The 59472-nt window shown below is 48.9% G+C and overlaps 4 protein-coding genes and 6 non-coding genes across 10 annotated transcripts in view; all 10 read right to left on the bottom strand.

The window, feature by feature from the left end:
- The window catches only part of LOC120848223 (techylectin-5A), a 20036-nt gene extending 14616 nt beyond the window's left edge, over nt 1–5420 (bottom strand). Inside the window, exon 1 of the mRNA XM_040220197.3 lies at nt 5330–5420. Within this exon, the coding sequence (XP_040076131.1) occupies nt 5330–5341 (12 nt within the window). The 5' untranslated portion in view covers nt 5342–5420. The remainder of the gene's footprint in view (nt 1–5329) is intronic.
- A 26301-nt stretch (nt 5421–31721) lies between these two features.
- Trnae-uuc lies at nt 31722–31793 on the bottom strand. Its single transcript has one exon. It is a non-coding gene; the product is annotated as a tRNA-Glu (tRNA).
- An 803-nt stretch (nt 31794–32596) lies between these two features.
- Trnae-uuc lies at nt 32597–32668 on the bottom strand. Its single transcript has one exon. It is a non-coding gene; the product is annotated as a tRNA-Glu (tRNA).
- A 69-nt stretch (nt 32669–32737) lies between these two features.
- On the bottom strand, nt 32738–36258 carry LOC120848218. Its single transcript, XM_042290303.1, has 2 exons — nt 36158–36258; nt 32738–34049 (listed from the first exon to the last, which is right to left on the bottom strand). Exons 1-2 carry the CDS (start codon nt 36256–36258, stop codon nt 32756–32758), a joined length of 1395 nt encoding a protein of 464 aa, XP_042146237.1. The 3' UTR covers nt 32738–32755.
- Nucleotides 36255–37361, bottom strand: LOC120848217 (the record flags this gene model as incomplete). The annotated part of the gene is made up of 1 exon (XM_040220190.1): nt 36255–37361. A coding segment is annotated over one exon (1107 nt), but the record flags the coding sequence as incomplete, so codon positions are not given.
- Nucleotides 37362–37900: 539 nt separating this feature from the next.
- Nucleotides 37901–38440, bottom strand: LOC120848216. Its single transcript, XM_040220189.1, has one exon. It carries the CDS (start codon nt 38438–38440, stop codon nt 37901–37903), a length of 540 nt encoding a protein of 179 aa, XP_040076123.1.
- A 3810-nt stretch (nt 38441–42250) lies between these two features.
- Nucleotides 42251–42322, bottom strand: Trnae-uuc. The gene has a single exon. It is a non-coding gene; the product is annotated as a tRNA-Glu (tRNA).
- Nucleotides 42323–42473: 151 nt separating this feature from the next.
- Nucleotides 42474–42545, bottom strand: Trnae-uuc. Its single transcript has one exon. It is a non-coding gene; the product is annotated as a tRNA-Glu (tRNA).
- Nucleotides 42546–45269: 2724 nt separating this feature from the next.
- On the bottom strand, nt 45270–45341 carry Trnaq-cug. Its single transcript has one exon. It is a non-coding gene; the product is annotated as a tRNA-Gln (tRNA).
- A 6-nt stretch (nt 45342–45347) lies between these two features.
- Trnae-uuc lies at nt 45348–45420 on the bottom strand. The gene has a single exon. It is a non-coding gene; the product is annotated as a tRNA-Glu (tRNA).
- Between the last annotated feature and the right edge of the window lie 14052 nt (nt 45421–59472).

Below are 59472 nucleotides of genomic sequence, written 5' to 3'. Positions count from 1 at the left end.
TTTTTTTTGGAATGCATGAAGTTGGAAGCGATTCTTGATGTGACTGGCGGCACCGTCACTTACATAAGTCAAATGAGAGTACACAGCAAGGTTGTCATCGACCCACTCTCTCACTTTTTGTACAGCCAGACAGGCATGAGCGGAGTCATGATGCAAGTCGTCACTGATGACGGCAAAAGTGTATGTCGACTTTCTAGTCGTCACCACACACGTGAATATTGAGACCTGTTTTGTTGTTTTTTCAGTGGTACGCTTGAATCTCGTCAAGAAGGAAAACAGTCCAGTTTTCAGCAAAGTCGAAGTGGAAGACAATGCTACCACGCTGCGCGCACTGCTTTTCTTCATAGATGACTTTGCCTTGCGTCTGTCTGATATGGTTGTGAATGATCCACCTTGAGACCGACACACGAAGCTCTTCCAGAAAAGTGACCGGATCTAAAGTCTTTTTCACGAGCTCGCCTGACTCCAATGCTGCCAAAACTATCTCTTCATCCTCGGAAATGTTGAGTTTTTCGAGTGTAAAAGACTGGCCTTTGGGACAATGGTCACATTCGCTTAAAAGGCACTGGCGCGATGGCGGGTTGCAAATGAATGCCGAGTTCAATTCCGCTGCGTCAAGTTGTGAGCCAGCAGCGTTTTGTAGAGAGGCGACACAGAGGTTATAGTTTGCGCAGTACACACAAACGCACGCTTCTTGCTGGGGACTGCATTTAACCCATCGGGGTCGCAGAGAGTAAAACTTCGTCAATCCGATGCCGGAGTCGGGCTGGTCACTTTTATGCTCACGAAACGCTTCTCTGATTGACCGTGTCATAAGACGTTTCGGCCTGAGCGTTTTCTGGCCATCGAGCACAACGGAAATGACGTCCTTCTGATTGGGACTCTGCCTACAACACTAACTCGTCTTTCATGTAGTACTCAACCGCTGCAGATATGTTTTCAGGGCTCACCTTACACCTTGTATAGGGATCGGGCACTTACCACACGCCGTGGTTCTCCCTCAGCTTCCAGAACTTATTAATGATGTAGATCGATGCCTCTGGGATGATCTTCTGGACTTCATTTCTTTCCAAGGTTGATGGCAAGGGGGTCAGCAATTGACAGCGTTCCCGGGGAGAGGCTGTGGTCGCAAAGGCGCGGCGAATGTTGTCCGCCCACTCGGTGCATGTGGAGCACTTTTGCTCCGACGACCCCGATGCTACGTTTTCATATATATATATTTTTTTTTCTCTCTTTTCACAAAATAACAAGTTGCAATCATTGCGTCGCAACACAGGGACACCCCGTGCCGAGCTTCGGATAAGGGGCTCGGTAGAGGAGCTGTATCCATTGCACCGTCAGTATGATGCAACATGTTTTTAATGGATATTAACCGCTAGATTGAGTTGAATGACTGGGTAGAGTTAAAAAAAAATTAAGAACGTTTTTTTTTAAGTCGCACTTAAAATATTTTTATTTTGGTGCTTGTCTCGTGTTTGCTTGCCAAAATCTCCCACACCCACGCGTATACAGATTTGAATTTCAGTTAATTTACTTCCATTTATAAGTAGCGTAAAGTAGCGTATTGAATTAAAATATGACTCTTCTGACTTAAGTATTTTCTAAGATACAGGCCGGCAAAGTTGGGGGAAAACAGTCAAACAGCCGAAATTGATGTTTTTTTATAATTTTTTAAACATAATAAACAATAAGAATATGTCTTTCGTACAGCTAAGTACACTGTGCCTAAAAATTGTGAAACTCAGCTAAGAAGTATAATTTCCGTCATTAATCACCAAATTTTACCCCTCCAGCTACGCAAGCAAATGCGACTTTCCACTTCTACGTAATGTGCGACATTTTGCGTTGGACGATTTTTTTTTCTGGGTGAAAATGATCTTGATTTTTTTTTGTTAGTTCGCACATCGTTAAATAACATATACAATTATGAAGCAATTTAAAAAGGTCGACCAGCCACCTTCTTTTCGATCGTATCTGAAATCCCCCTGTATCTGTTGTGTAATTTATTTTATATAATGCGTAATTTATTATAACGTGCAAAAGATGTGGAAGAACTATTACTTGCTATACTCGAATAACAAAAAAAAATCTTTTCTTTCAAAGTAAGAATTAGCAATAACTGCGTCGCGCCACGGGGGCGCACACCGTGCCGAGCTTCGCAGAAGGGGCTCGGTAGACGTGCTGTATCTATTACACCATCAATATAATGCAAGATGTTTTTAATCTATAGTAACCCCTAAATAGAGTAGAATGACTGGTCAGAGTTTGAAAAAAATCGAGAACGGGATTTTTTTTAAATCGCCCTTAAAATATTCTTATTTTGTTATACATAATTAAACAGCGCACAAAGAGAGGGACAGAAAAGGAAGACAGAACAGGCAAGCGCTGACTCGCAACTGACGATTTCCTATGACAAGGAGAAGGAAGAAAACTACACACATGAACATATATCGGAAAAGAGAAAGATGTGAAAAAGCTAATAAATTAAATAAAATTACACCTAAAATAATTATAGCTGAAAAGGAAAACAAAATAAAATGAAAATCAATCTCTCAAAGTCCTAGGCATGTCCAGTGCCGGCACTCCGAAGCCTTGACCATACACCTATTTGTGCGCAGCTGCCCCCATAAACTCATACTCGCTGTCTTGTAGTGTTAATGATGGCTGGCTCACACATTTGGATTCGAGCTTTCTTATCCAAAAGGCTTCCACTATTTCTCTTGTTGTTTTTTCTTTATGGGAAGCTAGAACAGTTGTTGCACAAAAATCTGGATCACATCCACAGGTTCTGCAGTGGATGGCTAGGTGGCTTCCAGTGGTGGTTTGAAGAGACTGTTTATGTTCCCTCAAGCGGTCGTTGAGGCAACGCCCAGTCTGTCCGACATAGGTTTTCCCGCAGGACAGAGGAAGATGGTAAACCACTTGTAGAATGCAAGACACAAAGTGCACCTTGTGGTTTTTCATGCAGCAAGCCCTGCTGTCATTGTTCTTGTCCACAAGCGTGCAAATTCTACCCAGTTTGTTTGGGGCTGAAAACACCATGGGCACGTTGTATCTATTGGCAACATTTTTTAAGTTGTGCGACGTCTTGTGGATGTATGGTATAACTAGTGGTCGGATATTGGTAAGGTCTTTGCTCTTTTTTCTTTTGGTCGATCCTTTACAGGTTTGTATCAGAGTGCCCGCAACTTCACTTAACATGGCTGATGGAAAGCCGGATCTTGAGAGTTTGTTTACTTGAGTGCTGAAACTCTGTTCGATGGTGTGGTGACAGGATTTTTTCAAAGCTGAATACATGCACGAACTGGCTATACCGCGCCCGGGTTTGCCGCCAAAATCTTCCCAACCCGCGCCTGAATAAATTTGAATTTCAGTGCATTTACTTACATTTATAAGTAGTGTACGTACGTAAAATATGACGTTTCTGACTAAATTATTTCCTAAGATACAGGCCTGCAAAGTTGGGGTAAAAACGGTTAAGGCGCCGAAATTGATGTTTTTTATTTATTTTTTAACACATACTAAAGAATAACAATAGTTTTTTTCGTATTGCTAAGTACATATAGATTGTACTAAAAGATCATTAAACTCACCTAAGAAGTATAATTTTAGTTATTAATCACCAAAGTTGACCCCTCCGGCTATGCAAGCAAATGCGGCATTCCACCTCTACGTGATGTACGATTTTTTGCGTCCGACAATTTTTTTTCTGGGTGAAACTAATTCTGATTTTGTTTATTTTGGACATTGGGAAACAACATATAAAATTATGGAGCAAATTAAAAAGGTCGACCAGCCACCCCCTGTTCGACCTTATCTGAAATCACCCTTTACTGAACTTGACAATGGGGCCCCCCAATCGTGCAAAGGTATCAGCCATCAGGGGGCTTGGTTGTAAATGCACGTGTGAAGATGTGGAGCGATGTCATCCCCTTTCTTTTTTAATTTTCTTTTTTATTTTATTTTTTATTTTTGTAACTTTTTCAGTTGCGCCAGCCCTCTGGGCTATCCCGTCTTTCTTCCTAACGTTGTGATTGCGCTATTCTCTGCCCCCAGCTTCACACATCGTCATCCCACTCGGATGACGCCAACTAAGCCTGTTAAAAAAAAAAAAAAGTGATGGCCTAGTTGTTTGAGTGCATATTCTCAGTGACAAGAGGGTGCTTTTATGCCTCTGAGCGATTGGTCTTTACGAGTCTATCGTGGACAGTGAACACGGAGGTCAATCTGGAAATTTGGCCGAATAAAGTTTACGCTGCACTCTAACGAGCTTGCGGCCGGTTTTGATATATACAATGCAATACAATACAATTTATTTTCTTTTTTTAATACATTTCGTTCTGACTGGGCACATAGAGTTATTATAACGTACGTCATAATAACGCTATGAACGGGCGTCTTACTGAAGTGTTTTTGTGCAATTTGACCAAGGCAGTGTATACTGGCCAAATCACCTCACTCATTACTACCGCTTGATCAGTACCGCGCAATAGACGTTAACTTGTCCCGTGCAGTGGTACTGTAATCGTCCAACATTATGGTGGACGATTGCTTTATGTTAACTTTATGTTACCACCTTGCGAACTTTAATATAAGAAAAGACATCGCCGAACTCAGCCAAACTCTACTGAGTGCGGAGGTCACAATTCTACGTCGTTTAACTTTGTCTTCGTTGCTTTGCAGTTTTGATGCTACTCAGAGAACGTTAATGTTTCGATTGGAGCCGGCCGCAGAGGCAATGGCAGGAGTAGCACCCGGCCTTCGCACAACGCTGACGGGAAACAATTCGCCTGGAAGCTTTCCAGTAAAGAGAAGAAAAAATTGGCAGAAGCTGTTTCCACACGGTCTTCAATTTGTAAGTATATAAACTCAAAAGTTATACCCGTTTTGATTTGCTGAAGTTTTACAGCGATAGGGTTTTTACAGTCACATAAAAAAATCACGCTTCTTTTGTTCTAGTATTGCGTAGCTTAAGTCAAGAATAAAAAGTTCCTAATTAGGCTGTACTTCACGATATAATTAAATTGGCAGTTAATTCACACAGTGATTGAGTGAATTAAAAATCAATCTGCCATATCTAAAAACATTTAGTAAGAAAATATAATATTTTTAGACAGCGTGGTTTAAATCTAATAAATCTGGCTTAGAACAAAATTATTAGATTTATTTTCCTTTTTTTTTTATTAAGTCGTACTTTTTTTCTTTGGGGTTTATGCATTATCCAGAATTAAGTATTCACGCAGGTTTTCTACATAAACATCGCCGAAACTATCTGAGCAACTAGACGTACGCTAGCCGTAGGCGCTCAAACCGAGGTGGTACTACTGACCTGATGCCACATGATGGAGCCACACAAAAGAAAGTCTGCTGTAGCTGTCTCTGGCGTCGTGTGTATGGCTCTCTCGTAGTACGCCTTTTTATATGAACTGACACGATGACGTCACGCCAGACTCAGACGGCCAAAGTTCAGAACGACTGTCGTTGGCGGAGCTCCGTCTTTCCCCCGCCGACTGCAACCGCGAAATGATGGAGTGATCCCGAAGGAAGTGGTAATTGCATATGTCAAAACGAGACTGTTTCCGCCGCCCTTGCTGACTGCTGATACGTACATCTTTCGCGATATGAAACCGCCTTTCCGGGTGTTTCACACAGAGACTCCGACAAATCGTTTGAAGATTTTTCTTTATTTTATTTAGTCAGGGACCCTATTGGGATACCCATATGCAACGAAACGTGCGTTTATTTGACATCTCATTTCCATAACCCGTTCCATACTCAGTGCATGACGCCGTCAATGCTACCTGCGCTACCGCATCGCTTTACCCGGCGTTTCGCTTGCGCGAGAGAGCGTGCAAATTACCCGCAAGGTGAAGCTACCCCTATTGAAAAGGACCATAAGAAATTATAGATAGCCCATCAGGCTGATTGTATGTCGTATTTTGAGACATATGGTTTGGGGGTTTGATATACTGCTTCCCACCCTAAGATGGACTAAAGTCCAAAGGCTGAAGACACAAAACTAGCTTTGGAAAACGTGCCTTCTTAATATAAAGTAGTCTGCCTAAAAAAAAGAAAGGCGTTTACAACTCCCTGTAACGCCGAATTAGAGCACAGCTCTTGAGGAGGAGGAGGGGAGGGTATGCCCCTCCTCCTTATTCGTACCCTCTCCTCCTCCTGTTTTCCTCCCTCTTCATCTCCCCCTCCCTCCCTCTCGTCCCCCTCCTCATCCCTCCTTTTCCCCTCTTTCCTTCTCCACTACTCCCTCCTCTTCCTCCTCAAACTCTAACTCCTCCTCCTTCCTCCTCTTCCCCTCCTCCTCTTCCCCTCCTCCTTCCTCTTCCTACCCTCCTCCGTCCTCCTCCTCCCCGCGCGTTGCATAATGAAACGTTTCCCATAATGCAACACGTGACGTAAAGTCACGTGACGTCATGTGACCCTCGAGAAGTCATATGACCCTCGTGATGCCACTTGACTTTCGTGAGGTCACGTAACCCTCGTGACGCCATTCGTGATGTCACGAGTCTCGCGCGTTGCATTATGGGACATTCCCCATAATGCACCGCGCGGTTACGCCGACGGCGACGGCGACGCCGCTCAAGCCGGAAACGGGCGCCTAAGAGCTGCGCTTTAAAACAAAATATTGTGCAGCCAAAGAATATAAAATTATACCGTAAATCACAAAGGTATTGCCGTTTAATTTTGTTGTTACGCTGCTTTGCATTGCTAAACGAATATTGATTGATTGATTGATTGATTGATTGATTGATTGATTGATTGATTGATTGATTGAACGACTTTAATTGCGCCCAGAAATCAAAGAGGAAGGCCGAGGACCCGCCCTAGGGGATCCCCTCCCAACCCTCCTCAAACGACGGCGAGAATCCCTTGGACTCCGTCGGCGTTTTTGGCCATTCGGACGTCTTCGGTTTGCCCGTGGGGGTCGGTGCTAAGCAGGATAGCTTCCCAAATCTTTAGGTCGGTGATCTGCTCCAGTAATGGTTGCGCTTGTCTGTCGATCTTGTTACACTCCCAAACCATGTGGTGAAGGTTAGTCCATCCACCGCACAGTTTGCGTTCACAAATTGTATCTTTCCGGATACCAGCGGCTCAGTTTGGCTGGGCAAGGGTAGGTGTCCGTTTGGAGTCTTCTCCACGCCCTAGCGTGCTTCCTGTCGAGCGAGAGGTGTGCCGGTGGATAGCGAAGCGGCTCGCTTGCATAGTGATCCAGAATGTCGAGAAAGGTCAACAGCCTGCCTTTTCCCGACCACGATTTGTTGGAGGGTTCCGGCGTTATGCCGGCCCGGCGAGTCAAACCCGTCGTTGCGGGGAAGTGACGAGTTTGCTGGTGTCCAGATGATCTTTACCTTGTGGTGTGTTGCGAGGTCCTCAAGCCAGCGACTCGTTACTGGAAAGATCGTCCCCTTCGCAAAGGTGGGTATCGCCGTCTGCGAGTCGCTAACGACGGTCTTGACTTTCTAGTCCTGATGGCCAAGGCTATCGCCACTTCTTCCCCCAGTTCTCGCTCCGACGTCTTGACGCTGCAGCTTGCGACGATCGTGCCCTGCTAGTCGACCACGGCGGCCGCCATGGCGTCGCGACCCTCGCCGTACCTCGCCGCGTCCACATAGACGACGCCTTCTGCGTTCTTGAGTTGCTTCCGCAGTGCCCTAGTCTTGGCCGCTCTTCGCTCCGCATCATGCTCAGGATGCATGTGCCGCGTTACGAGATGAATGTCTAACGTCTGTCTGACCTTCTTGGGGACATCCGTCTTTTCCCCGCGGTCTACGACTCGTAGCGGAGTCCAAGGCTCTTGAGGCTGTGTCTTCCCGTCGCGCTCTTTGTGAGTCGCTCGAGCTGCGACACCCGTTGTGCTTCAACGACATCTTCGATGGAATTGTGAAGGCCCAGCGCCGCCAATTTTTCGTTGGACGCCGAGTTCAGGATCCCGAGTGCCAGCTTGAAAGCCTTTCTGACGAGACAGTCTAGCTTGTTCTTTTCCGCGACCCCGAGCTTCAGGAAAGGGACGACGTATGCTAGCCGGCCCTTGACGAAAGCACGGACCAGGCGCATGAGATTTGTCTCTTTCATCCCGAAGTTCCTGCCCGAGATGCGTGCAATGAGTCTGGTGATCTGGTACGTGGGCGCCTTCAGCGACGCTATCATTTCGCTGTTGTGGCCGTCCGCCTGCACCCGCAGGCCTAGTACCCTAATGTTCTTTACTGTCGGAATGCGCAGCCCGTGCGAGTGCAGCTCGATGTCAGACGGCAGCTGTCTCGACCAGGCCGGCTTGAGGAGCAGAAGCTCCGAATTCTGCGGGGAGCACGCCAAACCCCGCGGGGGGATATCTTCTTCCACGACGCGGATCGCATCCTGAAACGCTGAAGGTAGCCATCACTGCCGCCGGTCATCCACAGCGTGACGTCGTTGGCGTACTTGCTGTGATGGTGTCCATCGATCTTCGTTATCCCCGCAACGGCCTCGTAGCTGAGGTGACACATCATCTTATTCATAAAGCTATGATAAAACTTGTAGGTTTATGGACTTTAAAGTAAACATTAGACAGAAGTCTGTGTGGCTGGGGAAATGATTATTAAATTATGACGACCAACCAATCTCTAAATCAGGAGCCCAACGTTTCGAAACCGGTTTCGAAACGCTGGGCCCCTGATTTAGGGATTGGTTGGTCGTCATATTTTAATAATAATAAGGCTGTTGGACTACGCGTACGTCCCGTCAGCTTTAGAAAAACAACTTGTTTCTTTGAATCTTGATGAAAAGCAAGCGTATTAAAATTATCATGCTTCATATACAGACTTCCACATCTTTGATTACTAAAATAAAACCCACGTTTCTAAAGTTCCGTCAGTCCTTTAAGAAAAATATAGGCTTTTCTTTCAAGTTATTTTGTTTAGCTTCGGTTTAGCCGGTAGTGCGATTACACACAGCTGACACAGTTACGTTGTTTGTCGTTTCGTACACATCGTCGAAGAATTTGAAATAGCCTACAATTATCGGCGAACTGTGACTGGGACTTTAATGAGCGTTCTTCTCAAGCACGTCAAAGGCAATAACATTGTCGATGAAACCCATTAGAATGCTCGTGTGAGTAAGTATTCATTTTAATCCTCTCGGCACCTATATACACGCCCAAACTCGCGCGTCTCGCTCCAGATCGTGTTAACTTACCATGATAAAGGCTACAAACCGGATTCACCTAACGGTTGCTCTGCTTCCGGTCCGGGTGGGCTGCCTTTATAATATGCTGAGTTACAAACACAAGCGGGAAGATTTGATATGTTACCGCCGCCGCTCGAGTACAGTGCAGCTTAGGCACATATTAGGCGCATATTTCAAAGCAGGAGCTTACGCTGATAGCAATCACTGTTGTGACTCTGTCCATAGCTTCCTCTATCCTCACAAAGCCTGGCAGATCGCCCCGAGGAGCGGCCGCGAAAATGGAAAATGTGTAGCAGCAGACAACGGATGAGAGGAGAGCCATGTGACTCGCCCTGCTGCTGCAGGACACCGAAACGCACCGTCTCGCCGCTGCCGAGATACGCTGCGGCGAGACGCGAAGACCCGAAAGTGTGTTTCGGGTCTTCACCGCTGCAAAATCTCTGCGCTGACGTCCAGGTTCCACGAGAAATGGCTATTTGATGCTCTGTGCTACGAGATCCTCGCGCTCCAAATTTGCAACCGGGCACTCTATGTCTAAGGCCTAGTTCACATGCAGCAGTTTTGGCCCTAGAGCGGCGCGATTTCTGCCGTCGCGGCGCTCTGGCCAGCACCAGCGGTTCAGCGGCACGAGCACCGCGACGGCAGAAATCGCGCCGCTCTAGGGCTAAAATCGCTGCATATGAAACACGCTTCAGTCGTCGAACGGCCAGACTTTGTGAGTATAGAGGAGGATATGCGCTGGCTGCACGTGGACGCTCCATATTCACGCGATGCCTCCCGAAAGCTTCAGAACAGCAGAAAGACGTTCCTTTCGCTCCTGCATTGTTCCTCCAAACTGATTGGTGTCCGAGATGATTTAAAATCCTTGGCAAGCTTAACTAGTGCACATTACTCTTGACTGATTGCTCATTTTGCCTTACGTGCCCTCTAATGTTTGTTAGATTTCGTTCATATTTTTTGTCTAATTTCTACGACTAGCACTTTCGAAGCCCACCTGACTGATCAAACAGTTTTGTTCGGAAGGGCCAAGTGATCATTGTAGCTGCAGTCACTGCAACACCAGCCATGGCTCGAGCAGCCTCAAACACTAGCTGCTATTTCCAGGGACTAATGAACAGAACAATTTTAAACCCCACTTATTTGATCCCTGTTGCAGTTCACTTAACCCGGCATTGTTCAAGACTGGTTTAGCAATAACACTATATGTTCGCATATCGCGTTCTAAAAGGCATTCTAGTGCCTCAGATAACTACAGTTCTTTCTTGGCAGGTTCCCATTAAAAAGCTGCCGAGGCCCAAGCACACATGACATGTCCAGGGCTGCGAGAAGATTGACCCCAAGACCCGATCCATTAGCCTAGCCCACGAGAAGACGCTATTTACAATTTCAGGTGATGAACAAATTAGGCTCGACCGGTGCCTGGGTGATTAGATTGGCTCTTCAAAGAAGTCGAGGAAAGCATGTAGGGTGTTGGGGTTTTTCATCTCGAGGCCTATTGAAGAAACCAGTGTTGCAATCTTTTAAGAATATGGCCAGTGTTTACATTGTATTGATGAGCAGGACTCATTGTTAATAATGCATAATTGTCTCAGGTATGACTTGCTGTGTTTTTTTTGTTATTATGGTGCGTGAATGGCACTCATATGATTAAGTGTGCCCGATGAATTTAAGACGCTTACCGCCGTATTCAGAAACCTCACTCAAACTACACTCAAACTGAAGGGCCCCTCCACTTCCTCGAGGAAGGCGCGAGGGCCGGCGCTGGCCAATCGCGAGGACGGATCCGCCGTCGCGATTGGCCAGCGCCGGCCCTCGCGTCTTTCTCGAGGAAGTGGAGGGGCCCTTCAGTTTGAGTGTAGTTTGAGTGAGGTTTCTGAATTCGGTGGTTAGTTGAAGAACAATATTGCCGCGCGCCAAGTAGGCAGCGCGGCCGTAGCCTAATGGTTATCGCGCTTGCCTCCCACGCAAAGGGCAAGGGTTCGATTCCTGGCCGCGGCTATGCATTTTTGTTAACACTGTAATGTGATGTTCTGGTGAAATTGAGAACCGTCTAGCTGATTCGAGGTCAGAATGTTCTACGCGTCGAACTTTCTACGTCGAATGCTCCAGAAGCCAACGTGTGAACAAAAGCGGCTCCGCGGGCAAGCCGGAGTCAGTCTCGTCCCAGCGTTCGACTCTGCTGTCACGCCGACTTCGACGCCCGCGACGCTCTGTCATTATCTTTTGTACCCTTTTATTTTTTGGCACAAGTTCGCCACATTAAACGTTTATTTCTTCCTGTTTATTTCTTATTCATTGGTCACCACCCGTGACATTTTGGTGGAGGTGCTGGGTACCGCATGCCCGTGTAGAGTTCCCCTCCAAGAGCCCGCAGTGCAAGTCCAGTTCCAAGCCCAGTGAGGAGGCCAGTCCCCGCGGAACCCGAAACTCGGACCAGCCGGCACATCAAGAGAGAGGATCCTGAATACGGTTCGTTACTGGACAAGCCCAAGCCGAAGAAGACGACGATGGCCAACCAGTCGCAGACCCCGGCCACTCCTGCCTTCATCTACGTGCCCGTCGCACCCCGGACTCCGACGCCATTCCACGGGGACGCCCACGAAGACGTCGAGGACTGGCTTCAACAGTACGAGCGGGTGGCTCAGCACAACCGATGGACGGGCGACCAGCGCCTGCTGAACCTTTACTTCGCGCTCGAAGGAACGGTTAGGCACTGGTTCGAGAATCGGGAGACTTCGTTGATCTCATGGACCGCCTGCAAGAATGAGTTGAGACGAACTTTCACTAACCAGTATCGACGGGAGAGGGCCGAGGACCTTCTTCGAATGAGAACCCAGGGCGCAAACGAGACCATCACCAGTTTTGCCGAGGATGTCCTGCGCCTGGTCACCCGCGCCGACCCTCAAGCCACCGACGAAAAGAGGTTGCGGATCCTGATGCAAGGCGTACGAGATGACATCTTCGGAGGCCTCGTCCGCAACCCGCCGACCACCGTCGAAACGTTTGTAACAGAGGCGACCAACATTGAACGGGCCCTGCAAGCACGAGCCGCTCACTTCCATCGAGCTCCTGCCGTCGCTGCACCCACGCCGTCAAGCTGCGCCCTCAGCCCCAATATTCCGGGGATCCGAGAAATAGTCCGGGACATCGTCCGTGAAGAACTGAAAAAGCTGAAACCTGCCGCCGAACGTCCAGCTTCACTCTCGATCGCCGAGATTGTTCGAGAAGAGGTCCAGCAAGCGCTCCAGCCAGACGTTCTCGCCAACGCCGCACCGGAACCACCAGCTGTGACCTATGCCGCCGTTGTTCGTCGTCCGCAGCCTCCTATTGCTCGGCAGTACCCATCTGCACCCCAACGAGAAGTCTCTTCGCCGCAGTACGCGCCGCGCCAAGAGCAGCGTGGACTTCGAAAGACCGACGTGTGGCGCACGGATGACGGACGCCCGGTGTGCTTCCACTGCGGGGAGGCATGACCCCGTTTACCGGAGGTGCCCCTACCGCCAGCTCGGCCTGCGAGGATTCGCTCCAAACGACCGTCGACCTCGTTTTGGAGAACGACCAAGGGACATCGAGGAATACCTCCGTCGCCCTCCGTCACCAGCGCCCACCGTACCACGAGGTTCCCGTTCTCCATCCCCCCGACGTTCCGCGTCGCCTTTCCGTCGGTCGCGCCGTGATAGCCTGTCCCCCCTATCTCGTCGGGAAAACTAAGTGCGGCAACGCCTGGAGGTGCCGTTGCCGAAGACGACCCGAGTAAAGAGCCTCCAAGAACGCCGGAGCGCTCCCACTCTCCCGACGCCATGCATTGCTACGACGCCTCTGCAACGGTGTCCAACAACCTAAACGTCGTCATCGACGGCCACGACGCATCGGCACTCGTGGACACCGGAGCAGACTACTCAGTCTTGAGTGGGAGGCTCTCCCGCCGCCTTCGAAAAGTCATGACGCCGTGGGAAGGACCCCAAATACGAACCGCCGGAGGACATCTCATCACACCAGTCGGGAGATGCACTGCTCGCGTCGAGATCCACGGTGAAACGTGCTCTGTCAAGTTCGTCGTTCTGCAAGACCGTTCGAGGGACGTTATCCTCGGAACAAACCGGCTGACGCCAGGAAAACCTGTTCCACCAGCGGAGGAACCCCAAGCGACGTCACCCACGGTCCGAGTCCTCGCAAACCACGTAAACCTACCACCGCGGTCGAATGTTTTCGTACTTGTCGGGATCGATGAAGCTTCCTGTGGCGAAGTTCTTTTCGAGGGAAGCCTCCAATTGCTGCTGGGAAGAGGCACAGGCGTCGCAAGGGGAGTAGCTGAACTTCAGGATGGGCGGACTGTGGCCCTCGTGACGAACTTCCGAAACGAAACGCAACACCTCACGAAAGGTGCAGCCGCGGGCCACGTCGAGAAACTCCGAAACCCCGCCGAAATCACCGCGATTACTGACGAATCCTCGCCGCCCCAGCAAGACAGTACGTCGCCAGCGCAGCTCGACATTGACCCTAAGCTTCCGGACCCTAAACGGCGTCAGCTGGTTAACCTCCTCGCCGAATACCGCGACTGCTTTGCGACGTCGTCGAAGGTGCGCCAGACCGCAGTTGCCAAGCACCGCATCGTTACCGAGGACGACGCGCGCCCTGTGCATCGATCGCCGTACAGAGTCTCCGCTAAGGAAAGGCCGGTGATCCATCAGCAAGTTCAAGAGATGCTGAATGACGACATAATCCAACCTTCAAACAGTCCATGGGCCTCTCCAGTCGTGCTGGTTAAGAAGAAGGACGGACCTCTTCGGTTCTGCGTGGACTACCGGCAGCTCAACACGGTTACGAAGAAAGACGTCTACCCACTCCCCCGCATCGACGACACTCTAGACCGGCTGCGCCACTCTCGATACTTTTCATCGATGGACCTGAAGAGCGGCTACTGGCAAATCGAGGTCGACGAACGGGACCGAGAGAAGACAGCCTTCGTCACGCCGGATGGACTGTACGAGTTCAAGGTGATGCCCTTCGGACTATGCGCGGCGCCAGCAACTTTCCAGCGTGTCATGGACACCGTACTGGCAGGGCTGAAGTGGCAGAGTTGTCTCGTCTACCTTGACGACGTCGTAGTATTTTCAGCTGACTTCGACGAGCACTTGAGACGACTCCGAGCTGTTCTTCAAGCCATTCAGACCGCCGGACTCACACTCAAGCCGTCAAAGTGCCGGTTCGCCTATGACGAACTGAAGTTCCTTGGCCACGTGGTTAGTAACGAAGGCGTCCGCCCAGACCCCGAGAAGACTCGCGCCGACGCGGCATTTCCAGCGCCGACAGATAAGAAGGCCGTGCGAAGATTCCTTGGACTTTGTGCCTATTATCGACGCTTCGTTCGGGATTTCGCAAGGATTTCCGCACCACTTACGAATCTCACGAAGGACGCCGAGAAGTTCGAATGGGCCGAGGAGCAACAGCAGGCATTCGACGAACTGAAACGACGACTCCAGACTCCTCCTGTGCTTGGACATTTCGACCAGGATGCGGAAACAGAAATTCACACGGACGCAAGTAACGCGGGACTGGGCGCAGTACTAGTCCAAGTGCAAGAAGGCATCGAGCGAGTCATCGCCTACGCAAGTCGGACATTGTCCAAGGCGGAGAAAAAATACTCCACGACTGAGAAAGAATGCCTTGCGGTCGTCTGGGCAATAACGAAGTTTCGTCCGTACTTGTACGGGAACCCGTTCCGTGTAGTCACGGACCACCACTCGCTCTGCTGGCTTGCGAACCTGAAGGACCCGTCAGGACGCCTCGCTCGATGGAGTCTTCGACTACAAGAGTTCAACATGACAGTGGTCTATAAGTCAGGCCGCAAGCACAGCGACGCCGACTGCCTGTCCAGAGCCCCCGTCGAAACCCCTTCCGGCTGCAGCGACGACAATGACGACGAGTGCTTCCTAGGAGCAGTGAACACCGACGATATGGCACGACATCAACGGGACGATCCTGAGCTGCGCGCATTAATCGAGCACCTGGAAGGGGGCAGGAGTACCGTGCCACGTGTCTTCTCACGAGTACTGCCGACCTTCGCCATCCGACAAGGTGTACTCTGCAAAGAGAACTTCGGCGACAACAACACACCGTGGTTGCTGGTAATCCCGAGTGACCTTCGAGAGGAGATCTTCCAAGCCTGCCACGACGACCCGACATCCGCACACCTTGGTTACAGCCGGACACTGGCCCGTATTCGTGAAAAGTATTACTGGCCGAAGCTCCCCAAGACCGTCCACCTATACACACGATCATGCCACGAGTGCCAGCGACGCAAGAAACCGCCGACGAGCCCGGTCGGACTTCTGCAGCCCATTTCTCCTCCAACTACACCCTTCCAGCAGATCGGAATGGATCTACTTGGTCCTTTTCCGCCTTCGACGTCGGGGAACCGCTGGATCATCGTCGCCACAGATTATCTCACGCGGTACGCCGAAATGAAAGCTCTTCCTTCAGGGACTGCTGTGGAAGTCGCCAAGTTTTTCATCGAGTCCATCGTCCTCCGGCACGGCGCTCCCGAAGTTCTGATTACAGATCACGGATCTTCGTTCATGGCCCAGCTGACGCAAGAGATCCTTCGTCTCAGTGGCACCGGCCATCGTCGAATCACTGCGTACCACCCGCAGACCAACGGGCTGACTGAGCGACTCAACAAGACAATCGCCGATATGATCTCTATGTACGTCGACGTAGAGCACAAGACGTGGGACGAGGTGTTGCCCTACGTCACGTTTGCCTACAGTACGGCGGTTCAGGAGACCACTGGATTCATCCCTTTCCAGCTGGTACATGGTCGGAAGGTAACGACCATGCTGGACGCAATGCTGCCCCATGAGCCATCTGACAATGAGAGCGACGACGCCCAGGCGGTTGCTCAACGCGCCGAAGAAGTCCGCCAACTCGCCCGACTCATGATTCAAGACCAGCAACGCGTCGACGCGGGCCGCTACAACCTTCGTCGCAGGGACGTTCACTTTCAGCCCGGAGACAGGGTGTGGGTGTGGACGCCCATCCGTCGCCGCGGCCTCAGTGAGAAACTGCTGAAACGGTACTTTGGACCATACAAGGTACTTCGACGCCTCGGCGAGCTAACTAGGAGGTGATGCCCGACGGAACAAGAACATCATCACGCCGCCCACCACGACCTGAAGTCGTCCACGTCGTGCGCCTGAAGCCGTACTACGCTCGATAGGACTGTGGATCTTATGTGTTTCAAGTGACTCTTTAGTTTGCCGTTCTTTTTATGTGCTTTGTTTTGTTTTGGGATGCATCGGGGCGATGCACTTTTTAAGGGGGGAGTAATGCCGCGCGCCAAGTAGGCAGCGCGGCCGTAGCCTAATGGTTATCGCGCTTGCCTCCCACGCGAAGGGCAAGGCGTTCGATTCCTGGCCGCGGCTATGCATTTTTGTTAACACTGTAATGTGATGTTCTGGTGAAATCGAGAACCGTCTAGCTGATTCGACGTCAGAATGTTCTACGCGTCGAACTTTCTACGTCGAATGCTCTAGAAGCCAACGTGTGTACAAAAGCGGCTCCGCGGGCAAGCCGGAGTCAGTCTCGTCCCAGCGTTCGACTCTGCTGTCACGCCGACTTCGACGCCCGCGACGCTCTGTCATTATCTTTTGTACCCTTTTATTTTTTGGCACAAGTTCGCCACATTAAACGTTTATTTCTTCCTGTTTATTTCTTATTCATTGGTCACCACCCATGACAATATGCTCCTTACCTATGAAAAATACTGAAATTAAAGTTACCACGAGTGGTAACTTTAGTGCACTACTACGCTTCTCACGCGCTCAGTCTTTCTGAAAATGACTTATTTAGTGGTTTTCGATGACGCTGAGCAAGTTTCTAATTGAAACCATGTCTATTTTCATTAATTAAAAAGTTAATTAACAAATTTTAGTTAATTAGTCGACTGATTGTTACGGTTATTCCCCTATAATATGTCCCACTGGCCGTATAACTCACCTCCACAAGCGGCATAAGTGTAACTTTCACGGCTTTTTTTAAACAAATCTGTTAAGCTTTAAAAAAAAAAACTGTATATGCGCGTGTGTGTGTGTGTGTGTGTGCGTGTGCGTGTGTGTGTTCTAATAACTACCTTTGCGGAGAGGGCATCTCTGATGGCAAGCGGCTGGCCCTTAGAGATGCCTTCTCCGCAATTACTGGCCATCAAAGGTATTGTTATAGTTACAAGATGCAAAGCCACTGGATGAATTAACATGGAATTATTAGGCATCTTATCATTCATCTCACCGACTATGCGTCTGGAATTGTTTGGCATGGGGAGTGGGGAGGGAGAGCACAAACACATTAGCACGACGCTTCAAAAGAGTGCTCAAAGCTTTGTTTGCTGTTCTTCCCCAGAGTCTCGGGTTATAATGTCAGTTCCCACCCTGCTTGCTCGCATTCTCGCTTTGACTTCGTGTGTCTGCAGTTGTTTAAACAAAATTCATAATTGAACCACCTCTATGTCTACATACTTTCACTTAAAGGGGACGCATTAAATGCACACTCAAGACCCAAGATCAAAGAAAAGCAAACATAATGACGCATATAAAACAAGTATTAAAGCACACCAAGTGCAATAATTATCTGAAAGCATTCAACTTTGTTCATTCTACCCGAGGTGAAATAATAAAAAGATATGGAGATCAAGCTTGATTTCAGCTTTTGTATATGTTGCATTATATCTAGAAGATATGCAACTTCATTCCAGGGGCAGTGTTAGTGAGTGATCAAGAATGCATATCTCCGCTAAAATAATCGTACTTCCAATATTCCACTAAGAATTTCATCACAACCCAGTTGCAAGGCGAAAAAAAAATTAGAAAAAATGAAGGTCAATAGCAACTAAAGCACTTTATTCAAAACAGCGGTTACTGCGACATAAATAAACAAACAAAGTACTGGCCAAATGTGGTGTCTCAACATTTAACTGAAATAATGAACACACTCAAGCGTTTACACGGTTAAATTAACAAAACACGGCAGCACAAAATTGGCAGGAGTAGTTATACCGTGCTTTCTACTCACATTACGCACCGGCAAACTTCCATAATCGAACGAAAAGGGAGCGATTTACATTAAATAGTTCACCGCAGTCGAGCAGCCCTCAGCTGAAGACGATGGGAATGAATGGTTGAAACAATATCAACCCTATTGAAAAATCTCATTTTTATGGGAAATTTTTGTGCCCAATAAACACATGAATCATACAATACATATAAGAACATATAAGAACCATATAACAAACTTCTCACGGGTTTCTTATATGGTTCTTATATGTTCTTATACAATTTTATGATTCACATGGTACTTATTGGACACAAGAAATTTCTCATACAAATGGCTTTTTCGCTAGGGAACCAAGGCGCACAGTGCGTTTCGGTGTGTGTTTCTGTCTCCCAGTGCAACACCACGCACCGTGAACGTCCCGGCTTTTCGTCGTATGGTCGAATCGCAGTTGCAGAGAACGCAGTGAAACACAACTCCGCGAATTGCCAAAAACGCACTGCTGTCGACGGAAAACGAATCTTGATCTGTGATATTGCGTCTTTGGGTGGGTCCACTCACTCGTTTCACCGTTAAAGCACGAGCGATGGTTGCAAAAATGATTTTCCGTCTTCAGGAGACATCAAGACACAGTTTCAGTCACATTTGCGATACATGTGGACGTAAATCGAGAAGCATTGCGCGTCCCGCGCCTCCAAAACACTGGCGTGAAACTTAAGATACTTAAAATGCTCTGTTGCCAGTCAGGCACTCATTTGGAAGAAACAAAACCAAAACAACCGAAATAAACGCTCGCAGCGTAGTGGAAAGCAATCGGCGCCATGACAAAACTGCGACGTTGCTAGATGCTCTCCTTCAACTCTAACTTGAAAGTCACTAACAAAGACGAAAACATCGGTTACAAGTTTTTTGACAGCCGCCAGCACGGAGCGCTGTAAAAAAAAGTATAGAAACGGATTGGAAACGGCGGAACTTTTCTTTCACTACACTTTTAGAAAAAAGGGTATTGATAGTCCTCTTTAAGGGGAGGAACGGTCTTGTAACCTATGTTCCTTTAGAAAGGGAGAAACTTTCCTCCCTGAAGTCAGGGAGCAAATAGTTCCTCCGTCGCCTGCATCTCATTATGGCGGCCCTGAATCGAGCAAATCGAGCTCAATAAGGCTTACCGAGGACGCTACGTCTCTTGAGCGGGAGGAGAGGAGCAGCAAATAAAAGCGTAACACGAGCTTTCCGCGAACTGTGTTTATTTCCGAAGCCAGATTCCCCCCGCAGGTACAGAAATTTGCGTCTCAAAGCAGTTACTCAGTCTTCTCGTCGTCAGCACTGCGATGTTAAGCGGAGACAACCAACACCCGGTTACTTCGCGCACTTTACGTCTTACCTTTGCTCTTCTTCCAGTCGCAATTTTTTCGTGAACCGCACATCACGGAGCAATGGCAAACCAATCCGTGAAACCAGAAGTCACCCTCAAAAGAACAAACTCGAAGCCGCTGTTCATCGCGTAGCGTGAAAGAAGGTTAAACCGCTTGCCACCAGATGGCAGGGTCGAGCACAGTAATCGCAAGTAGCTAGGCTAGGTGCCGCTAGGTACCGCCCTATTTCTGTTCTACAAAAAAACATTTTATTTTCATTTCCTCAGGCCACCATTGCACTTCGAGATCTTCGGGAACCTCTACTATATACACATGTAGACAGATTAGCATACCGTATTTACTCGAGTAATAGCCGCACTATTTATGAAGAAGGCTCTTGCGTCTATCTTCCCCGCAAAATAACATCCAGTAATCGCGTAGCGCATAAATAACATAGCGAATAACTAGATTGAGAACACAATTCTCCATACAAATGCAATCTTCAGATATGGAATCTTCAGATATGGTATCCAAGACGTTATCTCTGTCCTGGAAACCGCTGCAATCATGCTGTCGATCGCGGTGATTGGCAATCCGCGTGCTCCGCGGAAAAGCAAACCCTGAGGTGTTCTTCATAAACAGTGCGTACTCGAGTCAATACGGTACTACAAGCATCAGGTGAACATACATTGAGCGCATACACGTACATGGCACATGCAAACATCAATACAACGGCACACCAACCCGAACACTACACCGGAGCTCTGCGTTTCCGTTTTGTATACTGGTCGTTTTGAACGTACGGAATTTCTCGGTGGGCTGCCTAAGCAATCAAAAATATTCCCAGCGTGTTGATCTTTTTTCAACAATGTCATGCCTCTGAGAGTATTTCGAATGGCTCAGGGGATGAATGGCTTATTAAAAAGTAAACGCTCGATCATGCCGTAATTATTTGGAAGCCAATAAATCAAGCCGCTCCAATGCTGTTTGAAGCCATGAGTTTGTTTCCCCGCACGGCACGTCGTAGCCTGTATTTCTATAGTAGTGTTCGTTTTTCTATTTCTGCTGTTCGCGCACGGCTAAAGTTGCCGTCTTGAATTAATGTCTGTAGAGCGGATATTCACTCAGCCGGAAGTGATGCTTCACGGGCAGAGAAATCGCTTTTCGATCACCTTTAATGCAGTCAAAGACCGACTTGCGGGAAGTGTTAAGTGTATGGTGCTACGCTGTGGCGAGCTCGAAAACTTCTAGCGCTCATCCTAGCGCGCCCCTTGGAGGGCAGTTTCTCCAAGAACCGAAGTATATCTAAACAGCAAAATAAACATAGCTTGTTTTTGTTTTTTTGTTTTTTCCTCGATTTTACCTATTCTTTTTTAATACTAAACTTCCACACTGTCATTATACGTACTTTCCGTCATAATTTCGTACTGTTCAGTCCTTTCCCCAGAGCGCAATCGCTCTTGGGAAGGAGACAACCGACAGTCAAATTGGCCACTGTACGATAGGTGCTTAATCTTCAGACCAGCGTTCCAACATGACTATCCGCACGTCGATCGATGGCACCTAATCCCTTAAGTGGCCTTAAAGTTTTTCCTGTAAAGCGGAATGTCAACCTGCGACACCCCGCCCCCTGCGATCACCGTCCGACCAGCGGCATCAATGCCCGACAGTTTACGTCATCTCATCTTGTTGTTACACCACTGATACGCGAACACACGGTCACATCGGCGATAATTCCAGTCTTCTGTTCACAACCCACAACACTGCCATCACGATGTTGCTGCTATGTTGCTGGCACGAACAAATACAGAACCACGTTGAACGCCGGTTGCACTCGGCATCGGACAACAGAACCGAACTCAGCACGGAAGGCACCCAGGCAGCCGGCAGCAAAACCTGCCTGTCTCTGCTTGTCTTGGACGCAGTTCCTGCGATTTCAATAACGTCGAAAACGTCGACACAGTTCCGCGTGGTTTCGCTACTGTATAGTTCCGTGCCGCGTGAGTCCCGCAATCCGGAGACGGCCACCTTACCCAGTGTACGTGGTGCTGCTGGCACTGCTCCGGAACTTCGCTATTTCTAGCGGCTTCGTTGCTCATTTGATAAAATTAGTGATAAAAACGTCAATGCACGTGAAATTTTCTGCACGTTTAGACTAGAAGACGTTGTTGTTGTTGAAAAACTTTATTGAGTTGAACGATTTAGGAAAGGGAAGAGGAGAAAGGGGAAGAAAAAGGAGAGAGTGGTTGTGTGCCCCTATTCCGGGGCTCCAAGTGCGGAGTGAACTCGGAGTGCTCGGGCCACGAGCAGTCTCTGCTCGCTAGCCGTCGCGTACTTGAGTCCCGCTTCCCACTCCTCGAGTTTGGGCTCCTCGACTGGAGCCAGTCCTGGGAGGTTCTTGCATGCCCAGACAACGTGATAAACGTCGACCCAGGGCTCACCACAGAAGGGACAGTCCGCCGTGGCGTACCGCTCTGGGTACCACAGATGTAACTGGATCGGTGTGACGAACGTGTCCGTCTAAAGTCGTCTCCACGTGAACTCTTCTTCTTTGCTGAGACCTTTGGCCGGCCCAGGATCTTCTGCCCTATGTGTTCGTAGAGCCTTTAAGGCCTCACTGTAAGTGAGCGCACTGTCCAGATCCCTCTGGGGCAGAACCGAGTCCCGGTATAACGCGCCTCGGGCCGCAGCATTCGCCGCCTCGTTTCCGACTTGCCCCATATGGCCGGGGGTCCAGATCAGATGTACTCCCTCTACTGCGGTTTTGCGGAGGAGCCTTAGAGCTGGTTGACCCACGACCCCTCGCGCAAAGTTTTGACAAGCTCTTTGTGAATCCGAAATTATCGTCGCACGAGGATTGCAAACCACCGCCAATGCTATGGCCGCCTCCTCCACTTGTTCAACCGTCTGCGCTCGTATGGAGGCGACGCGTCTGATCTGCCTTCGCGCACTGGCCACCGCTATTGCAGCCACCCCCAGCACCGGACCGGCCCCATCCACGTACAGGGTTCCCTCTCTGCTGTCCCAGGAACGCGCTAGGGCCACCGCTCGCGCTTGTCTCCGTTCCGCATTCCTATCCGGGTGCATGTTGCGGGGGATTCTACTGATCGTGAATCTCTGCCGGGTCTCAGCCGGCAGCTCTTCCCCCGCGTCTCCGGGCCCGTGAGAACCGCCGGGTACTGCCATTCCCAGTTTGTCCAGAAGCCACGCTCCATTCACTGTGGAAGAGAGTCGCTTCAGCTGTGACACTAGTTGAGCTTCATGAAGTTCTTCTATGGTGTTATGCACCCCAAGTTTAAGCAGTTTCTCGGTCGCCGTACGCTCCGGTAGCCCCAGCGCCTTTTTGTACGCTCTCCTTATCAGTACGTTTAGCTTTTGCATCTCCGCCTTGTTCAAGTTCAGGTACGGAGTGCCGTACGTCAGTCTGGCAATATTGAAGGCCTGGACCAACTGTATTGCATCTTTCTCCTTTATACCGTGTCTACGGTTCCTAATTCGCCTCATCATACCGCACACCTGCGTGGTCATGGCGTCCAGTCTGTCGATAGTCGACTTGTTCCCCCTCCCCTGTTCTAGAAGCTGGCCCAGAAACCGAACCTCCGCTGGTTTTGGGACCCGGACCCCATCTATGACCACGACAATGTGATCGACTAGCTTATCGCGAGGGTTTCGGAAGACAAGAAGCTCAGATTTCTCCGGGGCGCACTTAAGCCCGCATCTCATAACGTACTCTCCAACGATATCCGCCGCCGCCTGAAGCTTCTCTTCTATTTCCGCGTCACTGCCCTCCCTGCACCACAGGGTGATGTCATCCGCGTAGATGGCATGCTCCACGTTCGGAACCGCCCTCAGCGCTTCTGGTAGACCCCGCAGCGCAGGGTTGAACAGCAACGGGGAAAGTACTGCCCCTTGCGGCGTACCCCTGGAACCCAGTCTGTATGTCCCAGATTGCATACTTCTTAACGTCAACGTGGCTGTCCTGTCCGTCACGAAACTGCGGACATATTCGAAGGTTCTTCTCCCGCAGTTAACTGTGCTGAGACCCCTAAATATGCTTTCGTGCGAAACATTATCAAACGCGCCTTTCAAGTGTAAAGCTAGAAGGCATCTGGTTTGGCCGCTCCTCGGATTCTCCAATATATCCTTATATATCCACAAGAGTATGTCCTGCGTCGATGTGTGAGGTCTGAACCCGAACTGCGTGTTCGGAAGGAGTTGTTCCTTGTCTAGATACTTCATAACCCTGGAGTTTATGACTCGTTCGAACGCCTTGCCCAGGCAAGATGTAAGCGAAATCGGCCGCAGATTTTCTAGCTTGAGCTCCTTTTTGGGTTTTGGAATGAAGCGAATGTCAGCAACCTTCCAACTATCTGGAGTAAGCCCGCGCTCCCAGAAATGTTCGTTGAAATGGCGTACCAGCTCTTTCAGGTCCCCTTCCCCTAAGTTGTAGAGGAGTTTCGCTGTGAGGGAGTCCGGTCCGGGTGCTGCGCCCTTCCTCATAACCCCGAGCTCATACTCCAACTCCGCGACCGTAATTGGCCTGTCTAATTCAGGGTTTTCCTGCCCTTCATACTACACGATTTCTCCTGTTGATTCCAAACACAAATACCTTTCCGCCAGCCGATCCATGACCTGCTTGCGGTCCCCGGGTAACTTATGTATCAGTTCCGCTAAACGGCCGCCCGTCACCGCCTTTGCCCTACTCGGATCGATTAAGGCCCTAAGCATCCTCCATGCCTGAGCCGTGCCTAGGCTTCCCCGTATAGAGTCACACAAGCCATACCAGTTCTTCCTAGCCAAGTCCACCGCATAGTCCTCGGCCAGCTTTGTGAGTGCTTGAATCCTCTTCCTCAGCTTCTTGTTGTAGCGTTGTTTCTTCCATCTCCTGGTCAGCCCGCGTCGTGCTTCCCAAAGATGAAGCAGACGCGTGTCCACTGCTGGGGTCTTTTCTGAGAGTTCAACTTCAGCCACGAAAGGCTTGACACTGGCGATCACCTCCGAAGACCAATCCTCGATGTTCTCGATGCTAGCTGCACCTTTCCCTCTGTTTTCGCCATCGGTCCCAATCCGTTATTCTTGCCTTTCCCGTCTTTCTTGTGTATCCGGACTCGTGAATAGTCGTTTCGAGGATACAATGATTGCTACCGAGTTGCTCCATGAGGTTAGTCCACTCAGCGTTCACCACGTTCTTGACAAGCGTCAGGTCCGGACAGGTGTCTCTGCATGAGCTCGTGCCCGTCCTGGTTGGCTGATCAACCTCAGTAAGCAATGTTAGGCGTTCCTGGTTGATGCTTTCCGCCAGTCTTCTGCCTTTCGGAGAAACGTACTTGTAACCCCATCCCGGGTGAGGGGCGTTGAAGTCTCCCGCAATTACCACCGGGTCCTTCCCCGCCTCCTTGACCACCTTCGCGATGAGCCGCCTGTAGTCCGTCTTATGGTTCTTTGGATTTCCATACACGTTCACCACATGTACACCCCGATTCCCTTTTTTCACTGGGATGATCACAATGTGACAGCACGACACCTCACAGCCATCCAAGTCTAGTCTCGTGGCTGCGTAGGTCTTGTGCACAAGCGTCGCGACGTATTGGTCGCCCTCAATTGTAGCATAGTCTTTGATCTTCACTGGTTTCTTGCCCGGCTCCTGCAGCAGTATCACCGCCGGGGGATTGGGTTCAAGCGACACCCTCAGGCTAAGGCTCGCCTCTTTCCGACCCATCCCCCTGCAGTTCCACTGCCACACTTTCAAACCTGGCTTTGCTGACTTGCGCATGATTCTGCGTCCGAAATTTCTGCGTCCCATAGAGGCTCGCCCGTTTTTCTCCGCTTCGAGACGAACTGCCTGAAGAGGCTCTCTTGGTTTTGCTCAAGAGTCTTTCCTAATTTCTCCAGCTCGGTGACCCTGCATGTCAGCTGCATCAGTTGGCTGGTGAAGAATTCTTGAAGTCCCTGGATCGCCCGCTGAACGGTCGTCTCCACGATCGCTTGTACTTGCTCTGCCGAGACTCCCCCGGTTCTGTCTCTTTTGTTCCAAAGTTCCTCTATGGTCTTTTTGCATTGGGTCACGTAATTACAGGCGGCCTTCGTTGCTGCTGAAGCTCAATCAACTCAACAGCTATTTATTAAACAACGTGCGCGACCTGCTCAAAAAACGAAACCGAAAGGAGATGAGTCGGTAGGGCGAAAGCTCGCTGCCGTCTGCCTGGAGAAGGAGAAAAACGTTTTGTTCCTCCCCTTTTCTGGTGTCCGCTTGGGGGCGCGCCAGTAGAAGGGAGGAAGACGCGCCGTTGCTACTTTTTTCCTCCATTTTTTCTTAGAGTGTAAAAGGCGGCTCAGCTGGTACTATCGTGGACAATATGAGCTGAAACAGCGCTCCGGCCTGTGCACGGTACTACCTGCGCCGCCTGCCGCATTCTGAGGCCGAGATAAATTCTCACTTGCGCTCACTGCGCCGCTGCGCTCTTCCGGCCGTCTGCTGGCGAAAATATTGGCCGACGGAAGCACCATCTCGATGTGTGTGCCGTGTAGCCCAATGTTCACGTTTTCAGCTAACATGCATTTCAGTGCATTTCAAGAAAGCGCCGAAGTGGAAAATGCGTTGTCACGGCCGTATCTCTTCGAGGAGCTCTGCCTGGCGAAGTTGCCTCGGCCCCCAAAAGGAGCCGATCTGAATTTTATCGAAAACATTTGGGGGCGCATCAAAGTAGCCCTCATAAAAAAAGAGGTCTTACCGAGATTTGAACTCGCATTGCTGGATTCAGAATGCTAACCGTTACATTATGAGACCCAGCCCTTCCGACGCCGGGAATCGAACCCGGGCCTCCTGGGTGAAAGCCAGGTATCCTAGCCACTGGACCACGCCTTTTTTTTTTATTTATTACCGGCTTGGCAGGAAAACATACAATACTGGACGGGGATTAACGATTAAAAGCGTCCGGCAAGCGCTGTCCCGGCGCGATTAGGTTAAAATTCCTTCAGTGCGACCAATCCGTCCAGAGCTGACAGCCAGTCAGGCTGCTCGCTCTGCGCTCTGTACACTTCCCGTAGGTGAACAATACTCTCAATAGGGAGTTTTCGTAGATCGTTTGTGCCGTCCCGCAAGGCCCTCCGCAACCCGCTACGATAGCGGGAACTCCACAGTCAAGGCTATCGGCGCGCAGGCGCAGTATCAACTTCTTCGTTGCGGAACGCTTAGCGGAGGAAGCAGCGCGGTCTACGAAAACTCCCTAATAAAGTAGTCACGAACTGGGCGAGCGTCCACGTCAGCATGGCGAACTGCCATCCTCGACTTCTATATACTATGCAGGGCCAAGACCATTATCGTGTCATAGGGCACACCCCCGTCCCGTTCGACACAAAGAAACCGGATACCATACGCCGACACTGGGAGGCTCTTTTTCAAAGTACGCTGCATGATATCCCAGTGAAACACTGCGTCCCAGCAGTCGAGGAAAATATGGTCTACAGTTTCGGGCTTCCTGCACAAAAGACAATCAACCGACCAGGGCACAAATATACCTCTGTCTTGAAGCCAGGGCTTAACGGGTAGCGTCCCACTATGAAGTTGAAAAAAGAAGGATTTCACTGCTGGACGTACTGGCATCTTTTTTACCCTTTTGAGCACATCTTGGCCGTGGCCCTCACGGTATATGGAACGGTAAAAGGGCACAGGCAAAACAATATCGACAAGATCTTTATACAAGCGCTTGTTTGTGACCTCGCTTAGATACTGAAGCGAGAAGCGCACCTTCAGAAACTGAAAAGATCTAATAACTTCGAGCAAAAAACCCCGCGCACTCCAGCACCTAATGCTGCTCGCTGAGACACCAAATTCAGGCAACGTATCACACAATCTAACTTGTAACATAGTCCGCAAAAATTCAACTCTCTGGTCCCGTAGAAAAAGAAATCGAGACACAATCTGCCTAAGAAACGAATGAACCAAACCAAGCCCCCCACTTTTCACAGAGCGAAATAAGTTTGTGCGACTGGTTCGCTCCCATCCCGAGCCCCACACAAAAACCGCGAATACTCTATGCAACTTTTGAATATTGGCCCTAGACATCCACAGTGCCTGGAGAACATACCACACTTTAGCCACAAGAAAAATGTTACACACAGTAGAACGAACAAGAATTGAGAGATTCAAGCCTCCCCACTTAAGCGTTTTAGCGCGAACCTGCTCAACTTCTTCTCTCCAATACTCAGTCGTATCTTTGTAATGCTGAAGAGGCACTCCGAGGTACTTAACCGGCGAACAAGTCCAGTGCATTCTTTCGAAACCAGCCGGTGTGGTATCCCAACTACCATGCCAGAAGCCCACACATTTGTCCCAATTGATGAGACTCCCGGAAAATTTACAAAATTCAAGGGCATCCTTAACCACTTCATTTATGCTTTCCTTATCGTCGCAGAACACAGCGATATCATCTGCGTACGAAAGAACCTTTTCTTCGCTGTTCAACAGCCCAAAGCCGCGGATTTTCTCGTTGAATAACAGCTTTAAACAAAAAGGTTCCAGATAAAGAGCGAACAACAAGGGTGATAAAGGACACCCTTGCCTGACAGAGGAGAGAACTTGAAAACTTTCACTAACGCGCTTATTTACAATAATGCTCGCGAAACACTCAGCGTAAGACATTCTAACTCCTTCTAAGAGTACACAGCCAACGTTTACTTGATCTAAAATGCAAAAAAAAAAGCATCGTGTGCTATCCTATCAAAAGCTTTGTCAAAGTCAAGCTGCATCATAGCCACGCGTTTTTCAAATACATCGCAACATTCTAAGATGCTTCTAGCAATGTGTATGTTGGTGACAATCGTTCTCCCCTTAATGCCACATGTTTGATGAGTCCCAATGATGGAGGTTATTACGCCTTGCAGTCTTCTCGCTAAGACTTTCATAAAGATTTTATAGTCCACATTTGTAAGGCTAATTGGTCGATACGACTTAACGGATAGCAGTTTCGCGGGGTCATCACTCTTTAAAATTAGTACTATATGCGTTTGGCGAAAAGATGGGGGCAATACTTTTCTTTCGTATGCTTCCATTATCACGCGGTGCAGGGCTTCGGCCACATCGACTTTGAAAGTCTTGTAGAAAGCTGCACCTAAGCCATCAGGACCAGGCGATTTTCCCGAACCCAGCTCGTCATTTGCCCTTTCTATTTCCCTCACACTGATCGGTGCTTCCAGGCGATCTTTAACGTCGTCGTCTAACTTTGGCATGAGGTTTAAAAAAACGTTATCAAATCCTCTGTCTCTTTGTCTCCGACGTCCCACCAGGTCCCGATAGTAATCTACGAAAGCACGCTCGATTATCTTTCGGTCCCGAGTAACCGTGGTCCCGTACTGTATCTCGTTCATTTCGTTTTGCGTCGCATACCTCTTATCGTCGCCAAGCGAGCGCTTAGTCGGCGTTTCTCCTAAAAAGATTCGTTCAGCGCGGGCCCTTATCGCAGCCCCTCTGTATCTTTCGATGTCAATAAGCTCTAATTTACTCTTTACTTCTTTTATTTCTTTAATAAACGCACCGGGTCGCGCACTTTCTACGCTTGCAAGAAAATCTAGCTTCCACTGTAGTTCCTTTTCCTTTTCTTTTTCCAGACGGCGTAAAATACATGATCTTTCAATCGCGTTGATTTTAACTTCATCTTTAAAATTCTCCCACAGTTCGACAAAACCTCTCGACTCGACAGCAAGCAGGTTTCTAAGACTTTTCTTTACTACGTCAACGAAAGTTTCATCTTTCAGCATCTTGTCATTGAGTTTCCACAGTTCCCAGTTAAACCGCGATTTTGTTTCTTTTCTCCCAATTGTGAAAGCAACTAAACTGTGGTCACTAAAAGATACGTGCTTGACCTCGTAGTTCTCACACAGAGGAACCAGGCCCGCTGAAACATACGCTCTATCTAATCGCGCGTGACTATCTCGTTGAAAATGCGTGAATCGGGGAACAAAAGAACTAGACAAAAAAAGGCCGACGTCTTCCAGGCCGCACTCTTGCACTAGAGAATTCAATAAAAGAGCGCTCTGATCCCGCACAGGCAAATTACGTACTCTATCTTCAGCGGCGCATACACAATTAAAATCCCCCAACAATGTAACAATTCTTTCAGAATGTAGGTAAGAAGCAACGCGCTCAAAAAAAAATCTTCGATCACACTCCCGATTTGGCGCGTACACGCAGACTACCCGCCACCGGTAGCCAGAAAATGAAAAGTCACAAACAATTAAACGTCCCGTATCGCAAACAACGACGGTTTCTACTAATATGCCTAAAGAATTACGGAGAAAAAGAGCGCAACCCCCAGATGACCCAACCGTGTGGCATACACATACATTGTATCGTGATTTGAAAGGTTGCACCATGCGGTCCGTTTGCTCTTGGCTTTCCACTTTTGTTTCTTGAACAGCAACTACGTCCAAGTCGTCTTCCAGGAGGAGGCGACTGAGTTGATACTGTCGGCGCCTTGCTGACAGACCTCTCACGTTCAGCGTGGCTACACGAAGAGCTGTTTCAAGCCTTACTGCCATGAATTAGATCAAACGGGCCGCATGGTGCCTAACTTGGCTTTGCTGCAAAGACAAAGTACTAATGAACCGGGTGCCTCGCCGGTAGTCAGGATATCCCAAAGAACCCACCGACCGCGTCTGCCAGGTCCTCAACGAACCAACTCGGGGCTCTCGTCCTCTCCAGTGCCGTCCGTCTCGAGCTCGAAACGAGTTGCCGCTCGGAGCCCGGGCCATCACACCTAAGGTGGTGATGTCGCCGTTGGACGTCGCTCTGTCGGAACGTTCGGTTTGGGCTTGAAGCTCACTCGTCGCACCGACGCCGCTTTTGGAGGTGGCTCCTCGGGGAGAACCGCGCTGGTGTTCAGTCCTTTGAAGACGCCTTCCTCGCGAGCCCGCTTGGCGACTGCGCCGCTGGATCTTGCCTCGTCGCGGCTCCAGTCCTCCGGCTCCTTGTTGGGCGTCGCCACAGGCACCGAGCTGTGGGTCATGGATACGTCTTCCGCTGCAGACACGTCACCCGCAGCCCGCGCTTGAGGTAGAGGACGGTTCTCGACGACGCTCCGGATGCCATTCCTGTCCTCGGCACTGTGCGGGGGCAGTGCCTCTGGGAGTGGTGGTCCCCCAGCTCCGTCGGCAGCGTCTTCGGACTCGGTCGCGTCCATCAGGTGCTCGGACGCGTCCTCATTCTCCACGGGCCCCGTAACGGTCGCGTAAGTCCTGACGCACTGGCTTTCCTCGTGGCCAAATCGTCGGCAGAGTGCACAACGCGGCACACGACACTCACGCCGTATGTGGCCTTTACCACGGCACCGTAGACAAAGCGGCGCCCTGCCCGGAACTACCACAAGAGCCAGGTCCCCGGCGACTCGCAGTTGGTGAGGGAGGGCGTCCACCGTGACTCCTGCCTTGAGCCTCAGAGACACCGACCGCGTCGTCGACGACACGCCGGCGCAACCTTGAGCGCGCCATCGGTCCCTGGTGACTTCTGTGACCTTTCCATAGGGCGCCAGGGCCAAATGCACCTCGTCGTCAGGAACGAAGTGAAGCAGCCAATGGAGCTTCAATCGTGTATCCTGGTTGCTCGGGTCGACCACGATGCACCGGCCCTCCTTGACGCGGAGCTCACCTGCGGCGAGCAGCTTCTTTTTCCCTTCGACATTCCTGAAGGTGACCGCCCACACATGGTTGTATTGGTAGGCCCCCAGGGCAATTACCTCGGAAAACAGCCCCACACCATCCAGGGCGTCGCGGAAATGTTCCAGGCGGAAGGGCCTTCCTCTCACGTCAGCGTGTAAAAAAACAGTATTCAAAACTGTCGTACCTGTAGGAAGTTGTGGCAAAATAACTTGATACTCCTGGGCATCAAATTCCGTGTTCCTGTTACCGCGGCCGTGGGCCGCTGATACCGCTCCGACGGAGCACATGATGACACGTCCGTTCGCTATCGCGTCCGGAAGTGGAATCCACTAGACCACGCCGGAACAAGAACACCTAAAATACATTTGCTATATATCCGCATCGGCACCAAATAGCTCAAATGAGCTCATAAAAAAGAGGTGTCACCGAAATTTGAACTCGGATTGCTGGACTCAGAGTCCAGAGTGCTAACCGTTACACCATGAGACCCAGCCCTTCCGACGCCGGGAATCGAACCCGGGCCTCCTGGGTGAAAGCCAGGTATCCTAGCCACTAGACCACGCCGGAACAAGAACACCTAAAATACATTTGCTATATATCCCCATCGGCACCAAATAGCTCAAATGAGCTCATAAAAAAGAGATCTCACCGAAATTTGAACCCGGATTGCTGGATTCAGAGTCCAGAGTGCTAACCGTTACACCATGAGACCCAGCCCTTCCGACGCCGGGAATCGAACCCAGGCCTCCTGGGTGAAAGCCAGGTATCCTAGCCACTAGACTTTTTTTTTTTTAGCGATTTAAAACAATAAAAAAAACGACTACCCAGCACTTGTAGGCAGCCGTACAATTAAAATTCTTTCATTCTCATCACATCATCAAATAGGTTTGCCCATTTCGGCAAACTCTCACTGTATTCATAGACACTCTTCACCTGGGTTACCAGTTCAATCAAAAATGCTCTTGCCCCCTTTGGCGGGTGCTCGGCATGTCTAACCGACATGCGAGATTTCCAGAGACCGAATATTGCTAGCAGCATAAAAAGATCACAGGGAACATTATCTTCACGTTCAACAGCCAGAAAACGTATATTATAGGATGTTATGACTAATTCTTTCTTCAAAGTCCTCTTGAGAACATCCCATAGAAAAACAGCGTCCCAGCAGTACAAAAAGGAGTGTTCTACTGTTTCCTTATCCTAGCCACTAGACCACGCCGGAACAAGAACACCTAAAATACATTTGCTATATATCCGCATCGGCACCAAATAGCTCAAATGAGCCCATAAAAAAGAGATCTCACCGAAATTTGAACTCGGATTGCTGGATTCGGAGCCCAGAGTGCTAACCGTTACACCATGAGACCCAGCCCTTCCGACGCCGGGAATCGAACCCGGACCTCCTGGGTGAAAGCCAGGTATCCTAGCCACTAGACCACACCGGATATTTTTATTTCTTTATTGCAGGAGGAATGCAAAAACGGTCATGTCACTTTAAAAAAATTGTTCTGCAAGACTTATTGCAGGGTACATTAAAATCCTCGCATTTCGAGGAGCGGTTTACAAATTTCTAGCCACTCGGGTTTCGTTTTACGGTTTGAAAAAACACTTTCCACTTGCTTAACAAGGCTGAAAAAATAATGATGCACTTCTTTCACACTAGGGTCGGCATGACGGACCGCCATGCGCGACCTCCAAATACTGCACAAACCCAACAACATAATCATATCAAAAGGTATGCCATCATCGTTACTCACATTCAAGAAAAGTATAACTGATTGGCTAATGCACAGTTGTTTCTTCAACGTGCGCGGGAGCACATCCCAAAAAAATACCGCATCCCAGCAAAAAATGAAAACGTGCTCGATGGTCTCAGGTTTCTTACATAAAATACAGTCTACCGACCACGGAACATCAACACCTTTTCCTTGAAGCCACACATTAACGGGCAGTGTATTGGAATGCAGTTTAAAAAAGAACGTTTTAACGGAAGGGGGAACGCACATATTCTTCACTCGCTTGAGCACATCTTGGCCCCCGCTGCAGACTACAGTTCTATACAACGGGTTTGGAAACAAACTTATCAATAAATCGCGTGTAAGTGTTTTCTTGCTAACAGCAGACAAATACTCAAAAGAAAAACGAGCAGACAAGAATAACACTGCGTCTACCACCTCCTTTTGATATCCCACTAATCTCTTAAGTTCGCCGCCATGGGACGAAACGAGAAAAGATGGTAAATGCGGAGACAATTTGGTTTGTATAAATGTACGTATGAAAAAATGCTCTTGGTCTCGTAGAAAAAAGAATCGGGACACAATCTGTTTGCAAAACAAATGCGAGAGACCGAGACCACCGTGACGAATCCGATGGAAAAGATTATCTCTCCTCATCGGCTCCCACTTTGAATTCCAAATAAACGTGGCAAAAACACGGTGAAATTTCTGCACATTCAAGCGAGTACAATGAATGGCCTGCATCACGTACCATAATTTTGCAATGAGAAAAATATTACATACTGTCGCTCTGGCAAATATGGACAGCTCACGCTGCTTCCAACGGGAAGCGCGTCTGTCCAAGTCGGCGGCGACTCCCGACCAATAGGATTTGCTTTGCCTGTAACACTTTAGTGGCACACCGAGGTAAGTGCACGGCACACGGTCCCAACACACCCCTTCAAACACCGAAGGGGTTGTGGCCCACTCTCCGTGCCAAAACCCACGGCACTTGCTCAAATTTATGGCTGCCCCTGTAGCCTTACAGAAGTCTCTTGCCAACTTCACAGCCGCGCTAATACTTGGCTTATCGCTACAAAAAACCGCGACATCATCTGCATAGCTCACGACTTTTATCTCCTCATTTTCCATCCGGAATCCGTGACATTGATTACTGTTCTGAACACTTAAACAAAAAAGTTCCAAATAGAGGTTAAACAATAACGGCGACAAGGGACATCCTTGTCTTACGGATGTTCGCACACGAATCGGTTCAGTCAATTCCCTGTTCACAATGAGCCTAGTGGTACACTCTTGGTACGCCATTTTAACCCCGTCCAAAATACGCTCGCCCACATTCACGTGCTTTAAAACATCAAAAAGGACATCGTGCTTAACACGATCGAAAGCCTTATCTAGGTCCAGTTGAAGCATGGCAACTTGGCCCATGCCATCGTCACATGCCTACAAAAAAGTTCGGGCAACGTGCACATTCGTCAAAATAGATCGACCCTGTATTCCACAGGTCTGATGATCTCCAATGAGCTGGCAGGCAACACTCTGGAACCTCCTCGCTAGGATTTTAGCAAAAATCTTGTAGTCTACATTACACAGAGTTATCGGGCGGAAACCAATGACTTGACGTAGTTTCGCAACGTCATCGCTTTTGGGGATTAACACAGTGTAAGTACGTGAAAAAGACGGCGGCAGTACTTTCCTTTCGTATGCTTTACAAATGACTTCTAAAAAAAGCGGGGCGATTACGCTCTTGTATTTCTTATAAAATTCGGCGCATAGCCCGTCCGGTCCTGGCGTTTTCGAGCTCGGCAAATCGTCTATTGCTCTCTCAACCTCTTGAAAAGTGATCGGCTCTGTGAGGTTTTCCTTCTCCTCTTCCGTTAGTTGTGGCAGGGACTCTAGAAGTTTTCCACACATAGGGTCCTGCCTTCCTTTAACTTGGGTTTCAAAAACTTGCCTATAGTGTGCGACAAAAGCCTGCTCAATACTACTTGGGCTGGTGTTAATCACTCCGTTGTACTCGATTTCGCCGATTTCGTTGCGAAGCGCGAGCCTTTTCTCATCCGCCAAAGACCGTTTAGTAGGCTGTTCTCCCATCAAGTACTTCTCTGATCGAGCCCGAACAATGGCTCCGCGGTAACGCTCTTGATGAAAATGCGCCAGGCGTTGCTTAACCGTTTCCAAATCTTTAACAGCTGTGCCGGGTCGCTCACACTCAGCTCTTGACAGAGCTTGCAAATCTTCGATTAAGCCACGTTCGTCGCAACGTGCCTCGTACGCTAAAATCGACGACCTTTCGATAGCGAGCATCTTCACTTCCTGTTTGATGAGCTCCCATGTCTCGAATATATCGTTCCTTGCGGTTTTAAAAAACGTTTTGAAGACGTTATCTACCGCTGCAAGAAAACTTTCATCATCAAGCAGTTTTGTGTTAAGCTTCCACAGCTTCCAGTTAAACTTGGCCTTCGGGGGCGCTTTTTCGCCGATCGTTGTCGAAATCATGCAATGATCCGAAAAAAACACTAATGCGACGCGATACTTTCATAACATTGCTCCCGCGGAGGCCGATACGTATACTCTATCTAGGCGCGCATGAGACGACGCTTGGAAATGGGTGAAACGAATCTCGCTCGTTTCGTTCGTCACCGTTCCGGCGTCAACCAAGTCAAAGTCTTCAACCAGTTCGCTTAAAACTTGCGCACTCTTGTCGCTGCTCCGCCTCAGGGGCGTTCTGTCTGCTGCCCTTACAACGCAGTTAAAATCGCCCAACAACAAAATCGTTTTATCACATTCTAGAAAACGGCGTAAGCCAATAAAAAAGGAAACACGGTCTTTAACCGTACTAGGCGCATACACACAAACAATTCGCCACTGAAAAGACGCCAAGGAAAAATCGCACATGATGAACCGCCCTTCCGTGTCGGTGGTTACAGCTAACTCCGACAAGGGCAGGGACTTTTTTAAGAAAAAGAAAACATCCGGCAGAAAAACCAACCCCGTGGGTGACACAAACTTCGTACGACTGCAGAAAAGGCCTAAGCGCACTAGCAACCTGTTCCTCCTCAGCCATTTTAGTCTCTTGCACCGCTAAGAAATCGGGTTTCTCTTTAAGCAGCAAACGCTGCAATTGGTATTGTTTTTTCCTGGCGCTCAAACTTCGAACATTTAGCGATGCGACCGGTATTGCTGGTTGGAACGTACAAATCATGTGTTTTGCTGTAGCACTTGCCTTGGCATTCGGACGTCAGTCTTTGTAACCAGGCGTCAGCCGCCTTACTTGCTGTTGAGTCGCCTCCGGTCATCTGGGGTTAAGGTGGGCGTGGGCTGGAAACGCCCCTTCTTTGTCCTCTCCATCCAAGGGTTGGGCCTGGGTGTCATGCCCGGCGTCGATGGAGGGTTCTCGTCGAGACCACGCTTGATGGACTCGGTGGTTTCGTCCATAGTGTCGTGACCTTCGGAAGGCGCCTTCTCGAAAGTCGGGGGGGGAGGCCTCGCGCGGGGCTACGGTCTTCTCCATTGGCGTCGCCGAGGGAGGGAGTGCCGCGCTGTCCGGTTCAGGAAAGCCACCAGCCACCTCCTTCTTGTCCTTTACAGGCGAGACTTCAGTCGAGCCGTCCGCTCCAACAGGATGACTGCAGGGCTCACCAGACGGCGGAGCTTCGTCTTGTTGTCCCTGAGCGGAACGCTCAGCCTCGTCGACATCCATGGTTAGGGGCGAAAGGTCTTCCGCCGCCGCTCCACCAGTTACTCGGGCGTAGGTCTTTACGCACTCTTCCTTCTCGTGGCCGAAACGTGAGCACACCGAGCACTTAGGCACGCGGCAGTCGCGCCTGATGTGCCCGGCACGCTTACAGCGCAGGCAGACCGGCGCCCTCCCTGGGATTACGATAAGGACGTTCGCCCCCTGAAGCCGCAGCTGATGAGGCATTCCGTCGGGCGTGACGCCGCTCTTCAGCGTCATGCGCGCCACCCGGGTAGTCGACTCGATGCCTTCGAATCCCTCGACGCGCCATTTCTCACGTGCGACTTCTATAACCTTGCCGTAGGGTTCCAAAAACTTGCTCACCGCGTCGTCGGTCACATGATACGGGACCCAATGGAGGCGTAGACGAACTTCTGTGCTGCTGGGGTCGATGACAACACACCTCAGGTCCTTCACCTTCAACTCTTTGCAGTCGATGAGCCGCTTCTTGGCTTCCGGCGTTCGCAGCGTGGCTAACCAGACATGGTTCATCTGGAAAGCACCGAGCGCCACAATCTCGGACAGGACGGCGCACCGCTTCAATTCTTGCCGGAAATCTTCAATACGATAGGGGCGGCCTCTCAAATCGCAGTGCAAAAGTACTGAATTTAAAATAGTTGCACCCATTGGGATGGGAGGCCACACCACCTCGTAGTCGTCGGCAGACGATGACGCAGCAAAAGTACCGCGGCCAACTGGGGCCGTTGTCGCAGCTCCGTTGGAGCCAGCCATCCTGCGACCGTTCTCGGCGAGTGCCAGAAGCAGAAAAAAAACACTAGACCACACCGGAACAAGAACACCTAAAATACATTTGCTATATATCCGCATCGGCACCAAATAGCTCAAATGAGCTCATAAAAAAGAGATCTCACCGAAATTTGAACTCGGATTGCTGGATTCAGAGTCCAGAGTGCTAACCGTTTCACCATGAGACCCAGCCCTTCCGACGCCGGGAATCGAACCCGGGCCTCCTGGGTGAAAGCCAGGTATCCTAGCCACTAGACCACGCCTTTTTCTTTTTTTTTTTTTTTGCCAGCTTGGCGTTTTTATTTTGGTATTGGGTGCTATTTACATTTTAAAAGGTCAGTGCTTTTGACACAACTTACTGCAACAATTATTTCCATGACATATGAAACGAACTGCAGCTCAACCGATCAGCGTGGCGGCAGCACTCTAGGGGTTGCTTGCGGTCTGCAATGTCCTTACTTCACTAGAGATTGGAATCTCTCCCAGTGCTCTGTTTCCTCAAAAGAGGTTTCTTTGATGATCGATGACGTATACTTGAAACCATCTCGAAAGTGGCGCCACGCCGATTTTCCGCGTTCACGCACCAAAGTATGATCGGTGCGCGAGTTCCATATCGCATGCAGACGGATCAGAGTGAGAAGTTCGTAACACCTGCTTTGTTGCGGATCAGGAGTGACAAGAAACTTCATGCTGTGCCATGTTGGGTACAGCTCAGTCCTTAACGTTGCGCGTAGCTGCGCCCAAAAGAGTTCGGCATTAGAACAATACAAAAACGTGTGTTGCAACGTCTCCGGGACAGAACATATAGCACAGTTCACGCCCCAGGGCAAATAAAAACCCTTTTGTTCCTCCCATGTTTTAACCGCCAGGACTTCCGTGTGGAAGCGCACAAAAAAGTCCCTTGTGCCTGGGCGAACAGGGTAAACACTTAACCTTTTAAACACGTCCGATCTTTCGGCGTCGGGAAACATTTGGCGATACATTGGAGGCGGCATTACGAGGTCTAGGGTATCCCAATAAAGACGTCTCCTCTTTACTTTGTTTAGATATTCCCATGAGAAGCGTTCTTCGAAAAACCTGATCGCATCTCTGATCTCTTTGTAGTAGCGAAGCGTCGAGCACTTCTTTGGAGCGCCATCTGTTTCTTTCATCCAGGGAGCAAGGTAGTGTCCACCAAGCTCTCGGAACGCCGCCACCAGCGCGGGAGTTTTGTCTCGGTTTCGGAAAGCAAGAAACCGCTGCACTTTTAGTTTTATTTCTAAGTTTACTAATCCGAGTCCTCCTTTTTGCCTACTTATGAAAAGGTTGCTCCGGCGCATTCTTTCGAAACCAGAACCCCAAACAAACGTTGCACAGAATCTATGCACTTTCTGTACATCGAGCTGCCTACACGGCACCGCTTGCGCTGAATACCAAACGGTTGAAAAAAACACTGCATTGCTGACATACGCTCTATTCAAAAGTGGTACGTACCTCCCCCACCATTCTGGAAGCTTCGCCCTCAACGTGTTCAAATGTATGCCATCTACGCCTGTCCTGAGCTGCGTGCTGCCCAATCCGACCCCTAAGTAGTTGGAGATGTGTGTTGACCACGCTATACCCAAGAATAGTTCTGGCTTGGATGGCCACGGTCCCAGCCAGGTCCCGACCGATTTTGTTGGGTTCATTTTTGCTCCTGAAACGTCACAAAACTGACTGACATGTTCTACTGCCTTCCTCACCTCCTCTTGCGATTGCCCAATCAGTGTCACATCATCTGCGTATGCCAACAGTTTAACTGACATTGTGCCCAGGCAAGCTCCCCTTATGCTGTGGTCATTTAAGATTGCTTTGCACAGCGGTTCAAGGTAAATGGCGAAGAAAATAGGCGACATTGGGCAACCTTGCCGTACGGACGAATTAACGGGGATGCTACACGACCTGCGCCCGTTGACCAAGAGTCTTGTACTTATGTCCCGATAGCATATTTTAAGAAAATTCACTAAAAACTCTCCCGTTCCGCATTGCTCTAGTAAGGAGAATAAAAAAGTATGATTCACTCTGTCGAATGCTTTTTTTAAGCCTATTTGTAGGACGGCCCTGGGACGTTCCATGGCTTCCGCCGTTTCTGTTATAACTCTCATTGTGTGCAAGTTTGCGATTATTCACCTGTTCTTGAAGCCATACGTTTGATGATTTCCAACCAGGGTTTGGTAAGCTGTTTCCAGGCGTTTTGCTAAAATTTTTGCCAGGATCTTATAATCTGTTGTTAACAGGCTTATCGGCCTAAAGTCTTCACTACTTGCAATGGAGTCCCTACACTTCCGTTTTGGAATTCGTACCGTCACTGCCTGTCTCATGGAAGGCGGGAGGAGCTTTCTTTTATACACATCTCCGTAAACTTGCGTTAAAATGGGGACTAGTTCTTCTGAAAAGATTTTGTAAAAAGCTGCGCCCAGACCGTCTACACCCGGCGATTTGTTCGGTGTTAGCTCCTTAATAGCACTTCGTACTTCTGACTCGCTGATAGGCCTGTTCAGGAATTCAGTTGTTGTCTCTGCACTCGTTTTATTGCTGTCCAGCACTCGTTTTATTGCTTGCCTGTTGAGGTTCCTCTGTTTACCAAAAATGCTGCTGAAAAAGGTGACCAGCTCTCGTTCTATTTTTGCGGGGTCGGAGATGATGTTCCCTTTACTTTGAAGCTGATTAATTTGGTTGCGGCTGGCGCGTTCGCGCTCACGCGTTTTAAAGATTTTCGTAGGGTCTTCAGAACGCCCTAGCGTCCGTAATCGTGATCTGACCATTGCTCCGCGATACTCCTCTTCTAGTATTCCGAGCAGTTGGGATTTACATTCTCGAATATCAGCTGTAAACACACCGGGCGTCCTATTTTCTTCTCGAATTAGAGTTTGCAGCGCCTTCGTCACGTCCCTCTTAACGGCCTTCCTTTCCCGAAACTTTTCTTGGCAAAAGGCTATAATGCACATTTTTATCTCTTCTTTTAGCAGCTCCCAGTGTACGGCAGTTGTGTGGTTTCCTTCCCCTTTATCTATGATAAGTTTTCTAACTGCGCGCTGCAGCCCCTCCTCCTCGAGAGCATTTTCGTTTAGCTTCCAACTTTTCCAGCATGAGTCGCGATTTGGCTTTTCTTTTACCTTTCTTATCTGCGCGGCAACTATGGCATGATCGGAGAAAGCTAACGGCTTAACCTGAGAGCTGGCCGTATCTACTGCTAAGCGACTCGAAGCATATATTCGGTCCAGGCGCGAGTGACAATCGCCTTGCCAATGTGTGTAGCCGGGAGCAGGTGCTTTTACAAATTCCGTTACGTCTTGTAAATCAAAGTCTCGGATTAGCTTCTTTAGTTCCGTCAGACTGGAATCCTGTTGGAGTCCCTTCGAGGAGTCGTTTGCTCGAGCGACACAGTTGAAGTCTCCTCCGAGTATAGTCTGCGCCGGGGTGTTCATGTATTGTCTGAGCTGATTGAAAAATAATTTTCTTTCTACTGCGAGATTCGGCGCATGCACAGAAATTAATCGTAATGCTTCATTATTGTAAACCCCATCAACCGCGCAAATTCTCCCACTTTGATCTGTCTCCCATTCCGGAAAGGCCGAGGTGCGGTTAAAACTGCACTGGGTGCCGTGCGACGTCCCGGACGACACCATCCGGAGAGCTCTCGAGCAATATGGCAGGGTCGAGGGCGTCACTCGAGAAGGCTGGCAGGAAGAGGGGTTTCAGGGAGTTGAATCAACTACCAGAGTGGTAAGCCTCAAGCTCAAAGAAGGCGTCACTTTGGATAGGCTACCACACCAGCTGCGTCTTCCACATGGCTCGGTGCTCGTCGTTGCGCCCGGGCGCGCCCCAATGTGTCTGCGATGTCGAAGGACTGGACACGTCCGACGTGAGTGTAAGACGCCACGATGCGAACTGTGTCGACGCTTTGGCCATGAAAAGGACGACTGCGTCAGGACCTATGCAACGGTCGCAGACGGCACGGGCGGCATCGACGAGTCCGAGCATCTTATGGACGAGGAAGAAGTGGAAATTACCGCTGGCGGCACACCGACGGCTAGGGGTAACTTCACCGAGCCAAGCGCCTTCAACAGGGCTGCCAATGAAGATACCGCGCCTGCCACGCCCCCCACGCTCCAAGACTACCCACTGTTATCGGCTACCTCAAAGGCAGACGTAAACGGCGGCAGCACGGAAGTCAACGCTTCCGTCAAGGCTGCGTCACCACGTCAGGTGGGTGAGCCCAACGGCGACTACGGGGGCACCGAGGTGGAGATGCAAGCTACACCGGACGATAAGGACCATGCCAACTTGGAGCCATCGGAAAAAGAGGATTGGGCCAGCACAGAGGAGGAAGGCCAAGGGCTGCACGAACAGCGCCTCAAGATGAAGCAGCCAAGCCAGAGACGTTTTCGATACAACCCCAAGCCTCGGATCCTGCCGGACGCCCGCCGGCAGAAAGACTCTGTATAGGTTCGCTTTATTTGCCCTCTGCTGCATGTTATAGAGGCGTGGTGGGTGGTTGGTTGGGTGTAATGCCACACGTTAGAAGAGCGGCCAAGGAGGCACAAAAAGCTTGCAAAATTCAATTTAAAAATAATTACGCTTAATTGCGTTAGCTTGATAGCCCAAAAAAAGGAAGCCACTAGACCACGCCGGAACAAAAACACCTAAAATACATTTGCTATATATCCGCATCGGCACCAAATAGCTCAAATGAGCTCATGAAAAAGAGATCTCACCGAAATTTGAACCCGGACTGCTCGATTCAGAGTCCAGAGTGCTAACCGTTACACCATGAGACCCAGCCCTTCCGACGCCGGGAATCGAACCCGGGCCTCCTGGGTGAAAGCCAGGTATCCTAGCCACTAGACCACGCCGGAACAAGAACACCTAAAATACATTTGCTATATTTCCGCATCGGCACCAAAAGGCTCAAATGAGCTCATAAAAAAGAGGTGTCACCGAGATTTGGACTCGGATTGCTGGATTCAGAGTCCAGAGTGCTAACCGTTACACCATGAGACCCAGCCCTTCCGACGCCGGGAATCGAACCCGGGCCTCCTGGGTGAAGGCTTGGTATCCTAGCCACTAGACCACGCCGGAACTTTTTTTTCTTTATTGCCAAAAAAATGGTCATGTCACTTTAAAAAAATACTCTGCAAGACTTATTGCAGGGTACATTAAAATCCTCGCATTTCGAGGAGCGGTTTACAAATTTCTAGCCACTCGGGTTTCGTTTTACGGTTTGAAAAAACACTTTCCACTTGCTTAACAAGGCTGAAAAAATAATGATGCACTTCTTTCACACAGGGGTCGGCATGACGGACCGCCATGCGCGACCTCCAAATACTGCACAAACCCAACAACATAATCATATCAAAAGGTATGCCATCATCGTTACTCACATTCAAGAAACGTATAACTGATTGGCTAATGCACAGTTGTTTCTTCAACGTGCGCTAAAGCACATCCCAAAAAAATACCGCATCCCAGCAAAAAATGAAAACGTGCTCGATGGTCTCAGGTTTCTTACATAAAATACAGTCTACCGACCACGGAACATCGATACCCTTTCCTTGAAGCCACACCTTAACGGGCAGTGTATTGGAATGCAGTTTAAAAAAGAACGTTTTAACGGAAGGGGGAACGCACATATTCTTCACTCGCTTGAGCACATCTTGGCCCCCGCTACAGACTACAGTTCTATACAACGGGTTTGGAAACAAACTTATCAATAAATCGAGTGTGTTTTCTTGCTTACAGCCGACAAATACTCAAAAGAAAAACGGGCAGACAAAAATAACACTGCGTCTACCACCTCCTTTTGATATCCCACTAATCTCTTAAGTTCGCCGCCATGGGACGAAACGAGAAAGGATGGCAAATGAGGAGACAATTTGGTTTGTATAAATGTACGTATGAAAGGATGCTCTTGGTCTCGTAGAAAAAAGAATCGGGACACAGTCTGTTTGCAAAACAAATGCGAGAGACCGAGACCACCGTGACGAATCCGATGGAAAAGATTGTCTCTCCTCATCGGCTCCCACTTTGAATTCCAAATAAACGTGGCAAAAACACGGTGAAATTTCTGCACATTCAAGCGAGCACAATGAATGGCCTGCATCACGTACCATAATTTTGCAATGAGAAAAATATTACATACTGTCGCTCTGGCAAATATGGACAGCTCACGCTGCTTCCAACGGGAAGCGCGTCTGTCCAAGTCGGCGGCGACTCCCGACCAATAGGATTTGCTTTGCCTGTAACACTTTAGTGGCACACCGAGGTAAGTGCACGGCACACGGTCCCAACACACCCCTTCAAACACCGAAGGGGTTGTGGCCCACTCTCCGTGCCAAAACCCACGGCACTTGCTCAAATTTATGGCTGCCCCTGTAGCCTTACAGAAGTCTCTTGCCAACTTCACAGCCGCGCTAATACTTGGCTTATCGCTACAAAAAACCGCGACATCATCTGCATAGCTCATGACTTTTATCTCCTCATTTTCCATCCGGAATCCGTGACATTGATTACTGTTCTGAACACTTAAACAAAAAAGTTCCAAATAGAAGTTAAACAATAACGGCGACAAGGGACATCCTTGTCTTACGGATGTTCGCACACGAATCGGTTCAGTGAATTCCCTGTTCACAATGAGCCTAGTGGTACACTCTTGGTACGCCATTTTAACCCCGTCCAAAATACGCTCGCCCACATTCACGTGCTTTAAAACATCAAAAAGGACATCGTGCTTAACACGATCGAAAGCCTTATCTAGGTCCAGTTGAAGCATGGCAACTTGGCCCATGCCATCGTCACATGCCTCCAAAACAGTTCGGGCAACGTGCACATTCGTCAGAATAGATCGACCCTGTATTCCACAGGTCTGATGATCTCCAATGAGCTGGCAGGCAACACTCTGGAACCTTCTCGCTAGGATTTTAGCAAAAATCTTGCAATCTACATTACACAGAGTTATCGGGCTGAAACCAGTGACTTGACGTAGTTTCGCAACGTCATCGCTTTTGGGAATTAACACAGTGTATGTACGTGAAAAAGACGGCGGCAGTACTTTCCTTTCGCATGCTCTACAAATCACTTCTAAAAAAAGCGGAGCGATTACGCTTTTGTATTTCTTATAAAATTCGGCGCATAGCCCGTCCGGTCCTGGCGTTTTCGATCTCGGCAAATCGTCTATTGCTCTCTCGACCTCTTGAAGAGTGATCGGCTCTGTGAGGTTTTCCTTCTTCTCTTCCGTTAGTTGCGGCAGGGACTCTAGAAGTTTTCCACACATTGGGTCCTGCCTTCCTTTAACTTGGGTTTCAAAAACTTGCCTATAGTGTGCGACAAAAGCCTGCTCAATACTACTTGGGCTCGTGTTAATCACTCTGTTGTACTCGATTTCGCCAATTTCGTTGCGAAGCGCGAACCTTTTCTCATCCGCCAAAGACCGTTTAGTAGGCTGTTCTCCCATCAAGTACTTCTCTGATCGAGCCCGAACAATGGCTCCGCGGTAACGCTCTTGATGAAAATGCGCCAGGCGTTGCTTAACCGTTTCCAAATCTTTAAGAGCTGTGCCGGGTCGCTCACACTCAGCTCTTGACAGAGCTTGCAAATCTTCGATCAAGCCACGTTCGTCGCAACGTGCCTCGTATGCTAAAATCGACGACCTTTCGATAGCGAGCATCTTCACTTCCTGTTTGATGAGCTCCCATGTCTCGAATATATCGCCCCTTGCGGTTTTAAAAAACGTTTTGAAGACGTTATCTACCGCTGCAAGAAAACTTTCATCATCAGGCAGTTTTGCTTGATGATGAAAGTCTTGAGAGGTCTCACCGAGATTTGAACTCGGATTGCTGGATTCAGAGTCCAGAGTGCTAACCGTTACACCATGAGACCCAGCCCTTCCGACGCCGGGAATCGAACCCGGGGCCTCCTGGGTGAAAGCCAGGTATCCTAGCCACTAGACCACGCCGGAACGGGAACACCTAAAAGACATCTACTTTATATACGCACCGGCAACAAATAGCTGAAATGAGCTTGTCGGCGGTGTTCTATAAACGCCGGAGGAAAAATGCAGGCGTCCGAACCAGAGCTTTGGCTAGAGTCAACTTCTTTCTCTTTATTTTCCTGGCTCCCAAGCCACGAGAGCTGGCAGAGGTTGGCGCTCGTGAGAACCAGCATTGCGAGCCTAGCGCGTCTGTCTGTTTCACTATAGGATCCCCCCCCCCCCCCCCCCCCCCCCTAGTTGCGCGGAGCAAAAGTTGTGGTTGTGCTCCACGTAACGATCTTCTTGGAACCAGGTTGCTGGTGGGGGTTGGTGACTTGGGTAGTTGTTCTGGACAGTTCAAGGGGGAAAACGACAGGATTTGTCACGGAGGAAGCTAAATAGGCAGGTTTCACGCGGTCCAGCGTGACCACATCGTGACGTCCGTTGATGTTGACCGTGATGGTCTTTTCTGTTCGAGAAAGAACTTCATACGGTCCGTCGTAAGGTGGCGTGAGTGGTGATCGTACAGCATCTCTTCGCACGAATACGTGTGTACAGGTCTGGAGGTCGTCGCTAATAAAAATCTTCCGTGAAGTATGTTGTCTGGGTGGCACTGGTCGCAGGGAGGAAAAGAAATTTCTCATCTCTTGAAGATAGGGGGACGCCGCTACGGGGCCACGGAGTGCGGACGTGTGTCGCGTCGGCTCCGCAAATTTCTCACGTTTGTTTTGGCGGATTCTGGACATTTTCGTGAAATTTGGTTACCAGACGTCGACGGAAGTTACGAGGACCTCCCCGGTACCAAATTTAACCAGGTGGGCCTGTTTTTTGGCCGTTGTTCGGCATTTCTGTGCCGCCCCGCCGGCGGGAAACGCTAAGCCTTACGAAAAGAACACGCACGACACCATAGCCCGGCCGCTGAGGTGGCAGGGCAAGCTAGGCCCACCGTATCGACGGACTTTTTCGGAGACCCCTGATTTCCGTCAGAAACGTGCCAAGCGTACTCTAGCGCCAAATGGACGTCGTACAAGTTGAAGGGCAGGGGGGCTATGTTGCGCTTTTTGGACTCCCAGGAGACTAGGGAGAGGGAAGTGACGTCAACGACACAGCAAACGCAGATTGGGTGTTGATTTCGTTTTCTTCTGTCAACATCCAATCTGCGTTTGCTCTAGTCGTTGACGTCACTTCCCTCTTCCAAGTCTCCTGGGAGTCCAAAAAGCGCAACATAGCACCCCAGGAGCTGCGGCCGGACGAGTTCGGCGAGGGCTCGGGCTGGTGTGAAATCAAAAGAAACAAGAAGCGGGCCGACAGCGCGATGGAATCGGCAAAGACCCAGCAGCAGGGGCACCAGCAGACGGGGGCCACCTCGACCTCGGGGATTTCAACGGTTGCCGACAAGGCGGCGAAGTACGAAAGGAAGAACGCCCGCAAAGTGAGTCAAATAGCCATGGCGAGCCGGATGCCAGACCTGCCGACGGACGACTACAGGGTCGTCGTGCGCCCCCGAGGTGGCTTCAACGTGTCCGACCACAAGACGGACCGCATCTGCTGCTGCCTACGCAGCGCGGCGGAAATAGGCCGCGAAGCAGCCGAAGAGGACAGCATCTGCCTCAACGTCAGACAGAACGTCGTGGTGCTTAGCACGCCGTCGGAAGACCGTGCCTCTAAATACGGGGCCATCACCAAGCTCCGTATCGGAGAGCGGCAGTACGAGGCAAGCGCCTACAGAGTCGCTCCAGAAAACACCTCTAAAGGCCTCGTCAGAGGCATTTCCAAAGATGAGACCCCGGCGGACATTGTCAGAAGCCTGGGGGGCTATGTTGCGCTTTTTGCACTCCCAGGAGACTAGGGAGAGGGAAGTGACGTCAACGACACAGCAAACGCAGATTGGGCGTTGATTTCGTTTTCTTCTGTCAACATCCAATCTGCGTTTGCTGTGTCGTTGACGTCACTTCCCTCTTCCAAGTCTCCTGGGAGTGCAAAAAGCCAACACCACCTAGAGGAGAAGGCCAGCACACGCCTCCAGTGACGTCATGGCAGCAGGCTGACGAGCGCCGCGCTATAAAGCTGAGCTGAAGGCTTCGCGCGTAGCTTTTACGTCGTAGAAACGCGGGTTTTCGCACAATTTATTTTTTATGAGCTAACATGAGAGCTGTGAATGCCGAGTGATTTAAAGAACCAATTTTAGAACGCAGGAAAATTAATATAACCTAAAATTATTGTAGTGAAATACAAGAAAGTGATATCTTGAGGCAGATGTGTTATTTTTTTTAAGCGATAAACTGGGTGGTGTGATTATTTATGAACGACATGGGAGTTGTATAAAAAAAGGTTCCTTATGAAATGGCAATAATCGAGGTGGTAGGACCAGACAAAATGAACTAAAGTAACAATTGAATAAATAATGCAGAGGCATTCATGTCATTTAATTTTATTCACCTCAAAGGCATCCAAAGACGATTACATCAGGGGGGGTTCAAAAATAAAAGACAAAAAGTAATTAACATAAAAATAGACACCAACAAAAAATGTCACACACACAAAAAAAACGCTTATTAGCAGGTTATTGTTATGATGCAGTTTTACAAATCAAGGTTCAGTTACACAAATTGATGCACTTCTTTTTAAATGAAATGGGATATCTCTCAGTTACAATATGGTCAAATAGTTTGTTCCAGTCAGTGTTGCAAAGTACTAAGGAAGAAAAGAGGAAAGTGTAAGTATGGCACTAAAATGGTTCAATCTTGCAGGAATTATCTAATATAAAATTGGCAGCCCAGCACTAAATAGATTGAAAATTAGAATCTGAGTAATATAAATCTTGAAAAAAACACAATCGGGCTATTTTTCGTCTTCTTTCTAGATTATGAAGGTTTATGCTAGCTTTTAAAGCGGTGACACTAGTTTCGGATGAATAATCACTGCATATAAATCTGGCTGCTTTGTTCTGAAGATTCGAGCCTCAAGATTAGGTAACTTAGGTGTGGATGTCAAATGATGCTTGCATATTCTAATTTTGGAGGGATAAATGTTTTGTATGCGAGTAGTTTTGTCTTGATGGGAGCTAGATCCCTACTGAAAAATCTCATTTGTATGAGGAATTTCTGTGTCAAATACACCTATGAATCATACAAGATATATACGAGCCCTATAAGAAACATAAGAACTATATAACAACATGTAAGAAACTTGTAAGAAGTTTATCTATTTTATATAGTTCTCATATAGTTTTATATGGTTATTATATATCTTGTATGATTCATGTGTTTATTGAACACAAGAATTTTCTCATACAAATGGCATTTTCCCAAACGAAGTGTTTTTAGTGCACTATTTTTTATTTGCTTAATCCATGATAGTGAGTCCATAAAATACACACCCAAATACTTGTACGACAATGATTGTTCTAGTGGTTGGGAAAGTAACGAGTACTAGGTTAGTGTTTTAGTGGAGGACTTAATTACGGACATTTCTTTGCATTTACATGTGTTAATGTTCATCTGCCATAGGGAACACCATGATATTGTATCTAAATCGTCGTGGACAATATTGTGATCACTATAGGTGTATCAATTTTCCGGTAAATAACTCGAGCATCGGCGAAACGTCTAATTGTCGATTTAATCGATGATGGTAGGTCATTGATATATATATTAGACACAATAAAGGCCCGAGTACACTACCATTAGGGACACCTGATGCAACAGCAACGGGACGCGAATTGCCAGACAAGTATAAAAGTAATTACATTCTAAAATTGTGATGTGCTGGTTAGAAAAATGTATTGCACATAGTTTGAAAAATGTATTGCACATATTTTGACAAACTTTTCTTAGACCTGTGATAAACCTGCATAGGTTCAGCAATTCAATGTACTCTGCCTGTTCAAATATAGTACTTGTTCTGCAGCAAGCAACCTATCTGGTTACTTCATTGAAAAAACACCTGTGACCTATTTCTTGGCACTGTCATAATGTAAAAACTTTATATTTGCAAAAAGAAAAAGTACCGTAATGCCCGAGCGTTGCCCCATACGCTGATGTACTTTGACATTACCGAGTCTGTGAAACGACACAGTTAGGGAGGCTAAAAACAAGTTTTGTACACAAGCAGAAGTGGGCATGGGAGCTTCATATTCAAAGTTACTTGCATTTACGATACAGAAGGGAGTCACAAATAAGAAATTGGTCACCTTTGAACACTGCGAAACGAGCCTCCTGGTATCCATAAGTTCTGAAAATATTGGTCTTGAAAAACATTTATACACATGCATCTTCGATGCTGTAGATTTCGTGACACCGAGACACACAATATCTGTGCAGCATGTTGGCATTTACGCTGTAGCACCACAAGATACCCAAGAGACTGCTACAAGGACACCGACTATCTGCACATAAACACACACACACACACACAGATTCACTGACTTCAGAGAGCAGTTGCCTTTGCATGAGGATGAAGCGCAAGCTTGTTGCTGGCTGGACAGGAACTAATTTGTTTAGCCTTGACCCCTTAGCTTTTTCTTTTCTCTCAGATGCTGCCTGGCACTTATAATATTGTTGTCATCTTGCAACAAAGGTTTCTCAGTTGAATGTTTTCACTGCAGTCCAACACATGCTTCAGCTCGGACTCACGATGGGTTCATTATCACAGGCGTCAGACAGACTCTTCCTTGGTCCGAGTTCGCTTCTTGACATCCGTGACGGTTGGCAGCGAGTATCTTTGATTGCAGAGTTTCAGCTTTGCAATATTGGCATATTGCAGGTATACCACGTTGCAGGTAGGGCGTCAAGTATACGCTCGCTTGGGGAGATCTTTTTAGTTTCCCTCCTTGCTAGCTGTAGTGATCGTTCACAGCGTGCTCCTTAGCAGTATTTTGTTTTCATCTTCGTAAATGAGACACGTGATATTAGAAGAAGCCAGTTGCCTATACATTCCGAAGCACTCTTCTAAGTTGTCAGTTTTCAGCTTGTCCCCTGGAGGGTTTTTCAAAGCAGTATCCAGGATGTGTATTTGACCGCTTCTGCAGGAAATAGAACGAAAAAGGATGAAATCATATTAATCCCAAAAAAGGTAATGTAGTCAAAAATGGTTATAAAAATACAAAACATGAAAAAAAATAATGCTCTTCTTTAATGTGCAGCTGAAGGGTTCTGTACTTGAGAGAAAACACTGGCAGTGTTTCTATCTGCTATTTTGAATCACAAACATCAAAATTATTCTTGAATTTGATGTGCCGAATGCACTATAATAATAAAAATAAAAATAATGCTTAATGCACGATCACAAAACCAGGTACAGAAAATGATAATAATAATAATATGCTCCAAAGAGCTTCCTGGTGTGTGGTGGGACTCCTTGGGGAGCCTGAAGGAGCTTCAGCTAAATAGTTAGTATATGGCTCTGGTGTATGGATAAGTAAACTGGTCAATGAACCATATTCCGGCTTGCGTGCACTCCAAACTACAGCTCAGAGACCCGCTAAAATGTAGATCTTACTAGTTAGTTGTAGCGGATCCTTTCCGCGCTCCGACGAGGATACGCAGAAACGACACAGTGTACTTCTGTTGTTGTTTTTAAACTGATGTGTTGGTTGCAACCGCGATAACCTATCACTTGCCTACCTTGCGAAAAATATTTTCAATCTAACTCATAAATCAAGTCATTTTTATTTAGTTCTGCACCTGCAAGTAGCGCCAGCATTTGAATTTGTTGCTTCCAGGCCACAACCAAATCACTCCCAAGCATGCATTCAGCGAAAAGTAAAAACAAGAAACGAAACCAGGATCATAAAAATTGAAAAGTTCTCACCCTGCCATGCCGTCAAGGAGCGAGATCTTCCCGTCGCTTCGCTGTATAGTCCACGCTTTCGTAGTCACCCTTGCAGAAACACAAATATGGACACTTTCACATCCAGTTTTCCGCCAAAGCGCGGATAAGAAACATCTGTGCGGAATGACAGTGATGACAGCTCCGAAAATCGGCAAGCGACGCTCACGTTCACACACGAGGCCGCGGTTGTGTTGTATTCCAAAATGTGCTCGATCTCACTCGAGAGTTGAACTTCTGACTCTCGGCGTCCAAAAACCTTCTCGCTTTTAGAGTTGTTCTAGTCGATTCCTCCAGCCTTATTGTCACGTGACCCAACCCGCAGGAGGAGCTAAAAAAGCCGTCAAAGAAAGGAACCCGACGGACGACGACGACCGTTGGGGGAGAAAAAGAAAAGAAAAAAAAAAACGCGACGCCGTGGCGCCTTTTTTGTTTTTTTGTTTGCGCCGCGTCAAGCGTGCAAGCGTAGAGGGAAAGAAAAAAAATGAAAGCCGTTTACAACTCCCTGTAACACCGAATTGGAGCGCAGCTCTTGAGGAGGAGGAGGGAAGGGTACAGAGGGTTACCTGTTGTCGGGGCGGGGGGGGGGGGCGGGGGTCATGTGGCCTTGGGGGGTCACGTGACCCCTCAGAAAAATTTTTCCGCTAGATTTAGCGGGGAAAATTTTCCGCTAGATTTAGCGGGGAAATTTTTCCGCTAGAGGAATTTTTTCCGCTAGATTTAGCGTGGAATTTTTTCCGCTAAATCTACCGGGGAAATTTTTCCGCTAGATTTAGCGGGGAAATTTTTCCGCTAAATTTAGCGGGGAATTTTTTCCGCTAAATTTAGCGGGGAATTTTTTCCGCTAGATTTAGCGGGGAATTTTTTCCGCTAAATCTAGCGGGGAAAATTTTCCGCTAGATTTAGCGGGGAAAATTTCCGCTAGATTTAGCGGGGAAAATTTTCCGCTAAATTTAGCGGGGAATTTTTTCCGCTAAATCTAGCGGGGAAAATTTTCCCGCTAGATTTAGCGGGGAAATTTTTCCGCTAGATTTAGCGGGGAAATTTTTCCGCTAGATTTAGCGGGGAAATTTTTCCGCTAGATTTAGCGGGGAATTTTTTCCGCTAAATCTAGCGGGGAAAATTTTCCGCTAGATTTAGCGGGGAAATTTTTCCGCTAAATTTAGCGGGGAATATTTCCAAATTTAGCGGGGAAATTTTTCCGCTAGATTTAGCGGGGAATTTTACCCATAATGCACCGCGCGGTTACGCCGACGGCGACGGCGACGGCGACGCCGCTCAAGCCGGAAACGGGCCCCTAAGAGCTGCGCTCTAAAAGTAAAAGAGAACGTGCACTGCAAAGAAGCCAACTGTCAAGGGGAGCCTTGCGGACAAGCGCACTACCAGTTCAGCCTACTCACGCCGACGCTCCTTGAAGGGAGAGAGGGAAGCGCTGCGGCTTTCCATCTAGGTGGTGTTGAAAAAGCGCAACATAGCACCCCTGGTTACGAAGAGCAATCCAAGTGTGCTGCACGCCAAACGCATGGGAAACACGGACAACGTGATCGTCCTTTTGGACGGTTTCCACGTGCCGAGATACGTGTACTACGGAGCGGTGCTTGTCAGGTGCACCCTCTACAAGAAGCAGGTCGACGTGTGTCACGAGTGCGGGAGGCTGGGACACAGAGCCGACGTGTGCCCCAGCCCTAACGACAAGATATGCCGCGGGTGCGGCTGCAGCAACCCGCTTCCGGAACATCGGTGCGAGCCGAAGTGTCTCCTATGCGGCAAAGGTCACGTCACGGGAGACCGCAAGTGCAAGGCCAAATACAAAATCCCATACCTGGTCGAGCGGCGCCAATGGGAACGAAGAATACGAGAAGAAGAAGCCGCCGCGGCCGAAGCCTATGGCAACGGCTACAAAAGCAGTTGCAGCAGCAGCGGAGGATACTACTATGCCTCGGAAGATCGCCACCTGGGCAATGGCAAGAGAAGGCGCTCGGCGAGCCGCGGAGCGAGCGGAGGCGCGGGAAAGTCCCGTTCGAGATCTCGCGCACGATCTGGTGCGCGCTCCCGCACCGGCTCCCGGACCTCGAGACCAAAAAGCAAGTCACGACGCGCGGTGGAGCCGGCCCAGGCGCCGCCGACCACGTCAATCGGGGTGACAACAACCACTACGGTAGCAGCCGCAACTGACAGCAACAGCAGCAGCAACTACACTGCAATCGCAACGGGCAGCAGGTAGGCTGGGCGGCCGTCGCTGCCTCCCCCGGCGGCGGCGGCGTCGCGGGGCGCCCCGGTGGGGTCGCTGTCGGTCGCGGCGGGGGCCCCGGTCCCGGTCTCGTGGGCGGCGGCGAGCTCGAGCGAGCGATACAGGAACGCCTAGGGCCCTTAGAATCAACAATTAACGAACTTAGACGCGAAAACGCGCTTCGTAGAGAGCAAATTTCCAAATTGCAAGGCGTGTCTACAAAACCCCAACAACAGCAGAAACGACAGATGGTGTTAACACCGCCGCCACCTCCGCCTCTTCCGCCACGGCCTGCGCCGGCCGAGGTAACTGAGGGGCACGGGGGCTCGGTGGAGACGACGGACGAGCCTGAAGACCGCCCGGTCTCTTCGAAAAGGGTCGCATTAGACCCCGAGAGGCCCGAACCGAGTGGCGGTCGCTTCGAAAGACTCAAGAAGCGCGTAGAGAACACCGAGAAGAGCCTGGAGGAGCGTTTCGCGAGACAGACGGAACAAATCAACGAAATGTTTAACGTGGTCAATAACTCAGTGGCCCAGCTCGCGGAGCAACTGACCCAGGCGCTCGCGACGCTCACGGCGCGCATGGACGACGTAGAAGCGAGGCCTCCGCCCATTACGGGCAGGCCGATTCGGGCACCAGGGAAACCGTACGCCAGACCGCAGCAGCAGCAGCAGCAATCCCCGCTGATGGAAGCAGAAACGCAGGAGCAACAGCCGAGTCGATCGGGCGGCGGGCAGCATTAACATACACGTTTCATCATGGCTAGACACGACAAGAAAAACACGCACGCTAGCGAATACCCACAACAGTACACGATCTGGCAGTGGAACTGCCGGGGCTACAGGAGGAAGCGGAGCAATCTCCAGCAATTCGTTTGCAGCCGCGAGAAGAAGCCGGACGTGATCCTGTTACAGGAGACAAACGCTCCGGGCAAACTCGCGGGGTACAAAACAATAGATGCGGCCGGGACTAGCGAGGGACAGAGAAAGAGACGCGGCCGGGCGGTGGCGGCGAGGCGACGAGGGCGGCGAGCGCCGCTGTCGTCGCCGGCGCCGCCTCCTCCCCCGCCGCCGGCCGCCGCCGTGCTCGTTCGGCGCAACGTAACGATGGCGCAGCGCGAACTTCAAGGGATTAAGATACCGCACGTGTTCGTCGAGCTAATTCCGAGGAATGGTAACCCAGACAGAACACAAAGTCCTGAGGATATCCCCATAATATCCCGATGTCCCAGCCGGGAGGAACTAATTCTGGGGATATCCCTGGGACTGCAATCCTCAGGATATCCTGTAGCGGGCATGTGTGGGAGATCATGATACATGTCATCATCCTGGGAACATCCCTCGGATTATGCACCCCAGTATATCCTGACCGGGAAGAGTTTGAAAGATTCCCCTGCTGATTCAACCAGTAGAATACGAAACTAAACCCACAACCCTACCAAAAAAAACGGTTTAAAAATAAACCGGAATGAATCCGGAATTTTAATCCGTCATACACTCTTAGAAAAAAGGGGACCAAAAGGAGGTAACAGACCACCTTTACCACCCTCCTCCCGGCCAGGGGGGAAGCGCTCCGCTTGTTACCTCCTCAGGCGCAGCGGACACTAGGAATGCGGTGCTACAAGGTGAAGTTCGCCTCGAAGGGGCACCAAAGAGGTAAATATTACCTCCCAGAGGGTGCACGTGTTCGAGCACTGCCAAAGCCTGGGCGCTGCGATTGGCTGTGGAAAGGCGCAAACCAGTTCGCTAATTGGTCTCCTCGTATGACACGTCATTCTTCGCGCATGCGTGGGAGAGCTCTCGCCCGGCCGACCGGGAGCGTCGGCGCCACAGGTCGGCGCCTTCCCCGTCGACGCTCCCGGTCATAACGGCATAACGGTCTTTCTTCTCGAACGTTCGACGGAGGCGTCCCTGCGCAGGAACGTTCCTTATTGTTCTGTTCGACTCAGTCTCTTCTTACGAGGTCACAGAGAGCACTGCATTGACTTCAGTCGAAGATCCAAGTCGTGTGCACCGTATGCAGGTAAGGAAATATTCTGCGCGGGCGGCAGTTGGCGTCGGTTATGACCGCCCGGGAAGGCGACCTCCGTCTTCCTTAGACAAAGGCTTGGCGGACATGTTGGCACGTTTGAAGGCGTCAAGCGTTCGATAAAATTAGTGTGTGGCGCGAACGCAGACACGGTTAAGAACAGAAATGACTGTCGCTTGCACTAGCGCATATTTAGAAGGTTGACATTCGCTAACCAGTGGCGTAACCAGCAGTTTTTCCCGGTGTATGTGTGTGCGGGTGGAGGAAGGGGAGAGCGGCGGTTCGGCGAGCCGGGCGACAAGGCGCCTTTTGAATCGGGGGTCGCCTAGGTTTAAGGCGTGAGGGGGTAGGAGGTTTCCTCTTTTTGGGGCCGTTGGTGTGTCGCGTCGGACGTTAAATTGAGGATCTGATCAAATATTTGAAAATCTCATAAGGTGGTTGGTGTCTTTTTTTTTTCGCAGAGCAATAGTCGATCAGGCATTCATTGGCGGCACCGGCCAACAGGCGCGATTAATTCTCAACGTCGTTGATATTTGTAAAAGTCGGTATTGAACACTGATTTTTAATAGCAACGTTTTTGTTTGTTTGTTTTTAATTTAACGAGGTTTAATAAATAGTTTGGCAAAATGTCACGTTATGAAATACCGAATATAAATGTCTGAGCTAATCATTCGTGCGCTTCACAAACATTAATAGTAGTATATTACGGAATGAGGTCATGAAGGTGTTACCGGCAGCGAGACTAGCAATAATATTGTCTTGGCATTTTCTTTGCGTGTGATCAGGCATTTCTAAAACATCATTTAGTAGGCGAGTTAGATATAACTCAAGTTTGCATTATTTGAAGTTGATTGAATATATTTCTTTCCTACTGCGTCAACGTTGTAGGGTGATTTCGTTGAGGGTACTGGATGCCTGCTACCTTGGACGCAACTGCAGGTAAGCGTAGTCAGATATATTATTTTGATGTTCTTGTTCGCATTTGGGCACTTGAAATGAGGTTCTTGATTTTAATATTTTCTTTGTGTGTGTGTGGTGTTCGTTCATTTTCCAGAAAAAATTGAGGGTATACTTCGAGTAAATAAATTAGAGTAGGGCACACAAGGCGCTTGAGCGTGTCTTTTTCGGTGTGTTCTTTTTGGGTGTGTTCTTTTTCTTTGTTTTCGACCTTGTGTACTGTTCTTCTCATGTTTAAATAAAACATACATTCAATTTTAATCTGGTAGAGCACTTCGGCAAAAATATTTGCATATTTGCCGAAGTTCGGCAGTTAGGGTTGGCGGTCATGTGGGTCTGCTGTGGTGCTGAGTAGCTAATGTGGTGTAGCGTTCTGTGGTGTACGTTCTTCCTCTGTCCTTGTCTTAAAGCGCACTCATGTTTTTTCACGTACAATACCAACTCGCCCAACAATCAGCACTTGTATATACTAACCAGCTACAGTAGTTGTACCCCTTTGACTAAGATTTGTTAGTCTTCTAAGTAAATCGGGGTGACAAATTTAAACATGACCGGCGAATACAAAGGGCTTACTAATCTACGATTACCACCAGCCATGTGATAATTTTAGTCAGAGGTGGTTAGTCAACAGTTAAACTAGTCACGTCTGGTAAGTATGGTTGATGCTTTATAATGCTAGAATCAGTGGCCCATCAAATGCTCAAAATGCGTCTTAGAAAAATCTAATATTTCTTCACAGTTCATTTAAATTGGGGATGATATGTTTCAACTTCATATCACATGATTTCCAAATTTTTTTGGTTCCAGGCAGGCGGTGCAATCTACCCGGGGGCTGTCAGCTCAAGCCTAAGTAATCCTGAGGCGCCCAGCGATGTGGCAGTGGAGGGAGACCTCGAAGCCGCGTCGCCTGCTGAGGCAGTCCTGGATGCATTCTGCCTCTACTTCATCTTTGACTACACGTATCATCACCAGTTCAGGCGCAGATTCATTGCACTAGAGTACTTAATTGATCTGAAACACTCAAATGTGGTGTCTGGTGCAACGAGTTGCTTTCGAACCTAAACGAAATGCCAAAAAGAAGTTTCTCTTTTAATGCCTTTTTATGCAGGTTTAGGAATTTTTTATGTCACTCGTTTAATGCTTTTTTTTTGTCTGACATAAGGCAGGATGGTTGATTCTGAGAGTTACAGAAGGTCAATGATATTTCTTTAGAGTCACATTTTTGTAATTTCCGAACTCACAGCTTTTTGCTTTGTGCAGCATTGGCATACTTAATTTATTTCAGTGTACTTCATACTTGGTGCCTCAAAGCATTCGAGGGTTGTGGTTCCATGTTCACACTGATTTGTGCTTGCAAGGTTTAAATACAGCTGCTTAGCAGCAGGAGATACAAGCCCTTTCTTCTTTCCACATTGGAAGAGCAAATCCCGGAGTCTGCTTTCCTCTACTCCAGCGTTCATTGCACTACTGTGGATAGGACGGGCATAGTGTACTGCTCTCCTTGAGTTGCAACGTACTAGTCATTGCTAGTCGTGTATTGGTGAAGCTTCGCTAATCCAAGCAGTGTTCCAAGCATTCACTGTTATTTTCCGGGTAGACACCGATTGTTTATGTACTTTTTGTGATAATTTTATTGACTGTCGCGAACTAGAGCCCCGAAAGTGTTGTTCCAGATGCCTTTATTGCGCTTAGTGGTTTCATCTTAGAACTTTTATAAGATGTATAGTCATGTCATTGATTTTTATGCCATTTTGTCTGCGACAGCCACAAATAAAACGTTGTCATTTACTTTCAGAACTAGGCCGTCTTCATCTATTGTAATGCCCACCATTGAAACATGTACTAGCACACCCACAAACGGCCATAGTACCTTGTTTTAGGGGGCAAAAGTGATTCCATCAAGTGTACATTGAACCTGTATTAGGGGGTGAACTGGGCCAGTTGGTTGCTGTTATACATGATGGGAAAAACAGCTCGGAAATCGCGGACTACGAAGAACAAACACGACAGGACAGCACTGTCCTGTCGTGTTTGTTCCTCGTAGTGCGCGTTTTCCGAGCAGTTTTCCTCGTCGTGTACATTTAACCCCAAAGTGGATCATAGTTCCCTCCAAAAGGAGGTAAAAGCAGCGCCCTCAATTACGTCGTCTTACCTCTCAAAAGGGTTGAAATTACCCCCTAAAGGAGGTAAAAGGCTGACCCTGAAAGGATGCACTTTTAACACCAAAAGGAACTAAGGTTACCTCCAAAAGGAGGCAATGTTGCACCCTAACCAAGGAGGTAAGTTTGCACCCTCGTTGCAGGCGGTAACGTTACCTCCAAAAGGGGTTGCCCTGTGTGCTCGTCTTTTTCCCCCCTCAAGGAGGGTACTACAGTACCCTTTTTTTTAAGAGTGTATGGGCCCCTAAGCAAACCGGATTTCTAGAAACCGTAAATGAACCGGAAATACCCAGTCCGGAAACCCAACCGTAATTGGTCGAAGCGGAAGCTGAACCGTATCTGGCCAATCCGTAGAGCTTCACCGGAGTAGGTCTAACCGTATATTAAACCGTATCAGGCAACACCTGAATATAATAGAAGTAGTTTAATAGAGTGACACACCTACTGTTTCACCTTCCGATGTATGGCAGCTGATGCTACAAGCCATACCTGACAAAAATGTCATATCAAGACTTATAATGAAAATACAGATATGGATATATAAGGAATGGGGCGGATATGACCACATATGCATAATCAGGCCCTATATGGATAGATATAGCCATATCTGCCCAATTCCTTATATACCATATATAGACTGCTTTATATGATCCCGTGTTTGGGCCTGGCAAATAGGGTACCCACCTCATATAACGCAATTTTCATGTGATGCTCCTTCTAGCATCACATTAAAATTATTGCCAAGGGGCAGGTACCATACTTTCAGGTCCAGACATGGGATCATATTATGCATTTCTATGAATATCCACAAAATATACATTGTACTTCTATCCCACA

The sequence above is a fragment of the Ixodes scapularis genome, unplaced genomic scaffold (genome assembly GCF_016920785.2).
Source record: "Ixodes scapularis isolate PalLabHiFi unplaced genomic scaffold, ASM1692078v2 PGA_scaffold1__304_contigs__length_218370807, whole genome shotgun sequence".
In the NCBI taxonomy this organism is placed as follows: Eukaryota; Metazoa; Arthropoda; class Arachnida; order Ixodida; family Ixodidae; genus Ixodes; species Ixodes scapularis.
The sequence above is the reverse complement of the archived record's forward strand: the minus strand, read 5'-3'. Positions and strand labels throughout refer to the sequence as shown.

What these genes read in the sequence shown, in the direction of transcription:
- LOC120848218 (XM_042290303.1), bottom strand. Translation starts at nt 36,258, where the DNA reads ATGACCGGAGGCGACTCAACAGCAAGTAAGGCGGCTGACGCCTGGTTA. An exon ending in TACAGCAAAACACATGATTT is followed by an intron (nt 34,050 to 36,157) that starts GTACGTTCCAAC and finishes CTATGCAGATGA; the next exon opens with TGTCGCGGTTTTTTGTAGCG.
- LOC120848216 (XM_040220189.1), bottom strand. Translation starts at nt 38,440, where the DNA reads ATGCCGCCTCCAATGTATCGCCAAATGTTTCCCGACGCCGAAAGATCG.